The sequence below is a fragment of the Zosterops lateralis genome (assembly GCF_965231275.1).
Source record: "Zosterops lateralis genome assembly, chromosome: 21".
In the NCBI taxonomy this organism is placed as follows: Eukaryota; Metazoa; Chordata; class Aves; order Passeriformes; family Zosteropidae; genus Zosterops; species Zosterops lateralis.
The window spans coordinates 6419712-6488153 of NC_139781.1; the positions used below are offsets into that span (position 1 = coordinate 6419712).

Sequence of the window (68442 nt, forward strand, 5' to 3'; positions counted from 1 at the left end):
TTCTCACAAATGGTGTCCAAATTTTCCCTTTTGTGTTTTGCTTTTCCACCAGAGATCGCGGCCCCTCCGCCCCCAGCCTCCCCCCGGCCCTCTGTTTACACAACTGGGACAAATTTCACACCGCTGTCCGCACAGCCCCAGCCCCTCTCTCCCCTGCCCCAAAGAATTTGTGAGTCACGGCCGAGGCAGAGCTATAAATGCGTCCCCACCGAGGGTCTGCAGTGTCAGAAGGGTCTGCAGTGCCAGAAGGGACAGACACCATGCAAGCTGCTGCCTGTTGCCTGCCTGCCCAGGGGCTCCGTGTGCCTGCGGCCAGCGCCTGCCCACCCCTGGGGCTGGAGCAAGGGGCAAGGTACTGTGCCACCATCCCTGTGTGCACTCCGGGCTGTGCTGGGCTTCGAGGGGCAGTGAAACAAACACCGGCAGGTTGAGCTCCCCTCTCCTCAGAGCCAGCTCCTCCTGGGTGCTGGGGGGAGTGGGGTGGGCAGGGGGTGTGGAGGGTGGGATGGGGAAGGTCCGGCTGGTTTGGGTGAAGGCTGCGGTGCTGGGGACACCTCTGGGTGGGACAGAGGGGGCTGGCAGGGCTAGCCGGGCAGGAGCAAGGCAAAGGTGAGCGGGCCATGGTGATACTGAACCCGCTCTCTCTCCTAGAGCTCTTCCTCTCTGGAGACCGTGGCTGCCCCGAGCCCAGGAGGGACCCGCGGCACGGCGGGAGGAGATAGACCCGGTGAGTTTGGCGCTCCCTACTGTGTCTGTCTGTCCCCCTGCCCGTGAGGCTGGGGTCCCTGTGGGCAGAAAACCCGCCTTTCCCCCCCGGGGCTGTCACCCCACGGGGCTGTCACCCCTCGGGGATGTCACACCACGGGGCTGTCACACCATCCCTTTGTCCCAGGGCCGTGCCGGGCCCGCCGCCCCCGCAGCATCGCCCCCGGGGCAAGGCCGGGGCCGGGCTGAGCCCCTGAGGGGACCCGGCCACAGCGGCCTCCCCAGGGCCGCCTGAAAGGGCCTGCTGTTCCCGGCTCGGGCGGGCATTCCTCAGGGGGTTAGTGGGATGCCTGGGCACCAGCTCTGGAGCACGGGGGAGAGATTACCCTGGCAGAAAGCCCGTCAGGAGGCTGTGGGGGGAGATGCAGCTTCCCTGCGGCGCTGTGGGCTCCGGGGCTGGGCAGGGGGGAGTCGCTGGGCCTGTGGGGCGCCAGCACAGGGCACCCCGACCCCCGGTACCACCCGGCTGTGTCTCCCCAGGCTCGGGCAGCGGAGCGGGACGGCGGCCCCGGCAAAGCGCTGGCGCTCTTCCAGCACCCGGTCAGGTAGGTGCGGTGGCTCCGGGGCCCGGGCGGGCGGCGGGCACGGCGGGCGGGGCTCACCCCGGCTCTCCCCACACAGGCTCCTCTGGCCCAAGTCCAAGGCCTTTGACCACCTCTACAGCGTGGGGGAGAAGCTGCTGGAGAACTTCCCAGTGCAGGCCACCCTCTTCTTTTATGAGGACTCGGACAGCGAGGAAGAGGAGGAGGAAGAAGAAGAGGGGGATGATGAAGAAGAAGAAGAAAAAGAAGAAAAAGCGACAGAGGATGTGACCGGGGGACACCCGCGCTATGCTGGCAGCTCTGGCCCCAGCAGGCCGGCGTGAGACAACGGGCAGGGGAAGGCAGACAGCGCTGCGTGTGGCGGCGGGGCCAGACCCGCCCGGAGCTCCGGACAACTCCCGGGGCCGCCCCCGGGCCGCGCCCGCGCTCCGCGGGACCACGGCCGGCCTCGGGACTACGACTCCCAGCGGCCACCGCGGCACCGCCCGGCAGCCGCAGCCCGCTCTGATTGGCTGTCGATCCATCTCGAGCTGGGGGCGGAGCGTGTGGCCCCGCCCACCCTCCCGCCCCGCATCCCCAGTGCAAGAGGAGGGCGGCGCGTGCGGGCCGCGGAGGGGCGCGATTGGCCGAGGGGCGGGAGGGGGCGTGTCATAGGCGGGGCCTCCCCTCCCCTGCCCGTCGGCGGGAGGGAGCGGCTGCGGCGGGCGCGGGGCCGCCATGAGGTACCGGCGGGGAGCGGGGTGCGGCAGCGGGGCCGGGGGGAGCAGAGCCGGGCCGTGCGGCCGCGGCTGCGGGGCTGGAGCGGGAAGGGAGGGGCTGGTGCCGCGGAGGGGGCAGCCGGGAGCGCTGGGACTGGCGCGGCTGTGTCGGGGCAGCGCGGCGAGCAGCGGAGCGGCGGAGACGAGGAGGACGTGTCGGTGGGGCGGAGGGTGGGGCTGGGAAGGCCCCGCACAGCCGGGGAGGTGGGCTGGGGACCCGCTCTGGGGTGACTGGGGACATGGGGGTCCTTGTTGTGGGACGACAGGTGAGCTAGGGGACCCCGCTGTGGGGTGACAGGGGACATAGGGATCGCTGTTGTAGGGTGACAGGTGAGGAAGGGGACCCCGCTGTGGGGTGACTCTGTAGGCTCTGCCATGGGGTGGCAGGTGAACTGGGGGTCCCTGTTGTGGAGTCACAGGTGAGCTGGGGGACCCTGCTGTGGGGTGACAGGGGACATGGGAGTCCCTGTTATAGGATAACAGGTGAAGAAGGGGACCCCGCTATGGGGTGACAGATGAGCTAGGGGACTCCGTTATGGGGTGACAGGTAGGCTCTGCCATGGGGTGGCAGGTGAGCTGGGAGTCCCTGTTGTGGGGTCACAGGTGAGGTCTCAGCTGTGGGGTGACAGTTCGGCTTGAGGGCTCTGCACTGAAAGCCGAGGGGGGACAGGAAAGCCCCTGCACACCTGGGCAGGTGGGCTGGGGGTCCCCCCGCTGCAGGGTGACAGATGAGCTGGAGGGTCCCTGCCCCAGGGTGGTGGCTCTGGGCGCTGAGCGCAACGGGGATCATTTGGAGCTGGGTTTGGGCACAGAGGGGCCGGGCTGGGGGCAGCCCAGGGAGCAGGGTGGGGTGTGAAGGCGGTTTCGGGAGGGCGAGGCTTCCTGCCGTGTCGAGCGTAGCCGCTCTTCTCCTCGCCGTGGATCTTGGCACGGAAAACCCCCAATACTGCCGGGATCCAGCCGAGCCGCTGGCACGGCGGCTACGTGATGCTGGCACAGCCGGCACCCTCCCTGCGCGCCGTGCCGCGTCACCGGGGCCGTGCATCCCCCCGACCCCCACCTGTGCCCCCTCCAGCCTTGTCGAGGGGGTGCCACCCCCCAGTGTGGCCCCCCGGGGTCCCCAAGGGCTGGCTCCAGGCGCGCCCCGCGTTTTCCCGGCGCGGTTTCCTCCCTCGGCATCAGTGACGGGAGCGGGGGCGGAGATGGGGGGAGCCTGGGGGAGACACAAATGTGCGACTGCAGCATCCTCACTCCCATGGCTGCATCCCGCTCGCCTCCTCACGGTTGCCTTAGCAACCTCCTATCGATGGGGTATTTATAGAGGATGGGAAGCCGGAGGAGGGAGGGAATGGGTGGGCGTCTGCTAGGTCAGCCTCCAGCTTCAGGCTCCTCTCAGCTTGCGTGGGGGCAGGAGGGATGCTGCTCCCCTTGGCGTCAGCGTGTGCGGTGCTCCTGCTTTTCCTGCTCGCTGGAGACAGGGGAGGTGGCCGGGAATTTGCATGTGGAAATAAAAATAAGCATCTGGGGCGTCTGCTCGTGCTTGGAGGCTCGTGTGCCCCTCCCTGATTGTGGCACTGGGTGCATTGACACAGATACGTTGAAGCAAGAAGAGTTTGAATTAAATTAAACAACATTAAATTTGTTGCCCGATGTGTGATGTGAGAAGATCCTTCTTTCTGTGTCTTTGTTCTCCTGTCCATCAGAGGGGGGGAATGCCTGTAACAACGAGGGTTTGTGTGCAAACTGTGGCGTGTTCTCTGTGCTGTGCTTTCTTCTGTCCTGGGGCTTTGGGTCTCTCTGTAAAAACTGATGGCAGCAGAAGTGGGTCAGGTGGTCCCTGCTCAGAGCCTGTGGGGAAATTCATGGATCCAGAGGCCTCTCACATCCCCCAGAAGGTCTCAGGGAAGCGGGATTGGGCTGTGGGGCACTGGAAGCAGCAGACCCCTCCCGTGTTCTTCAGGTGCTCTGTTTCTTTCTATCGCTCTTGCTTCAGCTCCGGACTGAGGTTTGCAATGTGAGCTTCCCAAACTGTTGGGAAGAAGCTGCTTTCTCTCTCTGGACACAGCTCCAGGCTTGCATGCCCTCTTGCCACTTTACGGTGTAGAAACTTTGGAAAGCACAGCAAAGCTGATGTTGGCAGGGAGAGCTGCTCCATTGACTGGAGGGTGGCTGTTGTGAGGTGTGCTGGTGTGCAGCATCAGCCCTTCTGTGTGCCTGCCTTTTATGTGAAAGGAGAAGTGTGTTTCCAGCCCTGCTGACCCTGGGGACAGCTCTGTGCTGCCCCTTGCCTCACTCCAGCAGAGCAGATCCAAGTGCTTTTGGAGTAACTGGATATCCAAAGTCCTGGGTCTGAGACCAGCGTGTGGTTTAGTTCCTGTTGTTTCTAACCATGCTTGCTCCTTCATCTGCAATAAATCCCTGTAGGAGCTGGGCAGTTCTGTCCCCTCTGTCTCCTGACAGAGTTGTGGCTTTGCCACAGCAAGTGTCACAGGCAGCAACAGTCAGCCCAGGGCAGTCTAATCCCTGGGGCATTGAGCACAGGGAGAAGACAAAGCATGGAAAACAACCAGATATCCTCTGATTCTGCAGGGCTTTGTTTGATTTCTGTGGGGTTTTGTTTGGTTTAGTTTTGCTTTTGAAACACAGAACGTGCTTGTCCAGCTGGAGAGCTGTTGTCCTGGGTGTACAGGGAGCTCTGTCACTCTTGCTGCTGCCCTTAGCTTGGCCCATCAACCAGATTGTGGGTAGGAGTTGCAGAAGTGAGAACTGGCACGTCTGTGAAGTTGCTCTAAAATAAGATGATTGCTTCACCTGTATCCATCAATCTCTTGTGGAAGGGAAGAGCACCAGGCTGCTCCCAGCAGTCTGACATGCAGGTCATCTCGTCTGCTGGTGAGAAATGGGCTCTATCCTTCATGCAGCTTTTCCCTTCCTACTTCACTGATCTGCAAGGGCTGTGCTTCTCCCTGGGACCTGCTCCAGCACTCTGGGAGCTGAGGGTGCCCTGAGCCCCTCCAGGGAGGTAAAGAGTGGGGAGGCAGCTGGAATCTTTGGCTCTCTGAGGGGCACTGCTTGGCTGGGATCTGTCGTGGGTCTGCCACTCAGCACCATGCTTTCTGCATGAATCTGATCCTGGGTGATGGAGGTTTGGGCTTTGAAACTGGGCTGGAAATCTAAGCTGTCAGTGACTCTCCTGTTTTCTTCCCTGCAGGTAGGCAGGAGCCCCCCTTGGCCGAGTGAGGCAGCATGGCAAGTAAGTGCTCCCAGGCAAGAGGGAGAGGTGGTGGTGGTGTTGGAGGAGAGAAGGGGGATGTTTGACAGCCACCTCTCAAGAAAGGAGTGCCTGTGCATTTTAGGGGGTGTTATCCTCTGTGGGGAGCAGCTGCCATCGGTTGTTGGCCCTGGGTGAGATCTGGCCTGACTTGTGCTTCTCTCTCCCCTCTGCAAGGTGGGAGTCGAGAGGAGGTGCTGAAGGTCTGACCTCTCTGGGACTACCCGGAGGCTGCAGCATTTGTGTCTCTGTGTGCTGCTTGCCATGCAGGACGGGCCTCCCCAGGCTCTCTGGGCTGCCTGTCTGTGCTGACATCTCTCATCAACAGTGCTCCTCATGCCCATGACTGCCAAATGCCCACCCTGGGGGCCACCCTGCCCTGTGTGGCAGGTGGCACCATGGCTCTGTGTGCTGTGGAAGCTGCTGTGCTCAGCCCCACCCTGAGCTCGCTGTGGCACACCCAGAGCAGTTCTGGGCCAGCAGTAAAGATGGGCTGAGCCTGGTGAGGCTGCACAGGGGTGTGTGGTGTGTCCAGAGCTGAGCTCAAGCCTCCCTCCTCGCTCTCCTGGGCAGCCTGCATGGAGGCTCCGTGCCCTGGTGTGATGGGAGCATAAGGAGGACAGCAGGAGTGAAGGAAAGATCTGTCTGGGATCTTGGGATTTGCTCGGAGTGTCACCAGAGCCAGCTGTGAAGGTGGAGGCAGTAGCCACGCTGGGGAGGAGGAGGACCCCAGGGATGACAGGTATGCCTTCTTTCATTATCTGTGCTGTGCTCAGGGCGGGAGGGAGCAGAGATCTTCAGGCAGTGTTTTTAAAAGGCTGCTTTAATCCTCAGTTAATGAGGAGGGTGCCCAGCTGGGTCCCTGCCTTCCTCCACTGCTGCCCTTTTTCCTTCCCAGAGCTCAGGTGCTGGCTCACCAGCATTTCTTGGTGGTGGAAGGTGTCCCCTGTGGTGGCAGTCTCCCCTGCCAAGCTGTCCCCTTCATGGTGACCCTGATGTGCAGGAGGGGATGTGGTGATGGGCAGTTCTCCACCACACGCTCCCTGCCATCCCTGGCTGTCCCTCTGCAGGCACAGCCACAGTCCTTCCCCAGAGAAGCAGCCCCAGGGTGTCCCCCCCAAGCAGAGCAGCTGAGACATGGGGTAGTGTCCACCAGAGGCCAGCAGCACCCCGGGAAACCCAGCAGGGATGAGGTGAACCCAGCCCTTGCTCCTGCTTCCCCTGCCTAAAGCTCTGATCTTTCCTGAGCACCGGTTCTCCAGCTGGTGTGGGGAGGCTTGGAGAGGCACAGGGGATCAGCACTGGGGCTGCTGGGCACTGACAGGGCCCCTCAGCCCTGTGGTTTGGGGACAGGACCTGCCTGGCTGTCTGCTCCTCATGTCAGTTGGGGATCCAGTAGAGATGAGAGGCTCGTTTCCTCAAGGCCAGTGGTTTTCCTGCTCTGGTCCTGAGCCACATGGGAGCTCTTTGCACTTCCAAGGGGAGGGAGCAGTGACTCAGTGTCTGCTCTCCTGCCACTTCTGTGTCCCTGAGGGAAATTGCATGTGGGGAAAACACACACATCTCTGTCACAGCATGCTTGCAGTTGGGACAGTGCTTGTGATACCTGCCTGCCTGTGTGTCTGTTTTTATTTCCTACCTTAGTGGCCAGTTCAGCATGGCAAAGCAGGGAAGGGGTCCAGTGACTGCTTTCTGCAGGGATGGAAAACCCTGAAAGTGAGATCTGCAGCCAAGCTTGTTGCTCTAAGATGTGCTGAGGAAGTTGAAATCCAAGTCTCGGGCTCAAGTGCCAAGGAGGGGAGAGTTTATACCACGGCCTGATCAAGGTGGGAGGCAAAGGAGGTGAGGCCAGACTTCTCCAGCAAAATACAGGACATTTGCAGAATGAATGTTGTCTTTGTAAAATTTCATCTCCTTCTGGAAAGGCTCAAGACAAAGTCAGCCTGCCAGCCTGTTCCCTCTCCAGCCAGGATAGCCCTCCTCAACTGTGAAAGCCAAAGCAAGCTGATCCCTGCCCTTCTGCAAGATGCCTTCTGTGCCTCTTGAAAATGCTTTTTCGGTTGTCCTTGTAAAAAAAAAAAATGGTTTGCATAATAAAGTCGATTCTGAGGGAAGATCTGTGACTCACATCATTCATGCTGCTCTTCATTCACACCTCAGTGGTTCAGCCCTCTGCAGACTCTCTCACAGAAGCAAGGCATTAATAAATCACAAGGGGAAAATGCACCTACACAGCACAAAAGCAGCTCAGCGCTGCCAAGCCCAGGATGGTGTAGCACAGTAGTAGTTGTTTATTACACCATGATCTTGTCCCTGTTGATATTTCCAAATACTCTCACAAATACCTTGTATTGTTTCAGCAGCAGGATACATGGAAGGTAAAGCAGAAGGAAACTTGCCTTTCTCCCAGGCAAAAGGCTCCTAAGGAAAGAAGTTGGTGGCTTTTCACTGACTGTTTTGCTTGTGGAGCCAGTATTTTGTTAACACCAAGCTGGTCAGATGGGAGTTTCTGTCTCCCTGCCTCCTTTGATGCTGCTGCTGTGTGAATGGGTTCACCTTGTTGATCCAGTGGAAGACTGAGCCTGAGGGTGAAGGAGGTAAATAGGTTCCTGTGGATCATTCAGCTGAACTGATTCATCTTCCCAAGGGAAGCAGCAGGATTTTGTGGCTTGGTGGGAAGAGCTGGAACCAGCCTCCAGCTGAGTGTGCTGAACTGCATTGTGAAAACACTCATTCATGAAATGTGTGTTTGGATCCTGGAAGGATCGTGCTTTGTGTAAAGTTTCTGCTCACTGAGCAAAAAGCTTCTTTGCCTCTTAATGCTGCTACAGGTCCTGGCAGGTGCTTGTCTCCTGCACCCCGTGGAGGTGTCCCTCCTCCAGGATATGAGGGAGAGGCTTTGCTGTCTTTCTTGCAGGCAGGAAGGTGCTATTCCTGCTCTGTCTGGCTTCAGGACTGCATGCACTGTGGGAAGACTTGAGGAGTCTCCCAGGCTTTGGGAGCTGAGGAAAGTTTGTGAGGCCTCTGCATCAAAACACAAGTGGGGATGAGAATGTTCTGCTGTGTGAGGAGAGGTTGCTCAGGCCCCTGACTCATAACCTCCTGTGCTGTCCCTGTGTTTTGGGGCTGTTTGCCCTTGTCCTGGAAGAAGACAGTGGTTTCTCTGGGGCCTGAGCAGAGTCCTTGATGCCACCTGAGCTTGCATGAGCCCTGAGCAGCTGGAAGCAGGGACACCAGCTTGCAGCAGGCTGTCGTGTTGAACTGTGTGCTCTGAGTCCCTCTCGGTGCTGGCCCTGTGTCCTGGCAGAGCTCTGTGTCCCAGCCCTGTGGGGTCTTGCTCTCCTGGTGGGATCTCCCTTGCCCTGCAGCAAAGGGGCAGACAGAAGAAATCCGTCAGGGGCAGAAGGTTGGAAACAAACATTTTTGGAGCCTTTTGTCTCTTCCTCAGTTGCCCGGTGTGGCTGCAGCTGCTGCTTCTGATGTCTCTAGAACCTCAGCCCTGACAGGAGGGCTCCAGGAGTCTGGGCAGACCCCAAGAGTCCTGTGCCCCTTTGGCTGTCCTACCTGCTGTCCTACCTGATTGTAGCCCTGGGTTTTTGCTGTTGGGGATGCATGCACTGTCAGGAAGCTGGGTGGAGGCCAGGTACGGGGTTGTCCCTGCTCAGCATGTCTCTGCCTTGTGTGTTGCAGTGTTCTTGGGGGCCAGGAATGCCCACTCGCTCCTGAAACGCTTTCCCAGAGCCAATGGCTTCCTGGAGGAGATCCGGCAGGGCACCATCGAGCGGGAGTGCATCGAGGAGGTCTGCAGCTATGAGGAGGTCAAGGAGGTGTTTGAGAACAAGGAGAAGACGGTGCGTTTGTCCTGCGCTGCTCCTCAGTGCATGTGGGAAGGCTCACCCCTCAGCAGGCTGCAGACAGGAGGAAATACAAGGGGAACAGCCTCTCCTGTTCCCTTTGTCTCCTTCTGGCTGCAGGCAGCATGTTGTGGCCTCATTTCCCAGCATGGCTTTCCCTTCCCAGGCCATGACCTCCCCTTGCTTTTGCCAGGACAACCCTGCCCACAGCTGCAGGTTGAGCTGGCGCTCCCACAGCACCTGTGGCAAATCTGGACTGTTGTCCATGATTCTCCAGGCTGGGCTTGGGGTGGAATAAATTTTTCCCTGCTTGGCGTGGGGGCTGTTGAGGGATGTTCCCGGGACCTTTTGTGTTGGTTCCCACAGCGCCTCAGGTTGAAGGGGTGCTGCCCCTTTTGTGGGCCTGGGGAGGGCAGTGATTATTGCTGGTGGGTCCCCTGCAGCACATAATGGTTGTTTCTCTGTTCCCTCTGCAGATGGAGTTTTGGAAAGGCTACACCAGCTCTGTGTACTCTGTCAAGGACCCCGGGCACAGCACGGAGCGCTCTGACGCTATGTACGTGGTGGTGCCCCTCTTGGGAGTGGCTCTTCTCATAGTCATCGCCCTCTTCATCATCTGGAGGTGCCAGCTCCAAAAAGCCACCCGCCACCGCCCTTCCTACGCCCAGAACCGTTACCTGGCCAGCCGGACGGGCCGCAGCCTCCCCAGGGTCATGGTGTACCGGGAGCGCTCGCAGAGCCAAGGGGAGACCCAGTGCCAGCGGGAATCCAGCGGCCGAGGGGCCGGGGATGGCAGGGCCGGGGGCACCCCCCAGCCAGACGGCTCCCTCTGCCCCCCAGAGCACTCTGTCTCTGTCCTCTCCAGACTGTCCAGTGCCACCCCCCCGCCCTCCTATGAGGAGGTGACGGGCCACCCGGAGAGCAGCAGCGGGGAGGAGACCAGCGTCTCCTACAACGACCCTCCGCCCAAGTACGAAGAGATCGTGGCCACGGCCCCTGCCACGGCCGGCAAATAGCGGGTCCGCCTCCCTCCTGCCTCTTCACACACTCACACTCGCCCAGACACCTTCCCTTCGCCGTGCCTGGGGCCTCCTTCAGGTGTCCTTCAGGCCCCCCATCTCACCTGTACAATCTGGTGCCATCACACAATAGCCTTACCCTCCTAACCAAAAATAGCTGTCCCCAGGTGGGGTGAGGCAGGGCTGTGGGATGGCTCTGGAGCCGGCCAGCCATCTCCTGCCCCTCACTCCCCACTCACGTAAGTGCTGTAGCAGCCAGAGCAGAGCAGCAGCTCGTTCCTGGCTCAATGCAGGGGTCTCCCTGTGGTGCATTTGATTTCCTCACTTCCCCCTCAAACTGACATAACATTTCCCATGGTTAGAGCAGCCTTGCTGCCTCCCTGGGCTGCTGCTCAGCCTCACCCCATGTCCTCACTGGGCCCTGTTCTGCTGCTCAGGGCTCTCATTAGGTGATGGAGATGCAGGATTGGGGTGGCAAATTTTTGTCCATCCCTGCAGTTGGTGGGGCCAGCTCTGTGGGGAGGTGGTGCTTCCCCCATGTGGATTTGTTGCCAAATGGGAGTGGGGAGCCCGGTCCACACTGTGGTAGTGATATTTGCTGTGTGGAGATCAGGAGGAGCCGTCAGGAAGGTGCTCTCTGATCTCCTAAATCTCTTTGAAAAGGGAGAAAGGGCTCATGGTGGTTTTGTACTTGAGGTAAGTGACTTTGGAGTAGCAGGGCCTTTTCCTGATGCTCTCTGCTTTCCCCCTGTGGGTGCTGAGCAGCTGGAGGTCTGGCTGCTGCAGAGCTGGCCAAGGGGGTCATCTCTGACCCTGAGCCAAATGTGGTCTCATGGCTTTAAGTGATGGGGATTCAACTCTCTCCTGGAGCTGTCCGGTGTCTGCCCCAGAGCTGAGAGCCTGCAGACAGCCCAAACCTCTCCTCTCCCCACCCCAAACCTCTCTGCCCTGCCTGGCCCCTCTCTATGGGGCTCTTTGTCCTCCAGAGCAGGTAAAGTCTGGGAATGCCAGATCCCACTGTCCTCCTGAGCTCTCAGGTGGGCTGAGTGTTTGGTGTCCAGGGCTGTGGTGTGGAAGTGCTGCTGACAGGGGCAGGAGCCACAAGACCATGCCCTGACAGTCAGGAGCAGGGCCAAGCCCTGCTGGGGTGGTTGTGTGGCCAGGGCAGGGCAGAGCCAGGTGCTTTGCTGTGGGATCAGTGTCCCCTTTCCCTGGGCAGCTGCCTGTAGGGTGCAGGCAACGGGGCTGTCCTTCCCCAATCATGTCTGATGGATTAGCAGGAGATTTGTGCTCCAACCCCCTCCAGAAGCAGCCCAGAAACTCCCAGCACTGCCCCACCCGGTGTTCACCCAGCACCAGCCTGTCCACCAGCACCAAAAGGCTATTGTCCATCCATCCCTGGCCTGCATCCCGCCCGGCCCCAGTGATGCTCTCGCAGCTGGTGCCGTCAGCCCAGAGCTGAGGCTTGCCCAGCGTGGCTTCTGCTGGGGCAGGACGTGCTGGCACCTCATCTGTCCCCTCCCCAGCCTGAGCAGGTCGGGGTTATGGGGAGACCTGGCAGCGAGCATCAGGGCCAGAGCCTGGAGAACACCAGAGGGAGACACAAGGGTGTGCTCTGCACCCTCTGTCTTTGATGCTCGGTCATTATCCCTGCAGTTTGTATTCTGTAAAACTTGGTATATTTCTGTGCAAAAAAAAAAAAAAAAAAAAAAAAAAAAAAAAAAAAAAGTATTTATTAAAAAACCCTCACTGTCTGAGTGGCACAGGGTGGCTTTTTCCCACAGAGGGTGTTGTGGGGGACAGTGACACCAATAACCCCTGTCATGGCTGTGGGGTCATCCCCAGTGAGGATGGGAATGAACCCCACACATCCAACTGGAGCCCTGAACTTCACCTGGACATGTGGTGTAGAAACCTCTGAGAAATCTAAATGGTGTCCTGTGAGCCCCGAGCTGTTGGCAGGTGAGATGCAGAAAGGTTTTCTGAGGGTCTCTGGGGGGATTGAGGTGCACAGGGTTGTCCTGCTGTCCTCTGTGTGCTCCTAAACCCCTTAGATAATCCCCTTTAAATAGCAAGACTAGGGCAGCGGGGGATTTATTTTAAGTCCTTTCAAACCCAGATTTTATGGTCAGGTTTTGGACACTGTCCGCATTCAGAAGTGTTTAAAAGTGCCGTTAATCCCAGAGGGATCATTTTATCGCTGCGGAGGGCAGAGATTAGCTCGGGCACAGGGCTGGGCCGGGGGCTGCGGGGTTGGCCCGCAAACACCCCGGGGATGGGGACTCGGGGAGGGCTGTAATTTTTCGGTTGTGCCCCTGCAGAGAGCAGAGCCCGTGTTCCAGCAGGCGGCGGGGCCGGGCTGGGGACGGGAGGGATCCCGGGGGAGGCGGCACCAGGATGAGCCGCAGCGTTAATTACCGGCTGTGGCTGTGAGCGGGGAGGGACCGGCTGGACACCGGGGCTGGGCTGGACACCGGGGAGCTGGGCTGGGTACCGGAGGCCGGGCTGGACACCGGGGGCCGGGCTCATTACCAGGGGGCTGGGCTAATTACCGGGGGGCTGGGCTGGATGCTGGGGGCCGGGCTGGTCACCGGGGGCTGGGCTCATTACTAGGGGTCTGGGCTAATTACCAGGGGCCGGGCTGGATACCGGGGGCCGGGCTGGGCTTATTACCGAGGGGCCGGGGTAATTACCGAGGGGCCGGGCTCATTACCGGGGGCTGAGCTCGTTGTCGGTGGGCTGGGCTCATTACTGGGGGCTGGGCTAGTTCTCGGGGGGCCGGGCTAATTACCGGAGGGGCTGGCCTCGTTGCCGGTGGGCTGGGCTCATTACCGGGGGGCCGGGCTAGTTACTGGAGGGCCGGTCTGTCCCCCCGGCCCCGCCCCGCCCCGTCCCGGCGGCGGGCGCGGCTGTTTACGGGTCCGGCGAGTGGCGTCGGTCTGCGAAAGCGCGTGAGTGTCCCTCCCCCGCCGCGCCGTGTCCCCTTGTCCCTTCGCACGGCCCGCCCGGGGCTCTGCAGGGCCGGGGTGTCCCCACTGGGAGGACGTGGGACCCCCCTGTGCCCCTTGTCCCCTGCCGTGTGTCCCCGCGGGGTGCCCGGGGCAGGGATCCCCTTCCCTCCCGGTGCCCCCTCTCTCCACCGGGACAAGGCTCATCCCGGATCCGGATGGCAGAGCTGGGAGCAAACCCCTTGTTCCCTCCAGCTCCCCTCTCCGGGGTATGCTGGTGCAGGCTGATCCCCACCTGCCTTGTCTGGAGTGTCCTGGAGAGGGAACACAGAGGGAGGTTGTGGGTTTCCCTCCCCAGGGCAGGTTTTCGTGGCTTGCAGGACTTAAACCCACTCCGGCTTAGTGAGCCGGAAATTCCCTGTCGCTGCAAATCCAAGAAGTGCCAGAGCAGGGGCTGAGCCTCTCCAGGCGACGGGGGGATGCCTGGCAGGAGCTCGAAAAAGCCCTAAAGAAAGTTAAAAGAGGAAATCCAGCCACTTAACCATTTTGTTCTTATGAGTTTTGACAGCTGATTTTTTTCCCCTCTTTCTTAATACCTTAGTCTCAAAGCCTGCTCCTCACCTCCTCCCATCCCTCTGTTCCTTGGGAGCTGCAGTGGTTTCACAGGTGATTAGAAAAATGAACAGATCTGCCCTCTCCAGATTTACTGTTATTAATATGTGCTGGTTTCCCAGAGAACAGGCCGGGAATGCAACAGAGAGTGTTTGTTCACTGCTCTGAAGCCCCAAAAATGTGAAGGAGAATCCTGGTGGTCTCAATGGCTGTTTATTTACCCTGCCTGGGGGTCCTGCAGGTTTCTCCTGTGTGACTGACACATTTAGGGACCATCCCAGGAATTCCTGTGCTGTTTCCTATCAGGAGGTTCCTGCAAAAATCCACTTTTTGGGGGGTTTTGGGAGAAGCAGGAGTGTGTGTGTGTTGTGAGACCCATGGGTTTGGGCTGGCCAGGGTGGTGGGGATGGTGTGGGGCCCCAGCAGGGCCTCCAGGACAGAGCCAGTGCAGGGACAGGGATGCAGTGTCTGCCAGGCTGCAAGCAGGGGATCACCACTGCTGATGCTGAGCAAATCCCTGTGTAATTAAAAGGATTTTAATGACAGAGGAGGAGGGAGAAGCACGAGGTGAGCCTTCACTGGGAGTGCAGGTTGTGGCAGGTGCAGAGCTGGTTCTGCCACCCTCCTGTACCTGCAGTGTCAAGGCCTGGCAGCTGTAAGGGACGTGTCCTGTGATCCTTCCCCAGGGATTTTCTCCTGCCCCTCTCCCCTGGGGGAAATCCTGGAGGGTTGTAGGGGGCTGGGGAAGGTGGGGGGGTCCACAGTGCCCCGAGGAGCAGCAGTGAAAGGGGTGCTGGCCCCTCTTAGGGTGGAGATTTTTTTTCCCTAGAAGCAAAGAAGGACCTTTTTGGGCATGGTGAGATCAAAAGGTGCCAGCAGGGAGGGTGCAGGGGTGCTGTGCATGCATGGCTGGAGTGCGTGGGCAGCACTGGGGTTAGTCTGGGGTCTTCCAGCCTCAGCACCTCTTGCTTGTTGGGATTTTCTCCTCAGCTTCAGCTTTTTGGGAAATAATAAAGAATGCATATGCTGGGAGCCAAGAAGGTGACTTTTGGGGCTGCTCTCCCAACAGTGTACATTGATTGCCCTCTGCTTGTGTGGCTCAGTGAAAGCCTTGGGACACTGTGGCTCCAGAGCACTGCTCAAAACCCTGGGACTTGGCAAAAGGGAAACTGAGGCACGGGGCCATTGTGTGCCCTGAGAGCTGCAAAGCCCCAGGCAGTGTCTGTGTCCCATGTCCTGGTCCTGCTGCCAGCTGCTCCCAGGAGCAGTGAGAATGAGAGCTGTGTCCCTCCTTGGTGCTGGTCCACCACCTGGCAAAAAGCTGAGTTGGGGATTCTGCTCCAGGCTGAGGAGGGGGATGTGTGGTTTTCCTTCCCCTCTGGGAGGGTGGTTCAGCATCTGGCAGCTCTGCTCAGGGCAAATCCATCCTTGGCTGGATGTGAGTCACCCAAGGAGTGCTGGATCAAGGCGGGAATGGGATTTAGCCCTGGGGATACTGCAGTGAATGTGTGTGTGGAGAAAACTGAGCACCAGAGCCTTTCCTGTGGTAACCTGGAAGTCCATCACTAAAAAGTGTGTTTTGCTTTTAGAAAACCTCATTTTTCCTCAAAGGCGTATATGAACACAAAAACATGATCCAAGCTCTCCAAAAAATGTTACTTCTGGATGGAAAATAAATCTTTTTTCACTAGTTTTTAGGGTACACTGCACTGTGTGCTGAGCCCTTTCCTTGCTATCAGTTGAGGCAGTGGGTGCTAAGTTTATATGTGGCTTCCAGGACACCTGCAGCCTTGTCCCTGCCAGCTGAGCACTGTGGGACATCCCCTTCTCCCAGACAACTCCTGCAGTGCCTGTCTTTTGGGGTTTTTCTGCCTATTCCTGCCTGTTCTGTATTTTAGCTCTCTTACAGCATGTTGTGTTGTCCCCCTGCAGGTGCAAGAAGGGCTGCCCCTGTTGCCACTTTTGGAAGCGCTGCTCCTGTTGCCACTTTTGCAGCTTTCTTTCCCTCTGTGTGACAGCCCAGGACATCTGGGGACATCTGCAAAGATGTGGCCACTGTGGGGACTGGACCTGAACCGGGTACGGTGTGACCTGCTCTTCACAGAGGCCATCAACCAGAGGATGCAGGTGCCCAACAGGCTGAAGGTGGCGGAGAGCTGCAGCCCTGGGGACAGCAGGACAGTGGCAGAGGATGTCCCTGCATCCTTTCACATGCACATCCCTGATAGGATTTCTCTGGCAGGTAAAGCCCTGGGTTGTCTTTTGGGGTGGCCGGAGGTTGGTGGGGCCCTAGAGCGTTGTCCTGGTTTGGAAAGATGGGTGTCTGCCAGGGAAAGATGGAGCTTCCCTTGGGATGGAGAATGTAAACCCCCTCCCTCCAAATTATTAAAATTTTGCAGTTAAGGGGCTTTCAGGCAAAGATGTGGGAGTAGGAATAACAGTTCTTTACTAGGAATATTAAAAATACAAATGTAGTAGTACAAAAAACCAAGCAAACAAAAAAATCCTAGAAACACTGACAGAGTGAGAATACAACCTGACACCCTGTTGATTCAGGGTGTTGGGAGCAGTCTAAATAAATCCTCCTGCAGTGCCAGATGTGGTTCTGTTGGAGCAGAGATGATCCTGTAGAAGGGTCCAGTGGTGCTGAGCTGGGTCTGGTCTCCCTCTGGGAATCCAAACAGGCTGTGCTGGGGTTCTCAATGCCAGGTTTGATCCAGGTGGGAATGCTGGGCTCCTCCTGCTCTCCTGAAGCCATTCAGGTTGGCTTAATTCTTCCCTCTCTCCTTTCTCTAGAGATATCAGACACCAGTTTGAGGCCAGTGCTGTTGACCCAGCCAAGGAAGGTCCCCTCTGTTGTGGTGCACCTGTCCCCAGACCCCTCTGGGGATGTCCCTTTCCTGTCCTCAGGCAGCAGAGCCAGCGCCCAGCGACGCAAGCGATCGGTACCTACGTGCAGGGACGGGGTGGGGAAAGGGAGAGATCCCAAATTTGGGGTTGTTACCACCCCAAGCCAGGATTTTTCTTCCAGGAGTGAGGGGATAGGGATGGTGGGATCTCTTTCTGACCCAGGACCAGTGCAGTCCTGTGTGCTGGGACCTTGTTCAGCCACTGCTGCATTTTGTAGGCTACAGTAGGTGCAGCCCCATCACTGGCTGCTGCTTCTACTCTTTAAGTACTTTTTCAACCTCTTTTTCTTCTTGATGAAGTATGGGGCAGAGCTGGTTCATCATAGCAGAGTAGAGGGTTCTGGGGTCAGAGCCAAAGGCAGATTTTAACCTTGTGTGAGACTCTTTCAAAGAGAGGTCCCAGGCATGGGCAGGCAAAGACTTGGTTTGGCTGCTGGAGCTGCTGTTCTGCCTCCTCAAGTGCTTTAACCTCCCTGAAATTCGAGAGCTGATCCTGGATGGGTTAGGTTCAGGGTTTTTGATCTGGCTGGAGTTCAGATCAGCAGGTTCCCAGTGCTGGGGCCCCTCTGTGTGCTCTGAGCATGTCCCCCCACCTGCACCAGCATCAGGTCACTGTGCTGGGGCTCCTGTAGTGCTCCCAGCACTGAGGGAGTGCTGACGGGCCCCTGGCCCTGCAGCCCACACAGGACACCAGCCTGGGCTCAGCTCTGTGCTAACGTGGTTGTGTTTGATCCCCACAGGGCCACCACAGCAGCAGGTCACGGAGGGACAGGAGCCCCAGTGACTGTGCCCAGCTGGCCTTGCACAGCCCAGGACAGCACCAGGAGGGGTGAGCACGGGCCCAGAGTCACCCAGGGCGGGAGGGGAGCAGCATCTCCTCTCACTGGGCTCTTTTGGAGCTCTCTGGGGTTGGTGTCCTGAGAGGGACAGGGGTCACTCTGATTAGGAACAGTGGTAGAGATGACACACAGACTCTCAGGCTTGTTAGAAGTGAGAGTGATCTCTTCTCCTTAAAATCTTCTTTTATAGACAGTTCAGATGGAGTAAAACTTCACTGGACAGCAAACCAATACATTACCATCATTGGACAGTTAGGAACAGCACCCCTCAATCATTTCTTGCAAGTAAACAACAGGGAGACAAACAACACCTTGCAAGGATAGTTTTATTTTTTTCAAGGACTGTTTAAATTACTCCTTCTGATTTCTCAGGCCACGATATCTCAGGCCAGTATGAGAAATCTGTGTGACTTAGTTTCCCACAGACACTGTGCTGCTGCCTGATTTCTCTCATTCAGCATCCACAGGCAGGAGGGATCCAAATAAGAGCAGTGCAGTGCCTGGCATTCCTGCTCATCCATGAGAGGAACACAGCCTTTGGTGCCAGAGATATTTGTGCTGGGCAGCTTTGAAGGCAGCTGTGTTGTTCCCCAGGCCTCTGCTCATGGCCTTGGGCTCCAGAGTCTCTGCAGTGGGGAAATTGTCTCTGAGCTAATCCTGGAGCAGGGACTCCTGTCCCATTTGAAGTCCAGAGCTGTCCTGGGTGGCAGGAGAGCAGCACAGCACACAGCCATGGTTGGCTTTGGAGGAGTCAGCTGGCTGCCTCTGAGTCTGGGGGCTGCTGGAGAGGGTCTCCCAGCTGGTGCCATCGGGGTCTGGGTCCAGTGGCATTGCCCAGGGGTGTTTGGAGCTGCTGAAGGGTTGAGAGGCCGTGCCTAGTGCCAGGCTGTGCCCTGTGGTGCATTGCCCAGGGATGTTTGGGGATGCTGAAGGGATGAGGAGCAGTGTCCGATGCCAGGCTGTGCCCTGTGGTGCATTGCCCAGAGATGTTTGGGGATGCTGAAGGGATGAGGGGCAGTGCCTAATGCCAGGCTGTGCCCTGTTGTGCAAGATCGGGGATAACAGATGTGATTCTGTGTGCACCCAGGCCAGGCTCCTGTCCCCTGCCTGCTCCCAGTGCCCCTGTCCCCCTCCTCATGAAGCCAGGCAGGATCTATTCCATGCAGAACATCTTCCAGACCATGTATCTCCTGGGCCAGGTGCTCTTCCACCGTGTCCAGGACTCTCTGCGAGACCCAGCACTGCCCAGGTGACTTTGGCTCGTCCTGAGCCAGCTCTCTGTCACTCTGCAAGGACTGGCCTGTGCCTTGCTGAGGCATGAGCTCTGTGAGCTGTGGGCTGCAGGATGGTCCTGCATGGCTGCCATGGACTTTCTTTCTCACCTGTGCTGTCTGCCAGCTCTGGGTGCACCTCACTAACCCAGCCAGGCTCGAGTCTGCTGCTCAGTTTAACACCATCCCCTGGGCACCCTGAGTGACCCAGTGCTGCTCTGACATTGCTGGGGCTTTGCTGCTAAGCAAGGACTAATTTTTCTCTGTGCTTTCATACCTTGTTGGAGAGGGGTTTGTGAAGGGAATCAAAATTCAGAGCAGACAGCCTGACCCAGGTGCTGTCCCTGACTGAGACAGCCTCTCCTGCACCTCCCTGCACCTCTGGCTGTGTCTTGGTCACTCTTAATTCACCTTTCCATGAACTGCCCCTGGCCAGGGTGTGGTGTCCCTTTGTGCTCCCTGCAGCAGGTGTGCAATGCCCTCAATCCCTCCAGATGTGCTGGAGGAGCCATCTCCACCACCCTTGTCTGTGCCTCTGCAGTAAATTCTCTTTGTTCAAAGACATCCTTGCAGCCTTAAGGTGTCCCCACTGCTCTAAGGCTGCTGAGCACCTGGAGGAGCCATCTAAATACTTCTCATTCTCCTTGAGCAAAGCCTCCAGGCAGAAAGGGAGGAGAAGCAGCATCCATCATCACATCCATCATCAGTGGCACATCCTGCCTTCCCTCCCCAGCTGCCTGCTGCTTGCTGATGATCCAAAGTGATGTCTCTACGCTTAAGAACTGTAGGCTGAGGCTGTCTTCAAACATCATTTTAATTTCTTAATGACCAGGAGATCTGGTTAGTGGCTACAAAAGACCTTCTCCCTCCTCCCTCCAGCACTGAGGACATTCAGGCCAGGGTAGCCTGCAGAGCTGCTGTAATACAGTGGGATGACTCTGAGGCCTCTCCCCAGGTCTTGATGTCCCTTTGAAACCAGCCACCCTCAAACGCCTCTTCTTAGTGCTTTACATCCCTTCAGATGCAGACAGCCCTTCAATATGACAGCTTTGTACCCCTGTGCAACAATAAAATAAACAAAAAGACTGTGCTGAGTTGTTTGTCCTGAAATTTTAGTGAAGTCTGGTCTCAGATAGAGACTGGAATATCTGGCTGACAGTGACCTCTTGAAGGGTATGAGTCACCAGTAGGCAATTTCTGGTCTCTTCTTTAAAGGGTGTTCACCTGTATCAACTGGGATTTTGAGCCAAAAGCTGCAGGATGTGTCCTTTTTTCATGGTTCTCTACTGGGGAAAATTGCATTTTCTTTCTGTTGTGACTGTCATTTTACACTGTGGCCGCATTTTGTTGGAGGTATTATCTCCCAAATGGAGTTTCAGATGGGGATTCAGTGAATCTCCACATGCTCTTCTGGCTTGTCTTCAGCGAGATCAGCATCCAGGGATAAACAGGGATATCACCTGCTGCAAACAGGGATAAACACCCTTTCCTCCCCAGGGTCTGCAAGGGGTGGGGTGAGGTGCTTGTGAGCCCCTATGGGATCACTGAGTGCCTGTGTGAGTTATTGGTGTGCACAGGGCAGTTTTGGTTATAGAACAGCTGATTTTGGGCTAGCCTATGATGACAGGAATTGATATTTTTCTCACTGTGGGTCTACTTTATTTTGTGACTCAGTGGTGTGGACCCTGCAGTGAGGCTGTGCCTGCAGGGGCTGCCCTGGAGATCAGTGGTGTGCCTTCCAGTGGGGACCCCTGTGTTTCCAGGGAGGGAAGAAAGTGGTGGTTGCTTGTTTATGTTTCAAATTGCAGGTAAAATTTGCCACCAGAGCACAAAGGGATAGCTCCCTCCAGCTGATGGCAGCTTCCTCACCTGCTGGTGTAATTGGGATCACTCCTCCATTTCAGCGTTGGTCCTGTGATACCTGTTTACCTGACTGGCTCTAAGGATGCTTTATCCATCCCTCAGTGAATTCCTGGGACTACAGAGAATGGGTGCTTAGTAGATATGTTTTCTCTCCAAAGGAATACAAGCATGTGTTTCCTGTTGCCTGTGTTGACATGTGCTGTCTGTCCTGCTCACTTTGGGTGCATGATGGGGGTTCAGGAGAGATGAGTGCATGCACTGCAGGTGCTGTTGGCTTTTTTTGGGGGGAACACGCTCCCTGCATGGCAGTGCTGCCTTTGAGGGGGGTCAGCTGCCCCCTATGAGCAGTGCTTGTCCATCTGCATCTCTGCTTTCCTCCCCCAGCTCCCAGGAGCCCTTCCCAGCTGCAGAGAGCCCCTTGGAGGAGGCTGGGGTGACCGAGGTGGCAGCCATGAGAAGGCAGGTGAGATGGGAATAAAGGGATGCTCATGCTCTGGGAAAGCCACACAGGGTGGGCAGAGAGGTTCCAGAGGGAATTTGCTCAGTCCTGATGGGCTGCTGCTGTCAGACTGCTCCTGCCTTAAGGAGAGGACTTACCTGTGTGTTGATCCATGAAGCTCCTGCCCCAAGGGGCTGCAGGACACAGCCAGACCCCTCTGGTGGCAGTGGGAGAGGCTCAAATGCTCTCTGCTGGGAAGAATCTTTTCCTGAAGCGTCTGCTGCAGATCTGAGGTGCTGCTGCCACTCCTCCCTTTAGGGAAAGGAGGAGTATTGGGGTTCCCAACACCTCCGAGTGGACCATCCAGCCCTTGCAGAGAAGTGGCTTGTATCAGTTAGAGAGACGACATGGTTGAGTATGTCTTGAAAAAGTAAAAAGGTTTTAATAAGGCAAGAAAATAATACAAACACAAAGGCAAAGCTGAGCACAGTATAGAGACAGGTCCCATAGCTGCTACAACACCTCAAAAATACCCCAAGCTGCTTTGTTTTCTATCTTTAGTACTCAATAGTTCAGGTGGGCTATTTGATTTTTGGCCTAATGAAATCAGCAACAGGCTTTGAGTTACACTTGCCAAGCCAAATCAATGCCTCTGTGCTGTTGCTGAGCAAATTACTGACAGGACAGTGAAGAGTTTCTGGGTCCTTTACCTTATAAGAAATACAAGGGATGAGTCTTAAACCTTCCCCTATTTGGAAACACCTGCTGGGGGTGTGGGGTGCCTGCCAACAGAGTACCTGAAGCAGGAGCAGCATCTCCCATTTTCCATCCCTTGCTGTGCCTTGGTCCTGGGGTGCTGACAGTGCCCCTGTGCTTCCCTTGCAGCTGGCGAGGATCTCAGGGAGGCTGCGAGTGCTGGAGGAGCAGAGCCACGCCTGGAGACAGAAGGAGGCCCTGGTGTACTCTGTGATGATCTCTGCTTGCCTCATCAACACCTGGCTCTGGCTTAGAAGATAATGGCTCGTGCCCGACCTACCCTGCTCACCCTGGCAGGGTGGGTGAGGGCAGGGAGAGGAGCATTTCTCCTGGACTTGCCAGCTGTGAAACTCTTTTTCCATGACTAGGACTGCTTTTGGCACTGTGGGCCCTCAAGAATCCATGTCCTCCAGGCCTTGGTGACAAAGAAGGTGTGAGGAGCTGCTGTGAGGAGCTGAGGCCTCCTAAGAGCTCTGGTGGCTGGCACAGGAGGTGTCTGTTCTGTGCAGTTGTCCTCAGGCTGCCAGAGGAGATGCAGACCTGAGGCGTTGGGTGTTTGTGGTGATGCCTTGGGAAGGCTGACCTGGAACAGAGACTGGATAGAGCTAGAGAATAAAGTAGATATTTATTGAAAAGCCTTTAGTGTACACCTTGGGCAGGACAAGAGCCTGGCCAGGGCTACACCCAAGGTGGACCCAAAATGGTCACAAAATGAACAAATGGCCATGAGGTCTCACACTTTTATAAGTTTTGGTCCATTTGCCTCTTGGGGTTTAATTGTCCAATTCCAGCTCCAGGTTGTGAGGTCCCATCCTTTTTTTCTCCCTTCCACCACCCTTGTTTGTGCTTTTGGACCTGAAAACTTGTAACAGTTGTCCTTGCTGTCCATCTGGGAAAGGATTTGTTTTGTGTCCCTGCTGTGTGCAGAGCTGAGTGACACTGACTGTGAGCTCAGAGCTGCGCCCCTGGGCAGCACAGAACCTGAAATACATGAAAACTGAAACTTAAAGCATCATTTGACATTGGGGTCCTGTTACCCTCACAGCCTCTGGTGGGCTCATTCTCCAGGCCACATCCCACCTTGGAGATCTTATCTCTGACCCCATGAAAGTTCTCAGCTGACTTCTGTGGCCTATTCCTCATTTTCTGTAGAGTGACTGAGTGTTTCTAAACTTCTGCTGGGTTTTCTTTTCCTTCCTTGTGCAACTGCTGTTTGGTGGGGTTGGTACTGCCAGGTCTCCTGTGCCACAGCCCCTCTCCCAGGGGTGGAGCAGTAGGGGCCAGGAGCTCCCAGCCCAGCAGCCACAGCAGGTCTGCAGATGTTCACATCCCAAGTGGCTCTAAGAGCCTTGCTGACATCTGGGCTTATCCCTTATCCAGGGCCTCGGTTCTTTCCCAGGGAGATTTACATGGGAAACCTCCCCGTGGTGACTCTCTGGATTATAAAACCTCATATCAGCAGCGATAGCACCAAACAGGTCAGGGAAAATAGATATTTGTTAGGCTCCCCGTGGCAGAGAGGAGTGGAGGAGTGTCTCTCCTAGGTCCTGCTGCCAAGCTGCAGCTTCAGTGACAGTGCAAGAACATGGGTGAGGGAAATTCCTGACCCAGATGCTCTTTAGCTGTAAACAAGCTCAGCTTAACAGCTTTTCTCTTTGTTTCCTTCTCTAGAGTTTACTAACACTTGATTGTGAGGTGACTTTGAGATGTTTTTGGTGCTTCATCCAGCACATCTGCTGGAGTTGTGCATGTAGGCCCTGGGGGCAGGTTTTGGCAAGGCATAACAGGACCTCTCTGTGTCACCTATACCTAATTATAGCTGCATCTACATGTCATCCAGATGTCCCAGCAGCTTATTTACAGACACCAGTGCTCGGGTGTTTTCTGCTTGACACCGCATCAAGCGCCCGTGACTGTAAATCTGGCAGCTGGACAGTGATTAATAAATAACTGTCCCAAAGTAATTGCAGGTCTGAGCCTGTGGCTGATTGCTGAGCTGAGGAGAGCTCTGGGATTTATTGCAGACGAGAGCCAGGGTGGTGTGGTGGACTTGGTGTGCAGTGCTGTGGCAGGGGGGGTGTGCAGGACAAGTGGCTCTTGTGGCTCAGGGATGTGGTCAGGGTCACCAGAGGACCTTGCACAACTGTTCTGTCTAAGGAGGTGTGAGTCGTGCCAGAAATGAGGTAAATTGTCTGGTTTCTCTCCTCTGAGAGGTGTTAAGGTGTTTTGGAGGAAGCTTGTGTTTGGGGGTTATTTTAAGCTGTGTTTTAGGGGGAGAAGGGATGACTTTGGGAGGGCACACCACCTTCAAAGTGTGGCTTGAAGGGGTTTGGAGGAGAGGTGGTCAAACTGAATGTATTCTCACAGGCCAGATACTGGTGGGTTGAAGATATGACTTCTGTGTAAGGCGTAAATTCTGCTGTAAATCTGGAAACACTGACCACAAAATGCATATTTTAATAAACTCTGTGTGTTCTGGACATGTTTTCTGTGGAGTCTGATCCTGATGTCCCAGTAAGTGGGAACAGGTGAGGTTCATTCCCTTGGCAGCAGGACTGTGACCTGCTCATGGGTGTCTCAGCCCCAGCTGCCCTCACTGAGGGGGAGTCTTGAGTAGAAAAGCTTCTGGTTAATGCTGTCTCCCTGTTGGTGGAGTGTGATGCTTTTACTCCCTTTTTTCTCTTCCTTGCCTCCTCCTCCTGGCTGCTTTGTCCCCAGGCAGCACAGGTGGCAGGGCTGGGTGTCCCCAGGGGCCACTGCCACAACGATGTGCACAGCAAATAAAGTGTTTTGTGCACCATGGTGCTCGGGGGAGCAGCTCCTGGGGTTCCCATGTTCCTTTTGGAGGCAGCTGCAGGCAGGGAGCAAAAAGAGAGCTGGAAGAGGGACACACTGCTGTCTGTGCTCCTGGTGGGCTGTCACCTGGAGTCTGTGATGTGGGGACAGGAGCAGGGTGACATCCTGTGCTGCTAGGTGCCCACCCAGGAACCACAGCCCCAGCCGAGAGAAATTCTGTTTTTTTCCTTTGGACTCGCTGCTGCCTGGGTGCTCAGTGAGATCAGAACAAGTGGAATTGAAGGCTTTGAAGGGGAAAGTAAAAGGTAAACCTTTGATAGCAAAGATAAAAGAGACTCCTGGTGCCGGTGCTTTCAGATCAGCCCTGCACAAGGTGCAGGACTCCATGTGCCCCTCAGGGATGGATCCAGCCTCACCCACTGCAAGTGGTTACATCCTGGAGGGAGAGGATGAAAACTGACCTCTCATTGCTTTGGGGAATCAGAATTTTTGCTAACTGGGTATTAGAGTGACTTCCTGAGCAAAATAAAAGGACAGAAATTGGTGAAAGGTGCATTTCATGATCACCTTCAAACTCTGCAGCTCTCTTTGATGGGACTCCAGAGCAGCCCTTTTGGTCCCTTGCTCTGCCAGCAGAGGAGGTAAGTGGATGTGAGGGTGTTAAAATGTTTTCCCAGTTTTCCATCCTAGCAAGAACTGAGGCACAGCCTCTGAAGAAGGGAAATAATCATCATTTTTGCTTTTCCCCTGGGCAGGGGGCTGGGAGCAGAACCTGGGGAGCAATCCAGGAGCATCCCCTGGTGTGGCAGGACCTGAGCCCACCTGGGGGTGCTGGCTGTGCCCGTCCCTGGGTGCAGTGTCCCTTCACTGAGGGGACACACAGCTGCTCAGGATGGCTGTGATCTCCAGCTGGGCACTGCCCTGCAGTTGTTCTGGGGTCCCTGCAGCCCCCAGGAGGAGGTGATTAGGTGGTGGGAGAAGGGAATACATGCACAGGATGCATCCTTGAGCAACACCTTTCCCTCCTCCCCTTCCATCCCCAGGCACAGCGCTGGCTGCTGTCAGCTCCTCAGGGCACCAGGAGTGCCCAGGGGATGGATGGGCGGTGACAGTCACACGGGTGTGTGCAATGTCCCCGCTGCCACCGCGCCGCCACCTCCGCTCCTCCTGCCCTGCCCCTGTGCTGTGAAAACCCGGAGCGCTCCGGAGGCGGCCCGGGGAGCTGCTGGGGCAGGGATGTTCCCCTGCCGGCCCTGCCAGCCCTGCCAGCCCGCCTGAGGCTGCAGCATAGCGGTCAAAAGGCTTCGGGGGACGCCGGGCTGGTGAGTGGACGCCGGTGGCCTCTGGGCAGTGGCACCGCTGCCCCAGGGAGGTGCGGAAAGGAGGGACAGGCAGGGCGGGATAGGAGTGGGGTGGGAAAGGCAAGGCAAGGAAAGGAAAGGCAAGGCAAGGGAGGGGTGGGGGAGGCAAGGCAGGGGTAGAAAAGGAAAGGCAGGGCACAGAAAGGCCAGGCAAGGCAAGGGAGGATAGAAAAGATAAGGCAGAGGTAGAAAAGGCGAGGCAACCCAAAGCAAGACAAGGCGGAGGAGGCAGGCAAAGCAAGGCAAGGCAAGGGATGGGTAGGAAGGACAAGGCAAATAAAGGCAAGGCAAGGCAGGGTAGAAAAGGCAAGGCACAGAAAGGCCAGGCCAGGCAAGCCAAAGCAAGGCAAAGGAGGAGGCAGGCAAGGCAAGGCAGGAGAGGGGTAGAAAGGACAAGGCAAGTAAAGGCAAGGCAAGGGAGGGTAGAAGAGGTAAGGCAGAGGTAGAAAAGGCAAGGCGAGGCAACCCAAAGCAAGGCAAAGGAGGAGGAGGCAGGAAAGACAAGGCAAGGCAAGGGGGGGGAGGGGTAGGAAGGACAAGGCAAATAAAGGCAAGGCAAGGAAGAGGTAGATAAGGCAAGGGAGGGGAAAGTAAGAGAGATAAAGGAGGGGTTGGACTGGGAAAGGCAAGGTGAGGGAGGGGCAGGCAGGGAAAAGGAGGAGTACACAAGGCAAGGAATGGGAAGGGGAGGGGCAGGCAAGGCCAGGCAATGAAAGGCAAGGAGAGTAGGAAAGGCCAAGGAGAGGGAGGCAAAACCAGGGAAGAGAAGGAAAAAGAGCTGTTCCTCTGGCAATGGATGAGGAGCCTGAACCATGAGGAGAGCATCTTTCACAGCCTTACACAGCTGTGGGGTCTCTTAGAGAGAAGAAAATGCCCTGCAGGGCTCCTCCTGCAGCAGCAGCCATGGCTGGTGCTGGGAAACAAGGTGTGAGCCCACACTGTGGTATTTGACCCTCTCTTCCCACATTGGGCTGGATTTCTGTGTTCAAACCATGCAACATGTCTTGGCCGTGTTTTCCTGTGGCTGTTTTGTGCTTTTTGCAGGTCCCTGGGGCAGGGTGTGTGCCCGTGGTCTCCTCACACTGAGGATGAGGAGCAATGGCCTGCACAGCTCCCCAGGCAGCCACCAGCCCAGGGGGGACACCAAGGGGACAGGGCTCAGCAGGTCAGGATGGTCCCTGCTTTGGGTGGGGGAGGCCGTGGTGGGGCAGGGGAGGGAAAGGCCTGGCATGGGCAGGCCTGTGGTACCCAAATGTAGCCCTGGTTTGTGCCCAAGATGTTTTGCTTTTCTGAAATTCTTTTCCTGGGGAATTTTCCGTAAACAAAAGAAGTGTTTTTTGTAACTTTGCTATGTTATTCATTCCTTTTCCTAAGAAAGATTTCTTCTTAATGTCCCTCTGGTCTGATCAATATAATTGAAGAAGTTTGCCTTTGTTTTCACCAATCAAACTGGTCTGTGTAAAATAGTATATAAAGAAGACACATCCCAAAAACAAAGGAGTGATTTTCAGCCTTCTGAATCTCAGAGTCTGTGTCATTGTAGTGTAAAACAGCATCACCCAACCTCTGCTTCCTCCAGTGTGCCTGGCAGTGCCACGGTGGCACAGCATGGATGTGATCTCCCTTTTTCTCTGCTGCAGGACCTGCTCAAGACAGGGTGACACCAGCTCAGAGCTGCAGAGAGGAGCCAGCCTGGATGGAGGGGAGCAGAGGGGTGACCACGCTTTCCGAGGCCAGGGAGCCTTGGCCAGGTAACTGTGTGTGCCACTGGCATGGCCTTGACTCTGAGGCCTTCACTGGGGTCAGGATGCCCCTCTGCTGTATGGAATTCATGGCATGCAGGGATGAGGGTCTATGAGTGCTGCTCTTCATGCCCCAGTGCCCGTGGAGATGGTTTTGGTAGGGGATGGCTTCACCCCCACTGGGCTCAGAGGCTCCTTTCCCTGCAGGCAGCCTCCCTCTGCCTCAGTCCCCCACAGATTCCTCATATTCCTGTGGGAATGACAGCAGGACTGGGGTAGAACTTGTGGAACTCTGTCGGGGTGGTCTCTATGGCTTGTATATTTTTGGTCCCACATCGTCACTAAAAGGGGGTAAAAAAGCAATTCTAGTGCTTGAGAGGGAGCTGCCAGAGTTTTCCTCTCAGCTGCAGCTCCCCTGATGACTCTGAAGCTTTTGCTTTGTCCTTGCCCTGTTAACAACTCCTGTGTCTGCCTCTCTCCCCTGCCCAGGATCGCCCGGCTGGTGCTGGTGCTCAGGGACTGGGCCAGCAGGAGCCTGCACGAGGAGCAGCAGAGGCCAGACCCCTTCCTGGAGCGTTTCCAAGGCCCTGAGCTCCTGACAGTGCCTGCAGGAGCTGCTGATGAACCTGAGGATGAGGAGGCTGAGAAGTTACACAAAAAGTAGGGTCTTGTTCCTGTGGTCCCAGCTGTCCTTGGCTGGGTGGGGGTCAGCTGTGCCTGGGGCTTGGGGCTCACAGTGGGATACAGGTTTGCACATGGTCAGAGTGTGATGAACCAGGTGTAGATGTATCAATCTCTGAGGGTCCAGCCTTTGCAGAGAAGTGGCTAAAATTAATTAGCCAGACTGCTCTTTGGAGGTGTTTTGTAAAGCAAAGGGTTTAATAAGGAAAAATAACAAAATAACAAAAGTTACAGAAAACAAAAGCAAAGCCGTGCAATGGGTGCCTGAGAAAACCTTTGAGACCCTGCTAGAAACATTCCGAAAAGCCTCTTACTTCCTTTGGGCTTCTTCCTAAATACTGAATGTTTTAGGATAGACAACCTGATGTGCTGCAAATGAAATTAACCACAGGCTTTGAGTTACACTCTCAGAGCCCAATCTGTGCTCTCGTGCTGGCCCTGAGCCAATTACTGAAAGAAAACCACAAAACTTTCTAGTTAAACTTCCTAAAATGTCTAAAGGTAAACTGAAACTTTTTCCCTATGTGGAAACACCTGCGGGGGGTGTGGGGTGCATTTACCACACCAGTGGGGTTGGGAAAGAAGGAGGTGGGATGGAGTGGTGGGAAGCGTCTCTCCTCCCCTCTCCAGCCCATCTTGGCAGCCAGCCTGGTCCTGCTGGGCAGTTCTGCTGCCACACAGGGCCTGTGGAAAAGACCTTGCCTGTCCCTCAGCCATGGGGTCTTCTCCCTCCTGGTCCATGCCCTGGTGGAAAACACATCAAACCTCCCCAATTTCATACCAGTCCCACACTGGGGGTGTTTTTGGAGCCAGCCTTGGGTCTGTACTAAGATGCACCTGCAGCTTGTGCATATGAGGGGGTGGCCACAAGCCAAGAGATGCAGGACTGCAACCACTGCGTCTCAGCCAGGAGCCACAAACCTGTGGGATTTGCCAGTCTCATTCATCATCTGCAGGATGAAGGGAGTGTGTTTGCTGCCTGTGCTCCCCCCACAAAGAGCAGCTTTCTGAAAAAGCTCTTTCAAATCCAGCCCTTTCATCTCCTCAGCTCACACTCCTGGTGAGAAGCAATAACCTGGCTTTTCTTCTGCTGGCTAATTAGAGGGCAAAGCTCACAGGCTACTCTGGACCCTAGCATTATACATGGTAATTAAAACACCAAGAAATAATTGTTTTCTCTTGGAGAAAAAATAATCTGAGCCTTGTATCTGGGTCTTTACAAGTAATGGAAGAAAATATTGGTCTGCCCTGTGAGGTTAAGGGAGCTTGTTCATGGCTAGAAGGAGCTGAAGTGTTCTTTTAAAGGGCTGTTTAGTGCCAGTGGGTTCTGGGGGTACAGTGGGAACTTGTGGGGTTTTCTGGGTCCTCAGCTCCACAGGTAAGATCCCCAAGTCTGGTAATCTCACATGTGAGCTGCTGCTCATGGCTTTCAGGGTCCACAGCTCCAGGCCTGAGTGCAGGGAGTTTGGGAAGAGGCAGATGACTATTCCCTTTTCCTGGGTTAACCCAGAGCCCTGTTTTTCCAGCCCTGGCCCTGCTGTCAGTGTAATATCAGTGATCCTGGCCACCTGTCATGGCAGCACTGGTGATTTAAAGCTGAAATTACCAACACCATTAACAGCATTTTTGAGGTTATTAGTTGTTGTGGGTGCCACAAGTACCTGGGCTGGCTGCAGGTGAGTCAGAGCTTCCCCTGGGGCAGTGCTGGATCTCCCAGGGAGGAGAGTCCCTTTCTCAAAAAACAAATGTTCAAATTGCAATTTCTGGTTAAAAATAGGCACTTTTAATGGGCAGGCTGGACCAGCACTTGTCTGTGGGTGCACAGAGGGTGAACATGAGGGACTGGGGCTGGCTTTGTGCCCAGTGCCAGTCCCCACGCTCGGGGCACTGCCTGTACTCCAGGGGAGGGAGATTTCCAGGCAGGAGTTCTGCCTTTGAAGTTGTCAGAAGTGATGGGGTGGGCATGGGGAATCTGTTGGCAAGTGGATTGTTGTTTTTTCCTATCACTGGAGGGAGTTTTGTGTGTTCAAAAGCTGGGAGGGAGGGAAGGAGGGAGAGGGTGTTTTGCCCCACCAGGATGCAGCAGCTATAAACCTATCAGCCAACCACAGGGTTCCTCTTCCCCAGCTTCTCCAGTGAATCTGGCAACTGGAGCACACACTTCTTATCTCAGAGTCCCAAGACGAGCACGATCAAACACTTGGGAGTAGTTCAAAGGCTGGAGCCCGGGCTGTGCAGACTGCAGGAGGCACAGGAGGCAGCCCTGCCATGCCAGCTGCCCCCGGGGCCACTGCTCTGGGGCTTGGGCAGCCCCTCCTGGTGCTGCCACTGATCTGCAGCACTCTCTCCTTCCTGCTCCAAATAATCTTCTCTTCAGATCTGCCTGGCACTGCTCCCTACCTCACCTGGGGGGAGCAATGTCCTGTCACCTCTCGGGGACTTTTCTGATCACCCTGTTCCACACATCTGCTCCTGACTCTGCCACTGGGGTGCTGTGTCATGTGGGCCACCTGCTTGGCCTTACCATCCCACAGTTTCCTCTTCTGCTGCATTCTCTGCTCAGTTTTAGGGATAAAGGAAGTTAAACAGTGCTGGGATTCAGCACTGCTGGGATTGGTTTTGGTTTTGCAGACTGGCACCCAGGCTGCAGCTCTGTTGGAGGCAGTGCAGGGCATGGGATGAAGGATGTGGCTCAGATGGTTTGTTCCATCCCTGTTTTCCACACACTCTGCCAGCTCTGACTCTTCTCCCTGCTTCCAGGAGGAAATGGCTGTTCTTTGTGGTGGACCCTGCGGGGGACAGGTATTACCACTGGCTGGCTGTGATTGCAGTTCCTGTCCTCTACAACTGGTGCTTGCTGGTGGCCAGGTGAGCTGGGAGGTTGTTGGGTCACTCCCTGTCCCCTCTGACCCTCCTGATCACCTGCTTTAACCTGGATCAGCCAGGATCCAGCTGACACTGATGGTGCTGGGGCTGGTGGCACTGAAAGGAAAGAGACTTCCCACTGTCACTGTGAATTCTGGCCCAGCTGGACAGGGCCATGGTTTCAGGGTCGTTTGGGTGGTGGTTTCAAGGTGTTGCTTTACTTACATCAAGGGAGGGCAGATTTTTCTGTGCAGGGAGTTTTAATTCCTAGAAGAGGAGTGCCCTGTGGCCAAGCTCTGTCACAGAGTTGGGTGCCTCAGGATCAGCCTACATTCAGCTGTAATAATTCCAGAAGATGTGGGGATTTGTGGTCTCACACCCTGTTTGATGACCTTCCTCCAGGGCTTGCTTCACTGACCTGCAGAAGACCTACTTAGTGCTGTGGCTGGTGTTAGATTACATCTCAGATGCTCTCTACCTTGGGGACACGGTGATCCGCCTGCACACAGGTGAGCAGGGGCAGCATCCTGGCTTTCCTTTAATCCCTTAAAAGTGGAGATGAGCTGCAAGGGACAGGCCTAATCCACAGTTAGAGGGAGGATTTTGCCTACCTTGGTGTTCACTAGTCTCCAGAGAAAGAATCTAATTAGAAGATCTGAGAAATGGAGCAAGTTTCAATATGAAAGATTAATCGTGCCAGCTTTCAACTTCACCTTTGAATAATTGTACAAAATTACCTGCATTACTATTAGTATTCGGGCATAGTTGAAGGTCTGTATCTCTGATTTTGCATCAGTTCAGCTAATGAATTATCTGCATGGAAAAATGGTTGAATTTAATGTTCTCGGAAGGCAGCACTTGGCTGTACGTTTGCTGTCAGGACTGCAATAATTCATGATCTGGAGGATGGAAACCTTTGTGATCCTTTTTTCTTTGTGGCAACAGACTAAATCCCTGAGTTTTATCTTTGTGTGGCTTTTGCCAGATGAAGGCCTTGCATGATAACAAACTGATTAGAGCAGGAACTGGTAATGTTTGGGTAATCCTGTGTATTTATCCACACAAATCCGTGGCATACCATAGGATTGCTCAGGTGTTCACAAAACCTGCAGGAAAATCAAACTCAAACTAAGATAATCCTGTAATTTGCTTTTCTTTAGGATTCCTGGAACAAGGCCTCCTGGTGAAGGACCCGCAGAAGTTACGGGATAACTACATCCACACGCTGCAGTTCAAGCTGGATGTTCTCTCCAGCCTGCCCACAGACCTGGGCTATGTTTTGGTGGGGCTGCACTGCCCCGAGCTGCGTTTCAACAGGCTGCTGCGCTTCTCCCGCATGTTCGAGTTCTTCGACAGGACCGAGACCAGGACCAGCCACCCCAACCTCTTCCGCATCAGCAACTTGGTCCTTTACATCCTGGTCATCATCCACTGGAACGCCTGCATTTATTACGCCATCTCCAAGGCCATAGGCTTCGGGGAGGACAGCTGGGTCTACCCCAATGTCACAGACCCTGAGTATGGGCATCTGACCCGGGAGTACGTCTACTGTCTCTACTGGTCCACGCTGACCCTGACCACCATCGGGGAGACCCCTCCCCCTGTGAGGGATGAGGAGTACCTCTTTGTGATCTTTGATTTCCTCGTCGGTGTGCTCATCTTCGCCACCATCGTGGGCAACGTGGGCTCCATGATCTCCAACATGAACGCCACCAGGGCCGAGTTCCAGGCTAAGATTGATGCCATCAAGCACTACATGCAGTTCCGCAGGGTGAGCAAAGACCTGGAAACCAAAGTCATCAAGTGGTTCGACTACCTGTGGACCAACAAGAAGGCGGTGGATGAACGGGAGGTCCTCAAGAACCTCCCTGACAAGCTGAGGGCAGAGATTGCCATCAATGTTCACCTGGAGACACTGAAGAAGGTGAGGATTTTCCAGAACTGCGAGGCAGGGCTGCTGGTGGAGCTGGTGCTGAAGCTTCGCCCTCAGGTGTTCAGCCCTGGGGATTACGTGTGCAGGAAAGGGGACATCGGGAAGGAGATGTACATCATCAAGGAGGGCAAGCTGGCCGTGGTGGCTGATGATGGTGTGACACAGTATGCTCTGCTCACTGCAGGGGGCTGCTTTGGGGAGATCAGCATCCTCAACATCAAAGGGAGCAAAATGGGCAACAGGCGCACTGCCAACATCCGCAGCCTGGGCTACTCTGATCTCTTCTGCCTGTCAAAGGAAGATCTGGTGGAAGCCATCACAGAGTACCCCGATGCCAAAAGGATCTTGGAGGAGCGTGGCCGGGAGATCCTGATCAAGGAAGGGCTGCTGGATGAGTCAGCTGCAGAGGAGACCACAGAAGGGAAGAGCATGGAGGAGAGGCTGGACAGGGTGGCCTCAAGCCTGGACACGCTGCACACCCGCTTTGGCCGGCTCCTGGCTGAGTACAACGATGCCCAGATGCAGCTCAAGCAGCGTATCACTGCTCTGGAGTCCAAGATGAGGCAGGAGGAGCTGGAGGATTTCTCCTCTGATAGCTCAGACAGTCTGTTTGAGGATGAGAGGAAAGCTTCACCTGGTGGGATGCAGTGAGGGAGAACAGAGACAGCTGGATGATGTCTGACCATGTGTTGAGGCAGTGTTTGCTGTTCCACAAGGCAGACCTTGTGGCTGCCTTGCCAGGGCCTTTTCTCAGGTCCTTTGCACTGCTGCTGGCACTGCCTCGATGGCAGCCCCTGAGGTGTCTCCAAATCAGGGGATTGTCCTGGCTCCTCCTCTGACCTGTCACTTTTTTCACTGCCTTTTGGGTTCAGCCTTTATAACTCACTTCAGGCAATCAGTGCTCAGTGAGTGCAAACACTGCCCAGTCTGCACCCAGGAACTCTTTACCCTCCAGACCCCCGAACTCAGCTAAGACAGGCCAAACTGGGCCTCTGACATCTGCAGATGGAGAAGCTTGTCTGGGGTCACTGTCACTGCCCTGGGCACCACCCTTGCTGAGGCTGGGCCTGCAGCTGCTGCCTCCTGCCTGCCTCTCTCTCCTATTTGGTTATTTGGTGCTCTCAGGGGACACCTGGTGCAGGTGATTTGGTGCCCTGAGCACTGCACCTTCCTGAGGACAGCATTCCCAAGCCCTCCTCCTGTGGAAGCAGAGTGATTCCCACTGGGGCTGTGCCTGTCTTGGATGACAAGTGCAATGCAGAGGTGCAGTGCTCTGAGCAGAGTCAGACACAGACTGTCTCTCTCCTCTATCTCACGACAGCCAGATGTGCCAGGAGAGCTTTGAGTGAAATGACATGTTTTTAAGGAACAAAGCCATGTTGGGACCCAACTGTGCCCATATTTGCTTTGCTGTGGGTAGCTCAGAGAGAGTGCAGAACACATTTATTTTCTTAGGCAGGGGGTTTTCTTGTACTCAGTGGGAGTTTTGGGGCTTTGCAGGCTTGCAGAGGCCCCTGCCTTCTGCAGCAGAGATGAATGGCAGAGCCTCGGGGACACGTGTGAGGGTGGAAACGTGGCAGCACCGCGAGTGCCAGCAAAGCTCTGCCAGGCTGTGCTGCAGCCCTGGGGGCTCCATGGTGTGAGCAGCTTGGTGGGGAAGGGAACAGTGCAGGAACAGCCCCCAAAACCCTGCAAGCAGCAGCAGCAGCACCAGTGCAAGAGCAGTGTCACCCTGTCAGGGCACAGGGCAGGTGCTGGGACTGGAGGATGACACCTCGTGTCTTGGTTCTGGGCCTGTGAGCCCACTGCACCCACAGGGTGGGCTTGGGCTGGTTTCCAGGCAGGGGAGTATTTGGTGGAGAAGGGAATTCGTGTTCTGGGTCAAATTGAGCCAAGAGTTTGGTTAAAACAATGGCAGGACACATGGGGAAATACCAACCAGAGGGGCTCATAGTGGAAAACTGAGGGTATTTCCTTTGTTCTTTCTTTCCCTCCAGTCTAAAACTGCCTCTCTGCATTTCATATGAAAATTTTCCATTTAAAAATAATGGCCTTGCTTTTTGGGATTGTGGGAGTAGGAACGGTTCCAAAATTAGAAGTTGGGGTAGAGAATAAAAGTTTTTTCATCATCTCTGAATTAAACTGTACCTCTTCTGCCTTTGATTTTTTTCCCTTTTATGATCAAGATGCTCTCGGCTGAATCGGCATAGTTACAGTTCTGCTACTGCTTATAATGCCATGAGATGCAGCTCCCTGATTCCATTTTTCCTGCAAATATCAATCACGGATTTGCAGCTGGCTCTTTGCAGAGCCCACCCTGAACTGCCCTTTGCCCTGCACCTCCCGTCCCCTCCTGCACCTCCCGTTCCCTCCCCGCATCTCTCGTTCCCGGCGCTGCGGGGCGGCTGCAGGTGCGGCGGGGGGGCGGCAGAGGGCGCTGTGGCCCGCGGAACTGCCGGACCGACCGTGCAGGAGAGGGGACCCCGAGTGTGACATCCCTGTGCGGATGGGGGACCTTCAGTGTGACATCCCCGTGTGGATTGGGGACCTTCAGTGTGACATCCTCGTGTGGATTGGGGACCCCGAGTGTGACATCCCCGTCCGGGACCCTCAGTGTGACATCCCCGTGCAGACTGGGGACCCTGAGTGTGACATCCCTGTGCAGACTGGGGACTCAGTGTGACATCCCCGTGCGGGAGAGAGGACCCTCAGTGTGACATCCCCGTGTGGATGTGGGACCCTCAGTGTGACATCAATAGTGCGGGACCCTCAGTGTGACATCCCCGTGCAAACTGGGGACCTTCAGTGTGACATCCCCGTGCGGGAAGGGTACCTCAGTGTGACATCCCCGTGTGGATTGGGGACCCTCAGTGTGACATCCCCGCACGGATTGGGGAGCTTCAGTGTGACATCCCCGTGCAGGACCCTCTGTGCAGGCTCCAGCCCGTCGGCGAGGACAGCCAAGCCTTTGGCAACATCACCATGAGTGTTTCCCGATGTCTCTGTGAAAAACAAGGTTCACTTTCTAAGTAAATTTTAAGAAATAGGTTTAAGAGAAAATAAGACAATTAGGAGATAGAAAAAAAACCAAAGTACACCCGGCTGAGTGACTTGGCATCAGCCAAGTCCACACCCTGCTCTATCAGAGACATCCTTTCAATACCCTTTCTATTGTATCAATCTGTTGAATATTCATATATTTCCACAAACAAGTTTCCATATTCCAGGAACTGTTTTGCATGGTCCCTCCTTGGGTCTGCCTTTTTAGAGCCTGTGTGTTTCTGGGCTGTGTCTTCATTATCACCTCCAGCTCGGGCCTTGGTCTGTGCTTTCTTCAGATGGAGATGCTGATAGTTGGTGTATCAATAGCAGGGTCTGCTTTACATGTTCACTGGGTGTTATCCCGACCAAAGAGGTTAAGCCTACTTATATCAACTACCACCACTATGCCTAATTTTCTTTACTAACAGCAGAAATAAAAAACTGATATCCTTACCACGAGGTTATTAATCGTATAACACACATCTTGGGAAAAGCAAACTATATAATATACATTTATAACATCCCTTCACCTTCCAGCTCCTGCCGCAGGTGAGGAGCTGCTGGCAGTGAGGGAGGCCTGCCTTCCTCCCAGGGATGGGGAGAAAAAAACCCCATCCAGCTCCCTCCCTCCCTCCCTCCCTTCCTCCCCCAGTTTTAATCCGAGATAATAATGCACTCGGGAAATTTTAAGCCTTCAGACAAATGACCCCAGGGGATGGCTTTGTGAATTCAGAGCAGATCCCGCTTGTTTCCTCAAGGCGGCCAGCCAGGAAATCATGGATTGATGAACTGCTTGACGGCCCTGCTAATGAAATTAGTAGCAGCTCCGTGATTTTTTTTTTTTTTCTCAGCGAGCAGGACAGGCAGATGTTGGAGGGAAGCACACAATGGCACAGCTGCACTTGCAGGCTGCCTCAATTCCCGGCAGAGAGGACACGGGGCTCAGCAGATCCAGCTTTGGCTGCTGCCCATTTTACAGGTGGTTTCCCCGAGGCTCTCCTGGAGATGGGGAGCAGAGAGCTGCCAAAGGCATCCAGGAGGAAAACCCCACTGTAAGGGGGCCCAAAAGCTGATGGGCCAAGAAACGCTTATAATGTTTTGTAATTAGGAAATAGTTTGGCTTCTGATTGTGATGGCATAAATTATAACATCTGTATTGTCTCACCCTTCACATGAGACTGAAAATGGAATAAAAGCTTTAAAATGCCTCTCAGTTGTCCCATCTCTGGGTCAGAAAAGGACATAATCTGAGGAGACACAGGTGCCCAGGGAAGCTCTGGCTGCCCCAGCCCTGGAAGTGTCCAAGGGCAGCTTGGACATGGCTTGGAGCAACCTGGGATAGTGGAATGCAGGGGGATGAAATGAAATGATCTTTCAGGTCCATTCCAACCCAAACCATTCTTTGATTCTGTGATTTTAGGCTGCTAACAGGAAAGGAATCAGCTCTTTTCTGTCATGGGAGATAACAAAAGGCACCAAGGGTCTGCTCAGTGCTCTGCAGAGATGTGCCCATGTGCCACAGTGCTCTGAGCTGCCTTGTCCATGTATTATTAATCATTTCCTCATTTTAGCTCTCTCCAAAGATAGCTTCTGTTGTACAGGGGGTTTTCACACAGCTGAGAAATGGGAGACATCAAATGTGGAGCAAATATATTGACTTTGGGAGAGGTCATGCCAGGGGAAAACCTGCACTTCACCAGGCAGCCCCCCATCAGAGCAGGGGAGCCCCCTGACATCTGCAGCAGATGTTTTCTGCTATCAAAGTTGCATCTTCAGATCTGACCTGGCTGAAACAGAGCTGCAGGAAAAGGCCTGGGATGCTCAGGTGAGTCAGCCATGACTGCATTGTGCCATTCTGGGTTTCCCTCCCCTGCGAGCATCACTTCCAGGAATGAAATGATTGTCGCTGCATGATACCCAGAAAAAGCACTCATCGACCTCTGGGAAGTGCAAGTACCCATTTCACAGCTGGGGAAAATGGAGAGAGCCTGCCAGGACACAACGGTGATAACTGCTGCCTCCCAGCTGTCTGCTTTTTGTTTTTCCTGAGGGGTTCATGAAGAGGCCATTTTGGTGGTAGCAAATGAACCCCAAAAATAGCCTCTGCTGAGGGTGTGGCCAGCAGGGCTGCAGCACAGGAGACCATCTGGCTTTGCCCATTCTCCAGAGCTAAGTTAGGTCAGGAAACTGCAAACAAGGTTTGTGTGGGTTTGGACCAGTGGATTTAGGGTCTGGCTCTGAGCCCAGGGTCTGGCAGGAAGCCTGAAGCACAGCAGGCTCCACCTGGTGGGAAGGTCTGTGTGCCAGGGGAATGGTGGGAAGTGCAGGGGCAGCTCCAGACTTGCTCTGTTGTCCTGACCACACTGTGTCTCTCTTGTGGGCAGGTTGGACCCAAACCTCTTGAAAATCAGGAAAGTTTGGAGGCAACTCCAAACCCTCCAGCACGGGCCTCTTTTAGATCTCCCTAGACAGCTTTTCTTCCCCCAGCTTCTGCCTCCTCTGCACCCAGGGGAACCAGGACTGCTGGTGCTGCTCTCCCAGGAGTGAGGCTCTGAATGCAGAGGGCTGCTGCAAGTGAGATTCCACCCGTTCTCAGGGGGCTGGCGTGTGGAGGTGGTGTAGAAGGTCACCAGCCTCCCATGCAGCTCTTTCCTGGAGGGGGAAATATCTTGCTGAGGCTCCTTTGGATTCAGGAGCTCTGGAATCAAAGCACTGCCTGCTTCTCCCGCAGGTAGGAGTGGGGTTCCAAAGGAAAGGCTCTGCACTCAGCGTGTTCTCATGGTCCAGGGGTGATGCTGGAGGTGCTGGGGCTGCTCTTGGGAAATGGCTGGAGAGAGCAGGAGCCACTGCCAGAGCACTGCTGGTGCTGAGCAATCTGTGTTTTCTCTGCAGCCCCTGGCGAGTATTAGAGGACCTTTCTGAGGTGTGGTCCCCCCTTTGGGGGCCCTGCTTGGTGCTGAGTGCCCAGCACATCCCAATTTTGTCCTGTGCAGCTGGAGCCCTCCATCACCCCATCCCCACGAGGGGTCCCAGTGTGGTGTGGGGACTGTCACCACCCCCATGGGCACATCTCCCAGCCAGGAGCAGAAGAACCACAGAGGATGAGGGCTGCACCCCTCTCGTGGGTGGCAGGAGGCTGCAGGATCTGCACACCCTGCAGGTCCAGGTCAGCCTGTCCGTGCTCACTGCTGGCTCTCTTCCCTCCTTCTCTCCTGTTCAAAATACCAGGATGCTGCCTCCTTCTTGGGTAAACAAGCAGAAGTACCTGTTCCTTCCTGAATCCAAGCGTGTGTTGCCATGACAGCAGCTCAGGGTGACGGGGGAGCAGGAGGTGAAGCCCTCTCAACCACCTCCCTTGGAGGGATGGAATGGAAGATCCTGGGCTGCCTCCCCTACAGCCCTTCTCCCCCTGACCCACCAGTCTGGGGCTTCTGAGGGTGAAGGTTTCCCTGCCCCACCATGGGGCTCTCCCTGGTGCTCTCTTCAGCCCAGCCCTGCACGTTCCTAAACGTTGCCTTTTGGTCTTGGCCATGTGTCACATCACATCTTCTGGATTGGAGAGTGCAGGGGAAATACAGGAGAGGATTTAGGTTTATCCTCCTTGGAGCCAGAAAAGTCTGTCACAGAGAGTGAATCCCTCTGCCTGCTTGCCTGGATGGATTACCTGCAGCTGCAGCAGGATCTTTGATCTCCTCCAGCTCTGTGATCCCCAGGTGTGGTGTGGGATGGGGACAGGGGTGCTGTGACGTGGCCACTGGCCCGCTCTGTGTCTGTCTGTGCTCTGGGAAGAAAGAACTGCCTGGGTGCTTGGCAGGGCAGGATGGTCTGCAATGGCTTGGGGGGAATAGAGGGGAGGAGCAGAGCAGAAGGAGCCTGAGCTGAGCCTGCAGTCCCCACAGAGCTCACTGATAACACCACAGACAGAGGATGGAGATCCCCATGTCCATGATATGGGTGCAAACCTCACTGAGGAGGCTGCCAGGGCAGTTTTAAAAAGGAGAAAGTTCTTTGTTACTTCTCTGAGAAGCCTTTGGAGCACATTCAGAGCAGAAGTCCTTTCCTGCAGGTTCCTCTTTGCTTCTGAGTCCTTGGATGAGGATGATGCACTTGGGGACTCTGCTCCCTTTGTACTCCAGGCAATGCTTGCTGTGTGGGGTGAGAAGGACAGGGAGCAAGCCCTCAGTCAGAGCTTCTGGCTCTTTTATGATCCTATGAGGACAGCTGTGCTGTCCAGAGGGATCCCAACACAGAGGGATTGGGAGATGATGGGATGGGTAATGAAGAGCAAGAAGAGAGTGACAGTTTCTTACCTCATGAGTGGCTGTGGATGCTTCTGAGCCTGTTCCCAGCTCTGTCTCTGGCACAGCACTGTCTGGATGCTCCTCCCTTGGCTCATCTCTTGAGATGCAAAGCTTTTACCCTTGTGGGAAGTGAGGATTCAGCAGCCACCTTCCCCTCCAGACAGACACACACTGGCCAGGATTAGGCACCCCCAGCTCCTGTCTTGTCATGAGCATCTTCCACTTCATAGAGCTGTAGAATGGCCTGGGTTCACTTAAAGATTATCTGGTTCCAACCCTGTATGATGTTGCATACAGGTAACCTTCCCTCAGACCAGGCTGCTCAGAGCTCCATCAGCCTGGATTTGAGCACTTCCAGGGATGGGGCATCCACAACTTCTCTGGTGCCAGCACCTCACCACCCTCACAGAAAAAAAAAATCTTGTTAATAGCTAATCTAAACCTCCTCTCAGTTTGAATCCATTCCCATCAACCGCCTGCTAAGAGACACCTGAGACCCTGCTGATGGCCCCCACCTTTCCCACTGATTTTGGTTTTAAAAACCATCTTGTGCAATGGTGTGCAGAGCAGGTGAGCTGGAATTTGTCTGGATTTTCTGGCCCCGGGCACCCTGTGAGTCCTGCACGTACCTGAGACAAACAAACATCTCCCGTGCTGCTCCTGATGTGAAGGTCAGAGGGCTCTGCAAGCAGTGACCTTTGAGAGCAAAAACACATCCTGGCTGTGTTTTCCCCCCATTTCTGGGTGGTTGTCTGCCTGCTGTCAGCCAGCCTTAAAAATACAGGGGGCACGTCAAACGAGGGTTTACATGGAGCTGAGGGAACGGGAGTCTTGGAGATTTCTCTGGTAAAGAAAACACCCAGAAAAAAAAAAAAAGTCCCAGTAAAGAAAAGTCTTAGAGGTGGTGCCTTGTAGGAGAGGGTAGTTAGAGCAGAGGAATGTTCTCCATGTGAGAAATCACAGGGAGCAAGGACACTTTTGACTACAGCATTGCAGTCCTGCTGTCCCCTGTTCTCCTCCAGCCTCTTCCTCCCTCCTTCCCTGCCCTGCCCTGGCTTGGGCCGGGTAGTTTTGAATGCCACATGAATCGATACTTTTAATTAGCTGCCATTCCTCATTTCTGCATTATTGCTTGGATAAGCAAATTAAAAGTGAGCATGCTGTGGTGAGCTGTTACCTTGGGTGGGCTGTGAGCACAGGCTGATTCTGGCCCCTGGAGGCCTTGAGATGCTGCCAGTCACTGGGACAGGGGTCAGGGGAGTTGGAAGGGAGGGCATGCACAGGAGATGGAGAAATGCTTGGCTTATTTGGGCTGCTGGGGGAGCTGGATGAAGCCTCTACTTGAGATGGGGGACCTGGGGCTAACCAGCTCTGTGCTGCTTGGCCAATCTCCTCTGTGTCTTCATTGTGGGCCTGATATTTCTGGGTCTGAGAGATTTTAGCCTGCTGGCAGCTGCTAACTTTTTCCCAAGGAAAAATTTCTCAAGAAAGCTTTTTCTCAAAACAATCTTGGCAAACAACTCTCCTTTCTCACAACAATCTTTCTCCAGGTGGTGTTTTGCTGTTTCTCTGGTTTAACCAATGGGATCAGAGAGGTGTCGTTCCTATTCCCCAACCATGTTCAGTCTGTATGGGAACACCTTATAAAAGGTAGTAAGGATTAGACAATAAAAGCCTTTTTTCTATGCTCTTTGCCTTCTGAAATATTTAGAGTGTCTCATCTTTCTTCCATGTCCTACAGCAACACTTCATGGTGGGAAAACAGTCTGGACTGAGAAGGTAAAGCTGTCATGGGCTTTGCCAGGGCTGAGCAGCCCCATACTGAAAATTCAGGGGGCTGCCAGGCCTGTGCCAGTCTTCAGGATGGTGCCTGTCACATCTGTCCCCAGAAGCAGCCTGGGGAAGGCTGCAGGAGGCGAAACAGGCAGGAATGGACCCTGCACCAGGTTTGTGTGGGGCTGAGCTTTTCCTTGCAGTCAAATATCCTGAACTCATCCCCCCTGGGAGGCAGAGCTGTGTTAGCCCAGCTGGGGGGTGTTATCTACCAAAAACCAAATAAAACCGTCTAATGCCGAGCTCAAAATTTATTGTCTAATTAAAAGTTTTAACAATATAACAAAAAAAAATGCAACAAACACTTGTTGTTATTATTAGTCCAGTTAAAATGCTGCTAACACTGACAGCCTATTGATTGTGCAATCAATACCTACCAAATGCCATCAGCAGTGCTGCAGTCAGGGCTGCTGTGCAAGTCACAGCCAGGGTCTCCCCTGTGGCCCCGGCACTGGGCTCCCCCAGGGCCTGTGGGGCCCAGAAGGGACAAGAAGCCATCACCTTTCTCAACTCTTTGCCAGGAGCACTTTGCCATTCACAATGGGAGTTTCTTCTCCCTCTTGGAATACACTCGGGACAGGATTTATGTATTTTCCAATGGGCTTTATGCTCATCTCACTCTTCACGGGTCTGCAAGTTCATGTGGCATCTGACTTGACTAAATCTGTTCCTTGCACATCCAGCTCCTGTCCCATTCTCCTGTTACCCCTGAGAGGAATTCTGCATCTGACTTGACTGAATCTGTTCCCTTGCACATCCAACTCCTGTCCCATGCTCCTGTTCCATTCCTTGTGGGGAAATTCTGCTCAGCTCACAAGCTTGTATTGCCATCCCTGAGATGTGGGGGGTCCCACATCGTCTCTGCCCACATCCTCAAGACTCAGGCTTGTAGTGCTGCCTCTGCAGCTTGCTCTGGGGCCTTAGGGGCTTCACCCTACCTCAGCTTTTAAATCATTTGTTTATATCATGATTTTGAACAACTTTATGGTGCTGAACTCCACAGTGAGACCATTGGGGGTTTCTGGTCCCCAGGTCTGGGTCACTGTCCTGAGGTTTCCCAAAGCCACCCTTCAAACCCCCAGTGAAATAAATCTGGGCTGCTGTGAGCCCAGGCATGGCTCATGCCTTCCTTCCAGCACCTCAGCAAAAGGAAGTGTAAATGATTATCCTGAATGCTGTGTGCTGACACAACTCCTCTTGGAGCTGGTGCTGCCACTGCACAGGTTTTGGTCACCCAGCTGCAGCCCCTGCTCAGGCACTGCCCTCCAGAAGAGCTGCCAGGAGCTGAACCAGTTCCTTGTGGAGTTTCTTCCTCATTCTCAGGGCTGGAGGAGGACCCCACCCCCCGTGGCCAGGTGTCCTGCCAGCTCTGCAGGCAGCAGGTGACATAACAGAGACATGTCCTGCTCCAGACAAGGCTTTGCCACCTCCTGATGCAGTCCCTGGGACACAGAGAGTCTGACTCCTCTCACCTTTATCTGGATGCTCCTAAATGATCTTTTTTTTTTTTTTTTTTGGTTTGGTTTTTTCCTCTTACCTAATGTCTACTTTGAGCTTTCCTGCCGCAGCTACCTGCATTTCCCTGGCTGTAACGTGGCTTGTAAAACTTCCTTTGCCAAGTCCTGCCTCGTGCTGGTGATCTCTGGTCTCTGACAGTGCGCTAGCCTTGAAGGGAAAACTCCATTAGGCGAATTAAAAATGTTGGATGTAAAGCCTTGAATGTAGCTGGGAGGCAAAATGTGGCCTGACAGATCCTCTGGCTTGTCAGAGCCTCTGACTGATGGGAGCCAGTGGGCTGCTGTCTGTAAGAGTGACCTTTAGGGAAAGACAAATTGAGACAAAATGTCTCAAGAAAAAAAAAAAAAAAAAGAACAACAACCCAACCAAAGCAGCAGTTTATGGAAATCTTTCTACTGCAAAGCAATGGCAAAGGTTCCCTGTAAGCTGGCCTTGGCTTGATTGCTTTCTGTCAGACACAGAGAGCTTGTGCTCCCAGGGAGAGCTCAGACTGACAGACCTGTTTGCATGAGGCTGTTATTCCTTTCCCCTTCTCCAGCCTCAGTCGTGCAGCAGGAGGTTGGTGAGGCTCTGCTGTTGGCAGACCTCGGGCTGAGATGTTTCCTGCCTGCTCACCAGCACAGGTCGTGTTGTCTCCTGAGCACAGACAATTCCTCAGCTGCCCCTCCAAACCCAGCTGTGGCCTGGACTGGGGAGTGAGCCCCCAGCTGCTGATGGAGTTGTGTGCACTGACCCACTGCACCCATCCTCTGGCTCCAGCACAGGATACTCTGCGCTGCTTTCTGCCAGGGCAGCTCATGACTTTGCTGTGCAGCAAATGAGTTGTCTTGATGCTGCAAAGGTTCTCTGGCAATTCAGAGAAATTACCAGATGAATATTTGATACTAATTAAGGCTGAGTAACTTCCCTTCCCTTCCCTTCCCTTCCCTTCCCTTCCCTTCCCTTCCCTTCCCTTCCCTTCCCTTCCCTTCCCTTCCCTTCCCTTCCCTTCCCTTCCCTTCCCTTCCCTTCCCTTCCCTTCCCTTCCCTTCCCTTCCCTTCCCTTCCCTTCCCTTCCCTTCCCTTCCCTTCCCTTCCCTTCCCTTCCCTTCCCTTCCCTTCCCTTCCCTTCCCTTCCCTTCCCTTCCCTTCCCTTCCCTTCCCTTCCCTTCCCTTCCCTTCCCTTCCCTTCCCTTCCCTTCTTGCAAAGAGCATGGGAGTAATTTGAACTCTTGGTCTTGAAGCTCTGGACTGTGGTTTTACATGGAGTACCCAGAGCCAGAGGATCCCATCCCATCCCATCCCATCCCATCCCATCCCATCCCATCCCATCCCATCCCATCCCATCCCATCCCATCCCATCCCATCCCATCCCATCCCATCCCTTTTTCCTTTTCTTCCCAAGAACCCAACAGGACTTCTCAAATAAGAATCTGCCCTTGCAGCCTCCCTGTTTTTGTCCTTTTTTCTGTAAAAACAATTTCCATTTGAATTGCTGGGACTACAATGTGGAGACAGTTTTTACTGGGGGCATGAATCTTCTTCAGTCTCTGTCTGCCATGAATGGCTGTTTCCTCATCTCTCTCTTTTGTGCCCTTGTCAGGAGGAGAAAAAAATGGTTTTTACATCAATGTCTTTGCGTGTTGCTTGCCCAAGCAGGGGCAGTGTGGTGGTTCAGGCAGGGAAATGGAGGGAGCAGGGAAATTGAGAGAGCAGCTTTTCTGCCCCTCAGCTACTTTGGGCCATGAGGTTCAGCCATGAGATTTCTCCTGGACAAGGATTTGTGACTCAGGACACATCTGCAGTGCTGTGCCCTCATGGAGAGCACCCTGCAGGACAGTCTTCAGTGCAAACCCCAAAGCTCTTCTAGAAATTATTGCCCTGAGCTGTATCTGCTCCCACTGAGAGGGGAGTCAGGTTTGGCACTTCCCTTGGCCATATTTTCATGGAGCTGCACATTCCCCACTCAGCCTTTATCGCTGCTCCAGGTGGTGATCTTGGTGAGTTCAGGATCTGGGGATTCTCTGAGGCCTCAGTCTCATCCAGGAAGGTCTCTCAGCTGGTTTTCCAGGTGGTTCCACACTCTGTGAGTCCCTGTTCAGCTCTGCCTGGAGGGCAGGGTGCTTTATAGTTCCAAAGCATCCTTAGGGAAGCTGGGTTTCCCTCTGTGAGGGTCTCAGCCCTGCCAAGCCCTGGGGAGGGGTGTCTGCACAGTCTGGGCATCCATCCAGCTGATGGAAGGGTGAGGAGCATCCAAATTCCTGCTCGGAGTAGTTGAGGAATTCCTGCCATGAGAGACATGGCAGGATACTTCTGGATGATGAGATGATCTGTGAGTTTGAAAAATGAAATTTTAGACCTGTTTAAATATGACAGCCCCTCGTGTCTTCCCTCTTAACCCCTCAGTTTATACTGAGTAGAAAGGGCATAGGAAAACACAAGTTGATAGAAGTGGGAAAACCAAAAGAGAGGTTGCAGGAAGACAAACAAAAACAAAACAAAAGGTAACCATGTAACACAATTTGGGAATGAAGTTCAGAGGGTTCTGTGGTTTCCTGAGGTACTGGAGGCGTGTCTTTTTCTGCCATCAGCTCAAACCCTCTGAAAAGTGGCTGTCTGCTGAGTAGGGAGGGACTTTATTTCCCTGCTCTGATACAGAAAATCCTTCTCCTTCACCTCGTCCTGCTTGCCACTGCATGGCACACATTAAGGATAATGAGTTAACCAGGCAGGGTAAGTGATAGGGCTTTGTTCTTGGCCTCTCTTTCCCCCAGTTCACCTTTGGAGACATGAAAGGTGAAAACAAAACCAGAGCAGCTCTGAGGGCACCCCTTCATCCTCCTCCTTTTCTCAGTCTTTGTTTTTCCTCAATTCATCTGCCTTTCCTTGTTCCTGCCGTGATCCCTGACACGGCTGCCCTTATCTCCGAGGGGATGGCTGGTGTTTGGGATTCAGAGGCAGCTCCAGGACAGAGCTCTGACTAATCTCCTCAGATAAGGTGTGTCACAGCAGGAGCTGCAGGGCACAGGCTCTGACACCGAGGCTCCCGTGCCTGGTTTATATTTAACTCCCTCCCAGGAGTGGGCCAGGGGATGTTCCAGCCCTGCCAAAGGGGGGATTGATTCTGGACAGAAAACAGCTCTGTCTGCCAGGCTGCTCATCTCCCAGCAGCTCCCTCCTCACCAGTGGTATAAATGTATATTATAAAGTTGGCTTTTCCCAAGATGTGTGTTATATGATTAATAACGTTGTGATGAGGATATCAGTTTTTTATTTCTGCTATTAGTAAAGAAAATTAGGCATAGTGGTCGAAGTTGATGTAGTAGTTGCTTGAATTGTCTGTTTAGCCAGGATAACATCCAATGAACATGTAAAGATGATCCTGATATTGATATATGTTATAAATGCATATTATATAGTTGGCTTTTCCCAAGATGTGTGTTATATGATTAATAATGTTGTGGTGAGGATATCAGGTTTTTATTTCTTCTATTAGTGAAGAAAATTAGGCATAGTGGTAGTAGTTGATGTAGTCTGCTTAAACTGTCTGTTTGGTCGGGATAACACCCAGTGAACATGTAAAGAAGACCCTGCTATTGATACACCAACTATCAGCATCTCCCATCTGAAGAAAGCACAGACCAAGGCCCAGCTGGAGGTGATAATGAAGACACAGCCCAGAAACACACAGGCTCTAAAAAGGCAGACCCAAGGAGGGACCATGCAAAACAGTTCCTGGAATATGGAAACGAGTTTATGGAAATATATGAATATTCAACAGATTGATACAACAGAAAGGGTATTTAAAGGATGTCTCTGATAGAGCAGGGTGTGGACTTGTATTTTGCTTTTTTTCTATCTCCTAATTGTCTTATTTTCTATTAAACCTATTTCTTAAAATTTACATAGAAAGTGAACCTTGTTTTTCACACCAGGGAAGGGGAAAACGTGGGGAAAAAAAAAAGAGGGCTGAAAATGAGCTGCACATTGTGAACCAGGACAGGTGTCCTGCAGTAAATCGAGTGACAGGCAGGAATGAGCACAAAAGAATGAGATGGAGAGATAGGAATGAGGGATCAATAAACTGAGCCTAAAGATAGCAAGAGAGATGCACTGAGGGCTGTTGACAGAGAAATAGATGTTGGAGGCAGAAAGAGCCTCGAATGAGAGAAACAGAAAGTGGGAGAAGGGTCATTTTAAGTGCACTTCACTGCTGGGCCGGGACTGGCTCACACAATAAGTTTTAATGCTTCTTTTTTTCCTCTCCTTGTTTTAAAACCCCTCAATGGTGGGATGGGAGAAGCTCTACTCATGCCAGGGGGGTCAGACCTCCATGGCAGAGTCAGTTCATTCCATGTTTTGGAATAATCCTTTCTCAGGCTCCACTGTAGTCAAGGAAAGGCTGCTTGGAGCAATTTCATGGAGTTAGGCTCCAAAACTGCTGCTCTTACAGTCTCTTCATCAAATGTATGTGCTCTGTGCTCATATATTGAATTTAAATCAACTTAGCTGTAACTGAGATCAGCTTTTCTCTGGAGCCTGCCACTGTCATCTTTAAGGAGTGGTAGTTTTGGAAAAGGAAAAAGGTGTAAAACAAGCTGAGGTACAGAGTGTCCTGGAGGGCCCAGCCTGACAGAGGGATGTTCATGGGAGGGGATTTTGGTGGGGTAAGGAGTAACAACGTCCAGATGTTGATCCCTGGCAGCTTGACTTGTGGCACTAGGGCTGGATTTGGTTTGCTTTTCACCAACCTGACACCAGTGAGTTTGTTACAGGGTCCCCGTGGTGTCCTGTAATGCCTGTCCTTATGGGTCCTGCTCCCCAGGATCCCAGTTCTCTGCCTGAAAGCCTGTGAGTTTGAGAAGCTCAGTTTGAGAAAGCCTCATACTCTGGAATTGCTTCACTTCTTAAGGGCTGGTCTGAGCAACCAGCAAAAGAGTTCAGCAGCTTCACAGCAGCTGTTGATTTCCTCTTGTTTAATTAATTAGGCATGCTACTCCCCATCTCCCTCCCTCTTTGCAGGCATTTGATTAAAACCTGTGAAGCCCCTCGGGGCAGAGGAGCCCACCCCTTCTCCTCATGGTCCTGGCAGGCCCAGCAGAGTGGGCATCTCCCTCTGGGGTCAGGCTCCCTGGGGTGTTTAAGAAGACATTTAGACCCCCCCCACATTTTTTTTTCTCCTCAGGTGTTCTGTCCTTCATCCTTCCCAGCCCAGTTCCTGGATGTGGGCTCATTTCAGTATTCTGTGCATTTACATCTCAACAGAAACATCAGAGATACGGGACCATCAGTCCTGTCCCAGACCACTGCAGGCAGCTCAGAACAGCTGAGAAACCCAAATGGGCATCCAGAGTGGGCTGGGTGGTGATAACTCACCCACACAGCACCAAACATGTCCTGACAGGAGCCTAAAACCAGGGCGGAAAGTCAATACAAAACTGTTTTCCAGTGAAAACAACATCAGCTGGGGGCTTGTGCGGTGCCACCACCTGTTGAGACTCTCAGGAAGGGGTTTCCTCAATGTCTAAGAAGACATTTAGACCCCACAGACATTTTTTTTTTTTCTCTCCTCAGGTGTTCTGTCACACTCAGAGTTTATCAAAGCTTTCCTGGACTCATTGACTTAGATCATTTTCCTTCTTGTCCCTTCCTGCTCCCAGTTGGTGCCAAAGCTGGGCTGATCCTGCAGGGAGAGTGAGGACCCTGAGCTCTGCAAGGCCACTGATCCTACAGGGATCCTCCTCTGGAACTGACATCTCTGAAAGGCAAGGAGGACTTGCAGGGGCTCATCCTCCCCAAACCTGACCTGAAAACAGAGTGAGACACGAATCCAGACCCTGAGGGCAGTGATTTGTCTGAGGATGGCTCACATCACCCCCAGGAAGGTGTTTCTGCTCCATGGCAAGAACAGAGGATGGGAAGAGCTGCAGAGAGGGGATGAGCCTGTGGAGGTAAATTGGAGGATAAACCTCCAGTTTATCCCAGCACAGCCCTTCCCGAGGGAAGTGTCCATGCCCGGGGCACTTTGTTCGACAGCCTGGCAGTGCTCAGCGTGCTGCTGGAGCCACTTATCAGCCCCCATGAATATTTAATGCCCGGGTGGTGAGCGGTGGAGTTTGCTGACAGGAGAGCTGGGGGAGCTCTGCCCCGGCCCTTCACGGTCCTGCATTAATTATGGCAGGATAAATAATTCACGGGGCTAATAACAGAGCCTTGTTTTTAATGGTTATGGAAATCCCAGCTTGCTCCTGGAAGCAGGGGTGGGAAAGCAATGTCTGGCTCTGCCTCTGAGCCAAGAGGACAGCAGAGCATAGGGGGGTGCTGGGGGCATTTCTGGGGGGATCTGTACCCCTTGCTGGCCTGTGCACAGCCCAGGGGTGTGAGGACTCCTCCCAGCACCTGCCAGGTGTGTGTGGAAAGCCTGGGGGATGAGAGGATGGAGCATCAGCTTGTCCTGTGGGCCCAGTGTCGTGGTTTGAAAGCAAAACGAGTGAGAGGCTCCAAGTCAGAAATACAATTTAATAAGAAGAAAGGAAAAAAGGTAAAAATAAAATAAAATAAATGAAATTACACAAAGGACCACTGACAGAGGCAGAACACACCCTGAGCAGGGTGGTGGGAGCAGTCCAGGTGAGGGGCTCTTCCTGAAGCAGTGATCCCACAGAAAGGTCTGGCAGCTCTGCTCCTCTGGGAATCCAGTGGCTCAGGGCTGCTTGTCCTGTCCCAAATCCCAGATTCTCTCCAGGTGGGAATGCTTGGCTCCTCCCCCTGGGCATTGGGAGCATCTCCCAATGGGATGAGGAGTCGTGCAGTGGCTCCTTGATGGCCCATTAAACAGAGAGAGCTCCTGGAGGGAGTTCCCTGTGAGTCCTGGGCAAGGCATTGATGGGCCATGAGCAGAAGAGCCCAAAGGAGGGGCCTGGGAAAACACTGCCCCACCTGGTTCCAACAGCTCATGGAGATGGTGAGAGAATAAATACTTTGTGTACATCCTACACCACAACCCAGGACACCCAGGCAGGTGTTTTCCTGCTGCTCACATTGAGGAGCAGTTTGGCACTGAGCTCCTTCCCCCACTGCTCCCTGAACACCCTGCTCAGGCTGGGACTGAGCATCTCCTCCTCTCCTCCATAACTCTGCTCCTGCTTCCCCTCCCTGCTCCCACTTGGTGCCAAAGCTGGGCTAATCCTGCAGGGAGGGTGAGGACCCTGAGCTCTGCAAGGCCACTGATCCTAGAGGGATCCTCCTCTGGGAGAGGCAGCTCCTGCCTGGCCCCTGCCTGGATCTCCTCCTGCTCCCCTTCAGGCCATTCCTTTCTGCCTTCCCTCTCCCCACACCTTGCTCTTTCACTTCCTCAGACATAAATATGGATGTTTTCATGTGTCACTATCGTCCTTCAGCTTAAATAGCTTCCCCCCACCCCCAACCCTTCCTGGTGTTTGGCCTCCAGGTGTATTTATAGAGGGAAAAAAAAAATCACATCACTGCCAGTTTGCTTTATCAAGGCTGAGCAAGCTCTGTTCTTCCACAATGCTTTTATTCCATGTGCCCTCCATTCACCAGCTCATTCAGGTGCCCTTCTCTGCTCCTTTTGAGTCCTCCTGAATGTGCAGAGCCTTATGATGAGTGATCCTGGGCAAATCATTTTACTTTTCTTGCCTTGGCTTCCCTACCTGTAGAGAGAAGACAGTGCCCCATCCTGTCCTGGGGTGAGTTGGGTGCTACAGGAGGTGCAGGAGATTCCTCCTTCCCAGCCCAGTTCCTGGATGTGGGCTCATTTCAGTATTCTGTACATTTACATCTCAGCAGAAACATCAGCAGCAGAGATATGGGACCATCAGTCCTGTCCCAGACCACTGCAGGCAGCTCAGAACAGCTGAGAAACCCAAATGAGCCTCCAGAGTGGGCTGGATGGTGATAACTCACCCACACAGCACCAAAATATCCTGACAGGAGCCTAAAGCCAGGGGGAAAAGTCAATACAAAACTGTTTTCCAGTGGAAACAACATCAACTGGGAGTGCCAACATCTGCTGAGGCTGGAGGGGTTTCCTGAGTGTCTAAGAAGACATTTAGACCCCATAGACATTTTTTTTTCTCTTCAGGTTTATCAAAGCTTTCCTGGACTCACTGATTTAGATAATTTTCCTCCTTGGTCCTTCCTCATGGCTGAGCCCTTGCTGGGCAGTGAAAAGCTGATCCTGAGCCTGAGCCCTGCACCTTGTGCTCCTCATCCCCTCCCAGAGGGCTCCAAGCTGTCCCAGGCTGGCTGCTGGGCCCTGCAGCTCCATCTGCTCCTCCTGGCCCCACACCAGCTCCAAAGCCACCAGCCTGAGGTGACAAATGAGACCCTGGGATGGGTCACAAACCTGCCCTGCAGGGAGCTCTGCTGGCACCTTCCCTCCAGCCTCATTCTTCCTATTCCAGGACTCTGGGCTGTTTTTGGGTCCTCCCACACCCCACATGTTCCTGCTTTGGTCACCATCTCCTGGGGAGCACCAGTGCTAAGACCAGAGAGGAGAATCTACTTTAATCCCTTTGCCTTTCTCTTTCAGGACATTTACCACATTAGCCTGGGAGGACAAACCCAGCGTGTTTTAGCCCTTTTTCCTCTGTGTCTGTGCTGCTGATCATCCTTTCTTCCTCCTCCTGCCTTGCAGACCCATCCACTGAGATGGCACGAGGAGCAGAGTGCATCTAAAAATGGATCAATAAACACCCTCAGACTGCTCCTATCCAAGACAAGAGACATTTCAGAGGAGCCCAGGACAGCCTCAAGCACTGACTCTGTTGACACAGGAGGATGCAGCAGATTCCACGTAGAAAGTGGCTGTTCCAAGAGAGGAGTGCAGCACAGCTCAGAAGTGCTTATGTCTGATGAGTTGATGTTTACACAGGGGAATAGCATGGCTCACCTTGCTGTTAGAGCACTAAACAAATGTTTGCCCAGGTAAGTGCAGATCTCAAGCTCAGGTCTGGCTCTGGGTGTGTAGCTGTGGAGCACACACACAGGGAGGCACTGTCTGAGCAAGTATTGCAGGGTAATTGTCCTGCTCTGGATGCCTGGGAGCAAATCAGCAGCTTGAGAGCTGCTCCCAGTCTCTCCCTGGGCACCTGGAGCAGGGTGAGGGGCTGGGCCTGCCCAGCTGCATTCACAACCAAAGCTGGGCTTTTAAACTCGTTTCTCAAGTATTAAAAGCCATAGAGTGCACACTGGTGAAAAACTGCTTTTAATGCTCTTATTAGACAAAGTCTCCTTCCCTCTCTTATTTTTGTTCCAAGAGGACTTGGCGAAGAAAAGCCCTGATGGATTTCCTCTCCATCCATGTTAAATCAGACAAACACATTTTCACACCACCAAATTCCCATTGTGTTTTCCCAAGCCTTTGGAGAAAGTTTTGGGGCCACCACCTGGATTTAATCACTATTGTACTGTGGGAATGTGGCAGCTTGGTCCTCTTGGTTTTCAGCACTGGTGAGATGTGGCCACAGGTGCTTTGATGGTTAAAAAAGATCCATCTCTATCTTCCCTACCTGCTGCTCCAAATTGCTGTTCAGATGCTGCTCTTGCCAAGGCAGAGAGCAGCTCTGGTGTCTGAGAGCTTCCCCCATGGTACTGGGGGGGAGAAAAGAGGAAGAGGCTGGAAAGTGGGGTGGCTCCTGGTGGGCTAGTGGATGTGTGGGGCAAGGGCAGGACCCACAGCAGTGGGGATGTGTCCTGGTGTTGCACTATTGGACACACAAAGGATGAGGTAGACAGCAGAAGGTTAAGCAGGAAAGTTCTATTTTAGTGTTTTTGACTCTCTATATATACATTTGTTACAGAAGGTAAAAGATTGGTTATATAGGTTGCTACTTCTTTGACTTTATTGGTGAACATTATCATTAATCATATTTCTCCTCCCAGAGGAGAAATATGTAAACAAAATAGTTAATTTTAAATACAGACATAGTTTACATAAAATTGCATGAGAATCTCCACTGCAGAGATTCAAACACTTAAAAGCAAAAAAACTTAGAGCTACATCCTGGGGAGATGCTACAGTGCTGAGGAAAGGGCACATGTTGGGGGTGCTGTGACAGGGTGGGCAGATTCCCCATTGCATTACAGCCACTGTTTGAATTTCAGAGCAAGCATTTCTGGAGATTGGGTATTAGGAAATGCTGTTCCCTGTGAGGGTGGGGAGGTGTAGGATACTCTGCATCTGTGTGCAAACTTTGAGATAAGAAATGCTGAGTTAGAAATGCCATGGGATAGGATGGACATTGTTGAGAGAGAAATGGAACTGGGAACAAGTTTCAAAGGATGGCCTTGCAAATAAGACTGGATACTTTGGAGAAATAGAACTATGAAAGGTGCATTGTAGTAGGACCCACGAGGGGTGATTTTAGATTATTGGCTTTAAGGCATTAACAGCATTGTGTGGCAAAAACTGACAGGCCAATAAACACTTATAATGGGTTGTAATTAGGAAATAGTTTGGCTTCTGATTGTGATCGTGTGAACTGTAACATCTGTATTGTCTCACCCTTCACATGAGACTGAAAATGGAATAAAAGCTTTAAAATGCCTCTCAGCTGCCCCATCTCTGGGTCAGAAAAGGACATAATCTGACAGGGAGGCCCTGGCACAGGGTGCCCAGAGCAGCTGTGGCTGCCCCAGCCCTGGAAGTGTCCAAGGACAGCTTGGACATGGCTTGGAGCAACCTGGGACAGTGGAAGGTGTCCCCGCCCATGGCAGGGGGATGAAATGAGATGATGTTTCAGGTCCATTCCAACCCAAACCATTCTGTGATTCTGTGATTCTGTGATTTTAGGCTGCTAACAGGAAAGGAATCAGCTCTTTTCTGTCATGGGAGATAACCAAAGGCACCGAGCAGCTCCATGAGGACTGCAATGGTGTCACAAGGCCTCCCCTTGGACCTGAACGTGACAATCACTGAAGTTCTTTCTTGGGTTTTAATTTTCTTTTCCGACCTGAGATTTCAAGGCTGGTGGTTCGTGTGGGTGTTTTTCTGTCTCTGGTCCCTCTGTGACCTCTGAAGGTTTTTGGTCTGGTGCGGCACGAGAATGATGAGGAGTCTCAAGGTCTTGGTTTTCTTGGTTTCTCGTGTTGTTTATTAATTCTTATCTTACAATTCTCTGTGTCCGGCCAAGGTGTTCACAGCAGCCTGGACACGATGTGACTCCCCCTGTGATGGAAGGTCACTCTGCTTTTATACAGATAATTACACATCTCTTATTTGCAATTCTGTGCCAATGCCTAACACCTATACAAGAAAGGTCATTTCTACTCTGACCCAATCTTATCAAACTACCTTGTGCCCACGTCACTGCAGAAAATGGATGTCAAGGGAGAAGGAGAAGAACTCAGGGTTCCACCCTAATTCCACCATCTTGTCCCCTTGCACCTACATTCTAAAAACCTCAAACTACAAAATCTTTCTACCTGGTGATAAACTACACCACTGTCTGTTACACTTTTGTGACTTGTAATTCTTCTCTGTGTTGGAAGTTTTTCTCATGGACCGAAATCAAAGACTGTGTTCTACTGGGCTCTGTGCCAGGCAAACCCCCCTGCACAGACCCCAGACCCTCTTTTTGGGGTCCCAGGCCTCTCTACTGAGGTCTGTGACCTTCCAGGGTGCCCAGAGGGATGCCCTGGACTCTGCCAGTTCTTTGAGAAGCAGCACCTTGCAGGGACTGAAAGCCTGGCTCCAGCCTGCCAGGAGCCTCTCTCCTTGGTGGCAATGCCTGGGAGGGACGTGGGCAGCCAGGTCAGTGTGTGTGGGCTTTTGTTGCAGCACACATTGGTAACTGTGGGGATCAGCCTCTTGCCAGACTGCTCTGGGGAGGGTTCCTGCCGTGCTTCCTGTGCTGGAGCCCGTGGGCTGCCGAGGGGGAGGCAAACCAAAATATTTATACCACAAAATGTGCACTTTTTTTTTCGAGCTGAAGCTTGGGCAGCATCCCAGCCCGTCCATATGGGCTCGTCGACATTGCTTACCTGATTTCCTTCTCTCTTGGGGACGCATGATGAGGCTGCTTGGTTGCAGAGGAGGAGGAGGCAGCTCCTGTGGCCTCCATCTGTGGGTGCAGGGGCTTCAGTGGCTGTCACTGCTCTCCCCATGTCCCCTGTGCCCCTCTGTCCCCGGCTGGAGCAATTCTTGCCCGTGGGAGGTGGCAGTGACCCATCTCCCAGGCTCAGGGAGAGGCCCCTGGGTTTGCTGTGCTGCTGGCTAAGCTCACATTCCCCAAGCCCTTTGTTGTGATTTGAAAGCAAAATGAGTGAGAGGCTCCAATAAGAAGAAGAAAGGTAAAAAGGTAAAATAAAATAAAATAAATGCAATAATACAAAAGAGCACTGACAGAGTTAGAACACACCCTGAGCAGGGTGGGGGGAGCAGTCCAGGTGAGGGGCTCTTCCTGAAGCAGTGATCCCACAGAAAGGTCTGGCAGCTCTGCTCCTCTGGGAATCCAGTGGCTCAGGGCTGCTTGTCCTGTCCCAAATCCCAGATTCTCTCCAGGTGGGAATGCTTGGCTCCTCCCCCTGGGCATTGGGAGCATCTCCCAATGGGATGAGGAGTCGTGCAGTGGCTCCTTGATGGCCCATTAAACAGAGAGAGCTCCTGGAGGGAGTTCCCTGTGAGTCCTGGGCAAGGCATTGATGGGCCATGAGCAGAAGAGCCCAAAGGAGGGGCCTGGGAAAACACTGCCCCACCTGGTTCCAACAGCTCATGGGGATGGGGGTGGAATAAATACTTTGTGTACATCCTACACTGAAACCCAGGACACCCTTGCTGTGAAAACTCAACCCACTGGGCATATCTGCTGCTCTGTGAGCTGTGCAGGGAGCTGAGGGCTGGGCTGGAGAGCAGGGCAGGTGTGGAGAGCAGGCGGGGCAGTGTGTGTGCGTCCCCAGCAGTGGCACCAGGCAGAGAGAAGCAGCTCTGAGAGGTTTTTGTACACCTGGTGCTGGGAAAGAAAGCACCTTCCTGTAGGAATATTGCATTTCCCACACCCAGCAAGTGTTTTCTGTGTAGGGAAGGGTTTAAGACTCACCCCTCACATTTCTTACAAGGTAAAGAACCCAGAAATGTCTTTGCTGTTCTAACAGTGGTTGGCTCAGGGCCAAGAGTGAAGAATCTATTGAACCTTTTCACTGTTCTTCAAACCCTGCACCTCTCCCAGTTGGCAGCAAGCCAAATTGTCCCTCCTAAAACATTCAGTATTTAGGAAGGAGCGCAAAGTAAGTAAGAGATTTTTTGAGTGTTTCTAGCAGGGTGTCAGAGGTTTGCTGGGACACCTGTGAGTGGCTTTTCTTTTGTTTTCTGTAACATTTATTATTTTATTATTTTTCATTCATTAAACCTTTTACTTTACAAAACACCTCTGAAGAGCAGCCTCGCTAAAATTATTTTAAGCCAATCTGAGAGGGTGGACCCTCAGAGACTGATACATTTACATGTGGTTTATAACACTCTGGCCACGTGTTGACCTGTATCACCTTCCCATCTCTGGGATGCTGCTGTGGGGCTGTGTCCTCTTTCCTGGGGCTGGAAAAGCAGCAGCTCGGCTGGAAATATTAAACTGGGACAGAAATGAGGTGTCATTAACAAAAGCTGTGGGAGGACGGGTGTGTGTCTCTGCTGGGGTGTGCCATGGGCAGGGACCTGAGCCTTTCCCTGCATCCTGCACCTGCAGGCTGGCAGCGTCCTGACCCTCTGTCCTGGGGTCACTTGGTGATGTTGTATCCCCAACTGTCTGTTCTGTTCATGCTGGGTATTAAGTTCTTCACCTCTCAGACTGGTTCTGAGGGTGAAGTGGGGGGCAAGAAGAAGTGCAGGGTTTGTTTTCAGAAATTGCAATCTGCACTAATTCCTCCACATTCTGCTCCTGGATTGTGTTGTCTGCAGCATGGACAGACAGAGGGACAGAGATCTCTTGCTTTTAGTTAGTTTTTAGCTAGCTGAGGCAGAGAAGTTCCCTGGACTGTATTTTTCCCTTTTTCTTGGAACTGTTTGAACCTGCTCTGGACTGAAACTCCAGCTCACACCTGCAGCCCACTGGGGCCCAGGACAGTATTTTCCAGCACAGGAAGGACTGATAAGACATTGAGCAAGCTGAACTTCACCCACAGCAAGGACTTCCCTCAATTTTGCCATCTCACTTCAAAGTGGTGAGAGGTTCTGTTGTTTCATATTATTATTATTATTTTTTTTTTTTTTTTTTTTTTTTTTTTTTTTTGTGCTTGTGAGCACTTTGTTTGTTAAATAAATAGTTTTTTTCCACTTTTCTCCAAGGAAATTCTCTCCCAGACCAGTTAGAGGAGGGGTCGTTTGGGTTTGCTTTTCAGAGGAACCTCATTCGGAGGTTTCCTCCCAAATTTTCCCTAAACCAGGACACCCTCCTTGGGCTTTGGGAGAGATGCTGGGCCTCTTTGCAGTGCCTCTGGTGTTATTTAACCTCCCTCCCTTCTCTCTGAGGCGTGGCTCAGCCCTGGAAGCACAGGCAGGATGCAGCCCCTGAGCACTGGGGGCTCATTCTGTGATTATGCTGTGGAACGGTGCTGTTAAATCTTCCAACCTGTCCACTGGAGACAGTCCCTCTCCTCCTCTCTCTGACAAGATTTAGGGTGGTCACGGATAACTGGCTCTCATTATGGCTGTGCTCATAAATCCTTCTGTCATCCCCTTTCTGGCAGGCTCCTGCTGTCCCCCATGCTGTGGCCACTCTCAGCCTCCAGCACTGGGTGATGTCCCTGTGCTCCCCTTGTCCCTGGGACATCCCTGCATTGTCAGAGTCCAGAGCATCCCTCTGGGTGCCCTGGAAGGTCACAGACCTCAGTAGAGGGGCCTGGGACCTGAGAAAGAGGGTCTGGGGTCTGTGCAGGGGGTTTTGCCTGGCACAGAGCCCAGGAGGACACAGGCTTTGATTTCAGTCCATGAGAAAAACTCCCAACACAGAGAGGAATTACAATGTGTGACAGACAGTAGTGTAGCTAATCACCGTGTGGAAGATTTTGTAGTTTGAGGTTTTTAGAATGTAGGTGCAGGGGAAGAATAGAGGAATTACGGTGGTGCCCTGAGTTCTTCTCCTTCTCCCTTGACATCCATTTTCTGCAGTGACGTGGGCACAAAGTAGTTTGATATGATTGGGTCAAAGTAGAGATGACCCTTTTAGTACAGGCACTGGGCATTGGTATGAAATGGTAAATAATAAGTATGTAATTATCTGTATAAGAGGTAGTGACCTCCCATCACGGGGGGAGTCACATCGTGTCTGAGCTGCTGTGAACACCTTGGCCTGACACAGAGAATTGTAAGATAAGAATTAATAAACACACGAGAAACCAGAGAAAAAACAAGACTTTGAGACTCCAATTCATTCTCGTGCCAGACTCAAAGCCTTCAGAGGGTAGAGGGAAAAAAAGACCCACTTGAATCACCAGCCTGAGGCTCAGGTGAGGGAAACCCAAAGCTGAGACTGCATGTCCCTGCTGCCCCCATTTCCATGTGCCATTGACTGCTGTGCCCTTGGCAGCCCATCCCTCCTGTTTCTCCTGCAGCAGGGTCCAACTCCCCGTGCTGGCTGCACAATTCTCCCTCTTGGTGCCCACATGGTTTCCATTGCTCCCCCACCCTTCCTCCTGGTGTCCAAAGCTGAGGAATTCCCTGGTTCCACCGCTCCCATCCTGCCAGGGCTGCTCAGCCAGGCAGGGCATGATTCAGCCCTTGGTCATGCCTGGGGGTTTTGAATGACATCTGTTACTTTCTTTTAATTCCCAGCTCACTTTTGACATGTTTTTGGCTCTGGCTGCCCAGCGGTATTGATTGGGATTTTTATGGAGTGAGTGTTCTTTCTGTCTGCAGTTCTCATGCAAGACACATCTCTGTGGTTGAAGAGGTATGCAATTAAAACAAACTGAGGAGGGAAGGAAGGAAGAAGGGAAGGAAGAAAGAGAGAGAGAGAAAAAGAGAAAGAGAGAAAAAGAGAAAGAGAGAGAGAGAAAGAAAGAAAGAAAGAGAGAGAAAGGGAAAGAGAAAGAGAAAGAGAAAGAGAGAGAGAAAAAGAGAGAAAAAAGGAAAGAAAGTGAGAGAGAAAAGAAAGAAAGAGAGAGAGAAAAGAGAGAGAGAAAGAGAAAGAGAGAAGGAAGGAAGGAAGGAAGGAAGGAAGGAAGGAAGGAAGGAAGGAAGGAAGGAAGGAAGGAAGGAAGGAAGGAAGAAAGAAAGAAAGAAAGAAAGAAAGAAAGAAAGAAAGAAAGAAAGAAAGAAAGAAAGAAAGAAAGAGAGAGAGAGAAAGAAAGAGCCTCCACATGAACCCAGACCTCATGTCCTGCTCCTCTAATTGCCTGTGAGCAGAGATAGCAAATAAAAATTCTTCAAGGCTTCTTATTTCATTTTTAAGAGCCTGGCTTTTTGCAGACCTCTGGCCCGAAACACAGGCTGATAAAGGTTTCTTTTGGATATAGAGAGAAGGCCACAATGGTTTCATCATCCCTTGAGAGCATGGTAACCCCACTCCTTTCTTTTCTCCAGGAAAGGAGTAGTATGGATTAGTGCTGGGACTTTTACTGCCACAGGCACTGGCTGTGTGCAAAGAATATTATGGATTTGTCGAGGGGAAGACAGGTTTCAGTTCCTGGGCCTTGGGAATTAAAGGCAGCAGTAAAACCCCTGCAGCCCTTCCTCTGTGCCCCTCCATCCACGGGCTGGCCAGGTGTAAAAGAGGGTGTGAAGGAGGCACTGAAGGGGTGGAATTGAAAGATGTCACTGTAGAAAACACCAGAAAATACCCAGAGCCAGGGGTGGAATGGCACTGGCTGCTCCCTGCAGACCACAGCAGGGCCCTGGAGCTCAGGAGTTATTGCAGGAAGAGTTGAGGTGAAACAGCCACAAAGCAAAGAGAATGGTTTCAAAGGGACACCAGTAGGGGAAACACAGATTTCTACAGCCAATACTTTGGGATACTGGCCTGGCAGTGAGACCAGCCCTTGCAGAAAGTGTGGATGCCCAAAATGCAACCGAGGAGGAGCCTGTGGAGGCTCCTGAGCATCAGGTTTGGTATCTCCAGGTGAGGAAATCCCAGGAGCTGCTGTAGGGCAGAGCTCCCTCCCTGGCCTCCATGGGAAACAGAATCTCATCCACTGGGCTCACGGCCACTCCTGCCCAAATATTTCCATTTGGGGTATGGACACCTGCCAGCCGAATTCAGGTTGGCCTGAGCAGCTCTCTGCAGTGGCCAAAGAGCCCCAGGAGACGGAGCTGGGCTGGCTCACCATCTGTCTGAACTGGTGGCAGGGCTGTCACCAAAGGAAGCTGAGCTTTGTCCCCGCCCTGGGGCACTGGGGCTGTCTCCCCTCCCCAGCCAGCTGTGCCAGGGCAGCAGGGACACCCCTGTGCCACCACCTGCAGCCCCTGGCACTGCTGCTGGCCCTGGCCATGGGACAGCAGGGGATGCCAGGCTGGAAATGGACAGGAGCCCTGCATTCCCTGGGTGCCAGTTTGGAAGGAAAGCACCGATCCCAGGCCAGTTTTCCAGTCCATTTGGTTTCCCTGGGGCTTGATGGGCACGTTAAATGGCAGGGATCATGTGCTGAGCTTGGGTGTCTCATGGGGAGAGGCCGGTGATGAGCAGTTCTCAGGCAGTTCTCACACAGGATTTGGTGTTTTATATGGGCTTGGCAGATAAAAAGATGGCAGATAATTGAAGATGCAGAGTAACCCCCAATCAGTCCTCACCTCCAGTGGGCTTCCAGCCCCACCAAAATAGGAACCTCTCACCCAGACATGCTGCACCCTCCCTCCCAACCTTCCTCTGCTCTGATTGCTCAGCAGGGACACTCTTCAGCAAAGCCTCAAGTACAAGTTTTGACCCTCTCCAGTGTTTTTTTGTCTGTCTTGAACTCAGAAACTCCTTAGCAAGATCAAGGAGGAAAAAACCCCAAGGGTCAATTGAAAGTGGAAGAAATGAATGAAAAGGCGGCTAGGCCCACCAGTATTATTAAAAATATAAATATTTAAAGAAATGTTAAATGCAATAATAATATATTGATAAAATATATTTTATATATATAAATATTAAATGTAAAAGCAGCCAGAGATGACCATTATCAGACCTGACTGTGGCTGTAGAGAGGAGTCTCCCTGCAGGACAAACGGGGCCCCTGTTCCCTGAGGGCTTCCCTGTTCCAGAGGGTTTGATTTGTGGGCTGCAGCAGTCAGGGAATAAAATGCCTCTGCAGGCAGGCTGTGCCTTGCTGAGCTCCATCCCCTGTGGCTGCACATCCCCATGGTGCTGGGGAACAGCCCAGGGACAGCAGAGCAAGGGCTGCAGGTCTCTGCTCTGCCCCAGTCCAGCCCCAGCATCTGTCTGCTCCCAGCCACTGAACTTTAAACAAGGAATGTTTTCCCCCTACACTTGCTGTTCATTGACTAGATTTCAAATAAGATCACCACAGGTCTTAAGCAGAGTTTCCTAAATTAATCTCCTGAACATAATCATCAGAGAAAGCCTTGTTTCTGCAAGGCTGTACCTTACACTCGTTAGGAGGTGAGTGGCAGCAGCTGTCACTGAATAATCGTTCTCATTAACTCATCTTTGTACCTTTCCTTTGCCTGATGAAACCCTCTCTCCAAAACAGAGCCTTGGGGGCTGCTCAAAAACAAAGCAGACAAACAGGGAGAGACAGGGCCAGGGAAGCTGGAAATTCATCTACCTCCTGCTCCTCCCATGGAGGGAATTTAGAGGGAGAACGTGCCCCAGTTCCTGTTCCCTGCTGGGAGGAGGGACTGTGCCGGCTGCACCAGCCCCTGGGGCATGGCCCAGGTATTTCTCACCCCTTCATCCTTCCCCCTGCTGCCAGTGGCTCCAGCAGGGACCTCATTGCCCCTGCCCCTGCACTGGCCTTGCTTCCAGTCCCTGGTGGAAAAGTGCCTGCATAATCTGGAGTTGCTTTCTTAAGAAAACTCTCATAATGTGAGCTTCATTTACAGGATGTGCTGCTTTGTGATAATTTTTGCCATCCCAGAACCCAAAGCCACTGGAGGGGCACTCTCAGACTCTGGCCCCAGCTGAGGGTCAGGGTTGTAGCCTTGTCTGTGACACTGGTTTCAGTGGTACTGTTAGTGTTGAAACACAGAATCACAGAAGGATTATCTGCAGGTGCTTTTATTCAAGAACTCTGGGAACCAGGGGTACAGAGTATAGACACAAATCTGACTCCAACATGGGTTCAAGATGGACATGTTTTTATACCCTTTTGTTATATAAATATATATATATAAATTATTAAACTCATATTGTTCTATAATATACATTGATCTTATCCAAGCATGAATTCTTGTACTTTTCATCAGGCCCCCCAAATATAATTTCTCATGATTCTTGTTCAGATTAAACATTAATCATATTCAAGTACCAAATACTCATTACATGTAACAATCACATCACATTCATCAGATGATGGTGATGCAGGTGCAGTTTCACATGATCCGGTAAAGACAAAACCCAACCTTTGTTTCCAGGGCCTGCCCAGCCCTGGTTCCATTTCCCAGGCCTACCCAGGCTGAACCTTTCTTTCCACCTCCCCTGAATCTATTGTACACAATTCCCATGATTTTAGAAACATTTTAACCCTGTGCTATCAGCATCAGTGATGTGGGATCCCAAGGTCCCTTCTGCAGACTGCAGAGACAATGCTTAGAGATGCCCCAAGTGAGCAACCATGAGAAAATAACTGTAAGTCAAGGGTTTCAGGCTCAGATCTCAAAATTATTCCCTGAATCCATGTTTTATCATATTCCATGTGGCATCTGGCACCTCTCCCTGCCCCTGTGCCTCCACTTCAGAGCAGCTTTTTTTGCCTCCTGCCATCCCCAAACCCTGAGGTCCCCCAAGTCCAGGGTGCAAAGGAGGGAATTGCATTGATGCCTTAAAGAACCTAGAAATAAAACAACACACTTTCAAGTTACCTCCTATTAGTATAGTATATTTCTTTAGAGTATAGTATATTACGCTATAATAATAATAATAGTTATTATATTTTATAGTATATTATTATATAATTGTTATTATATAATTATAATTACAAAAAAAATTATATGTATATAATTCTAATTATAAAATATAATTATATTATTATATTATATAGTATATTACTATAATAGTATATTAGTATATTACCTCCTATTAGTATAAGAGGTAATATAAAGGTTGGTCTTTATTGGATGTCTCCATGGGCAGGTATGGAAAACGTCCACAAAATACCCACATCCCCATGGGGTGAATATAATTTTATAAGTTTAGCAAATTAGCATAATTGACCAAATAATTTTCTCCCTCACCTGGTTCAAGCCCCGTCTAAATCCTCCCCCCTCAGATGGGACTAAACCTTGTGGGTGGAAATGTGTCTCAAAAAGCTGTTTTTCATCTTTGGTTCCCAGAAAGAACCAAGATAGGATAGGGGCTCTGGAATTTAAATAAATATTAAATGCAATAATGATATATTAATAAAAAATATAATTTCTATATATAAATATTAAATGTAACAGCAGCCAGAGATGACCATTAGCAGACCTGACTGTGGCTGTTTTGCCTTTCTGCTTAGGAAAAAGTTAGGGAAAAGTACTGGGAAAACCAACCACATATCTAAGAGTGGGCTACAGAGCTGAAAATATATGTGTAAAGAATACAGAGAATATATAAAAGAAAAAAGGCAAAAAATCATTTGGTATCAGCAGGTGGCCTACATCCATCTCTGCCCAAAACCATATAAATACTCAAAAAAGCAGCAGAGAGAGAGCAGGAAGGAGGAGTCCTTCCCCTGAGGAAGGCACCAGGGTTCCAGGCAGGGCAGGGAAGGCGAGCAAGTGATGAAGGAAATGTCACAAGAGAGAGATGGAGAGAGCCAAGGGCTGTGGGTGCTGCACCCAGTGGGGACAGCGCTGGGACAGAACTGTGAGGTGCTGGTGGCTGTCCCTCTCTGCCAGCCCTCAGCTCTTCAGAGGAACAGGATCCCTGGGAGCCCTTCATGACCTGAAGATCTCCCTGCCTCCTGCTCTTGGCAGGGAACCCTTCATGACCTGAAGATCTCTCTGCCTCCTGCTCTCAACACAGCCTTTCTGCAGGACACTGACCAGTTGTGACTTTTATTTGACCAATGGTCTGGTGCTGACAAGGAGCATATGGCCGGGGCTGGAGCAGCAGCAGGAGCCATAGATTATCCCTAATTGCCTGCAGCAGACGAGGCTGACCTCCAGAGAACACAGCCATGAATCTTCACACAACGCGCTGAGCGCCGTGTGGATTTACTGCCCGCTGCCTTCAAAGCTCCCCCAACCCTCTGCTGCTGTGGCAAGAGAAGAAGGGACAGAAGGATCTGCTGATTTACAGGTGTCTCCCAGCCACAAGGCAGGAGCACACCTGAGCTTTCAGGCATGTTTTCCCTTACAGGCTGTTCACAGCTTGTGGACAAGAGAGAGAGCAGACGGATGGACATGGAGCAGCAGTGTTTTCTCTTGCCTTCTCTGGAGAAAGTAAATCTTCTCTGTTGGACCAGGAACACTATTAAAGAGTGCTGTAGGAACCTGGGGTATTTTTAGTGGTGCTGGTGCATTTATAACTCAGCTTGGGTGAAGGTAGAACAGCTTTCAAAAGGGCATGAGAAGGTGAACAGGAAGATCTGGGTTGTTAAAGGGGAAAGAGCTCTACAAACCTTGCAGTGCTCCATCCCTGAGGCAGCAGGGACCAGCTGAGATGGAAGCAAATGCCACTTCCAGAGTTGTGTTGGGTTTGTGGAAGAGAGACAGGACTACTGAGAGGTGTGTAAAGCATGATTTATTGCCTCAGCCTCATGAAGGGGTGAGAATATCTTCATGGGTTAGAGGTCAGGTGTCCTGGTCAGTGGTCACAAGACCACAGGTTACAAGGGGTTTTAAAGGTTTATTAGCCAATAAACTATCGCCACACAGATTGTTTCTGCTTCCACACTGATAGCTAATTAATTTGTCTGTCACAGTTTTGCCCCAGTGTGGACTTTCTCCACCAATCATATAATGACACACAAAACTACTTGCTACACTTTCAAACCTTTACTATTTCTATAACTACTTCTATACCCAAACTTTGAGACCCTAAAACTTTCCACTATCTAGCTTAACATGCCTCTGTCTATATTACAAACCCACATTCTTATGGTGTCTAAAGCTGGAAGCCTTTTCCAAGCCTTTTCCAAATGAACCCTGTATTCATTTCAATATTTGGGCCTGCATGCACAGGGGTTTGGGAATTTTCTGTGCCTGGAGTTCCCATACAGTGACCTGAAGGATCTCAAAGCTTTTGCTGTCTTTGAAACAGGGCACTGTGCTCGTGCCAGGACGGAGGGTGGTGGCACAGCATCTGCTTTTTCCTAACACACCCTTGATGTGGCTGTGCCTCTCACTGTGGTTCCAGGGCTGTGTGGAGAGGGATGAGAAATCAAATCTGCAGGGTCTTTCTGTGTGGTTTCCACTTCTGCAGTGCCAGCAGTCACCAAGCACAGGTTGCTGATTTGGGAGGATTCCTGTCAGATGCTCGGTCACTCCGAATCAGCCAGGCTGTGCTGATATGCACCCACTGCAGCCTCCTGCAGACTCTTGGTTGTGCTCAGTACCAGCTGAGAGCCAAGATACAAATAAAAAAGAGAAGGAAAAAGCCAACCAAATGAGAAAGCTTTGCTGCCTGAGAGCAGCTCTGAGAGTACCAGCCAGTTTCTTTGTGGGCAAAGCCAGAAGCCTGGTCAGGGTTTGTTTGACTGGCTCAGCATTTCCAGACAAGAGCCAGGGTGTTTGTGAAACTCAGTGTAGCCCTGGTTCGTGCTTGAGGTGTTTTGGTTTTCTGAAATTCTTTTCCCAGATAATTTTCTGTAAATAAGAGAAGTGTTTTTGTAACTCCACTATGTTTTTCATTCCTTTCCCTAGGAGGGACTTCTCCTTGCTGTCCCTCTGCTCTGACCAATGTGAGTGAAGAGGTTTGGCTTTGTGTCACCAATCCAATTGGTCTGTGTGAAATGGTATAAAAGGGAGAGACATGCCAAAAATAAAGGAGTCATTTTCAGCCTTCTGAATCTCAGAGTCTGTGTCGTTGTGGTTTAAAACAGAGTCAACTTGGAACCTGGGCGAGACCCCCCACAGGGCTGCCAGGGCCAGGACAGTGAGTGACAAGAGGGGACAGTGGGTGACAAGAGGGGACAGTGTGTTGACAGGGGACAAACCAATATCTTAGCTGCAGTTTGAGCAGGACAGCCCCTCTGGGAGCTGTGTGTGCCAGTGCCTCCCTCACTCCTGCACTGCTTGATGTTCATCTCTCCCCTCTGCTCTTTCTTGGGGCAGCAACAGATCCCATGGAATAAGAGAGAGGAGCTCTGGCCCCGCTGTGTCAGTGCACTGACAAAACACATCTCCTAAGGAGGGGAGGAAAGGTTTCCAGAGCACTGCTGGCTTGGCTCGTGGGCAGAGCCAGTTCTGCCTGGCAGCTCCAGTCTTTGCCAGGCTCAGAGGGCTGGGCAGGGAGAGGAGATGTGGAGAGACAGCTCGACCCTCTGGGTGGTGTCTGCAGAAAAAGGCAACCACAGACAGGCCAGGAAGCCTTGGGGTGATCTGGAGTGCTGGAGGGTCTTCTGATGGCAGGAGGTCACCTCCCCAGCCTCTCCCACCTTGGGCTGCCCCACAGGATGCCTCAAGACATGTGTGGAAATGTTAGAGGGTGATTTTAATGGCCACTGAAGCTGTGTTTCTACTGATGTGCCCTGTGGACTTGCCTGCTCACTCCTGAGTGCCCAGGGTGCCCATTCCCACTGCAGCTCAGCAGGGCCCAGGGCTGCCCCATTTCCCATGGTCTCTGCTGCAGCAGGCTGGGCTGCTGGGCCTCTTCCTGCCCTTCCTGAGCTGATCCTCCTCCTCCCTGACTCAGCATCCCTCATGGCCCTTCGTAGCCTGGTTTTGTGCCTGAGATGTTTTGGTTTTCTGAAATTCTTTTCCCAAGAAATTTTCTGTAAACAAGAGAAATGTTTTTGTAAACTCAACCTGTGTTTTTAATTCCTTTTCCTAGCAGGGACTTCTTCTTGCTGTCCCTCTGCTCTGACCAATGTGAGTGAAGAGGTTTGCCTTTTTGTCACCAATCAGATTAGTTTGTGTAAAATAGTATATAAAGGAGACACATCCCAAAAATAAAGGAGTCATTTTCAGCCTTCTGAAGTCAGAGTCTGTGTCGTTTGTAGTGTAGAACAGCATCACTCCTTCCCATCCTGAGCCAGGCTGGAGCAGCTCAGCACAGGCAGGATCTGCAGGATCCAAGGGTTAAACCCTCCCTGGCTTTTGAAATCCAGCTCTGTGTCACCAGGGCCCTTCCCCACCGTCCCTGCTGTGGTACACAGTGAATTGTTCTGTGAGGATGATCACAACCTCCTTGGAGAGGAGAGGGACTGGCACCTTCAAAATCCTGTCCAAGTCTTGGGTTTTTCTGCAAATTCTTCTGCAAATTACCCCATTCCAGAAGTTTCAGCAGTGG

General features: G+C 52.7%; 3 protein-coding genes across 10 annotated transcripts; all 3 read left to right on the plus strand.

Moving 5' to 3' along the window:
- Positions 1 to 1968: 1968 nt before the first annotated feature.
- On the plus strand, positions 1969 to 12090 carry PRRG3 (proline rich and Gla domain 3). 6 transcript variants are annotated; one of them, XM_083876441.1, is made up of 5 exons: positions 1969 to 2029; positions 5277 to 5318; positions 5514 to 6078; positions 9027 to 9187; positions 9667 to 12090. In XM_083876441.1, exons 3-5 carry the CDS (start codon positions 6072 to 6074, stop codon positions 10204 to 10206), a joined length of 708 nt encoding a protein of 235 aa, XP_083732567.1. In that variant the 5' UTR covers positions 1969 to 2029; positions 5277 to 5318; positions 5514 to 6071; the 3' UTR covers positions 10207 to 12090. The 6 variants fall into 6 exon arrangements, 4 of the variants coding, with proteins under 4 accessions (XP_083732567.1, XP_083732568.1, XP_083732565.1 ...); XR_014591503.1 differs by lacking the exons at positions 9027 to 9187; positions 9667 to 12090 and adding exons at positions 6981 to 7162; positions 7262 to 7661 and having other exon boundaries at positions 1972 to 2029; positions 5910 to 6078; XM_083876439.1 differs by having other exon boundaries at positions 1972 to 2029; positions 5910 to 6078.
- Positions 12091 to 13091: 1001 nt separating this feature from the next.
- LOC310917741 (mitochondrial fission factor homolog B-like) lies at positions 13092 to 24318 on the plus strand. 3 transcript variants are annotated; one of them, XM_083876242.1, is made up of 7 exons: positions 13092 to 13160; positions 15702 to 16011; positions 16566 to 16714; positions 17419 to 17507; positions 18605 to 18766; positions 21036 to 21114; positions 21976 to 24318. In XM_083876242.1, exons 2-7 carry the CDS (start codon positions 15816 to 15818, stop codon positions 22105 to 22107), a joined length of 807 nt encoding a protein of 268 aa, XP_083732368.1. In that variant the 5' UTR covers positions 13092 to 13160; positions 15702 to 15815; the 3' UTR covers positions 22108 to 24318. The 3 variants fall into 3 exon arrangements, with proteins under 3 accessions (XP_083732368.1, XP_083732366.1, XP_083732367.1); XM_083876240.1 differs by lacking the exon at positions 18605 to 18766; XM_083876241.1 differs by lacking the exon at positions 18605 to 18766 and having other exon boundaries at positions 13099 to 13160; positions 15788 to 16011.
- Positions 24319 to 24327: 9 nt separating this feature from the next.
- Positions 24328 to 33875, plus strand: CNGA2 (cyclic nucleotide gated channel subunit alpha 2; the record flags this gene model as incomplete). Its single annotated transcript, XM_083876198.1, has 6 exons — positions 24328 to 24374; positions 27644 to 27754; positions 28235 to 28405; positions 31187 to 31294; positions 31694 to 31800; positions 32452 to 33875. The coding sequence occupies 6 exons, from the start codon at positions 24328 to 24330 to the stop codon at positions 33873 to 33875; spliced, it is 1968 nt and encodes a 655-aa protein (XP_083732324.1).
- Positions 33876 to 68442: the final 34567 nt, after the last annotated feature.

Coding starts and splice junctions, on each gene's coding strand:
- PRRG3 (XM_083876441.1), top strand. Junction 9,188..9,666: donor TTGAGAACAAGGAGAAGACG/GTGCGTTTGTCC, acceptor TTCCCTCTGCAG/ATGGAGTTTTGGAAAGGCTA.
- LOC310917741 (XM_083876242.1), top strand. CDS start 15,816: ATGTGGCCACTGTGGGGACTGGACCTGAACCGGGTACGGTGTGACCTG. Junction 18,767..21,035: donor CGAGACCCAGCACTGCCCAG/GTGACTTTGGCT, acceptor TTCCTCCCCCAG/CTCCCAGGAGCCCTTCCCAG. Junction 21,115..21,975: donor TGGCAGCCATGAGAAGGCAG/GTGAGATGGGAA, acceptor CTTCCCTTGCAG/CTGGCGAGGATCTCAGGGAG.